The sequence below is a fragment of the Drosophila mojavensis genome, unplaced genomic scaffold (assembly GCF_018153725.1).
Source record: "Drosophila mojavensis isolate 15081-1352.22 unplaced genomic scaffold, ASM1815372v1 contig_74, whole genome shotgun sequence".
Taxonomy (NCBI): Eukaryota; Metazoa; Arthropoda; class Insecta; order Diptera; family Drosophilidae; genus Drosophila; species Drosophila mojavensis.
In genome coordinates, this window is record NW_025318899.1 from 4,297,939 (window position 1) to 4,353,513 (window position 55,575).

Sequence of the window (55,575 nt, forward strand, 5' to 3'; positions counted from 1 at the left end):
TAAACAGCAGCTCAATCGAAGGTGTTCCCCAAAAGACTTTCTTTGCCAATTTCTCCTCTAGTTGATGAGTTTCGTTTAGCTGCGCTATTTTTTGCTCCTCGCATTCTGGTTGATTCTCAATCAACGCATGTCAAAGCTCCCGCCTCGAAACAGAGGAGATTGTGTTCATGGAACTCGGCCTTTGCTATTTCCTATGCCTTTTGCTTTGCTTTCTTGTTTGTGTGGCACTCGGCGCTCAAGCGCGAAATTTGAAAAAAATAGAAAAGAAAATTGTAAAAGAAGCAAAAAAAAAAGCGCGCAAAGCGCTAAAATTCCCGTTGCTTTGGGCACTCTGAGCCTAGATCTCGGCGGCTTTCTGGTTTGAAAGAAATTGACGCAAAACAAAAGCTAATTACTGACTCACACCTCGCTATAGAAACTGGTTGTCAAAGATGCCAGCGCCAGCAACAAGCAGTAGGAGCTGCAGATGCCATAAGAGCCGAGGAAGCCGTAGAAGCAGGAGCTGCTTTTTCGATAATTAACAAACACGACGTACGCACAATTTTTTGTCTTTTTTTTTTTTTTTGTTTTTGGGGATTTTGTGGTAGACCTAAGGCGCTGGCATTAAAGCTCCAGAACAAAATTTATCTACTTCTGAAATTTTTAAGTGTTTTTCATAAACAATTTTTTGTGCTTAAATGTGAAGTGATTATGGACTAGAATATACTCCGCTATAGAATAAAGAATATACCCTGTTTTTAATGAGAGAGAGTTTGAGAATATGTATTTAATCAATCATCATCGATATTTCAACGTAATTCTAAAAGCTTTCATATTCAAAATGCATCTATAGTTTCATCGAGCTGATCCTTAGCTGATAAATCTGATATATGACTAACAACCAATCACTAATCCTCGTCTTCAACTGACTACAGGCTTCGATACACTTTAATGGAAATATATCTAAATCGATAAGTCCTTTTGGCATATGCTTACTCCTCAGCTCCCTAATGCTATAGCTTAATGTCAATCATAAAGCTTTTCACATTTTCGAGTCTTTAAGTGCTTTTTCGCAAGCATTTTCATGTAGTAAAAAAACATACATTGTTTTTGTCTGCACAATTGAAATATACCCTGCCAATGTTAGTTAATAATGGGTTAGAAAGGGGTGTATTCAAAAGAGATCTCCATTCATTTTGAATATGTACGTTACTCAACTTTTTATATACCAATATCAATGCACCGATGTCTGATATTCAGTTGCTTCAGTTTGTTTATTTTGTCTGTTTCATACCTCTGGCTCTTTTTATCTCTTTAATACAATATACCCACACTGCAGATTTAAATGTAAACAGGGTATAGCAACACGCGCAGACCCCCATCTAAGCCACCTACACAGAGCCACATCTCACTTAGAAGCTGACAGACAGATAGCCCGGAAGATTTTTAGCTGGAGTCCCTTCTGCTTCTGCTCCTTCTCTTTCATCTGGATGAGCTGCTCCAATTGTTGTTGCTGCTACTGGAGTTTTGTTTTTGCCGCCGCGTTTATTTGCCTGGTTTGCTTTTTTTTTCATTTTTTGTGGTATTTTTTTTATGCATTTGCATAAAGCGAAATATATTTCCAGGCTGCTGACGCTGACGTAGCTGGTTTTTATTGCACACACAGTTGCATTTTAATGAGCGGACGCACAAGCAAGCTAAAGGATACAGGACTAACGTACAAGCACTCTGACACGTGCATGTGTATGTGGGTGTGGAGGGTGTGCAGACTTCTTTCAATCAGTGTGCCTGCCCCATGCACTGGCACTGGCTGTTTGTCTGTTTGTTGTAACAGCGATTTGTTTGTTTATTTGTTGACTCTCCACGCCCGATTTGCCATCATTATAATGTGAACCTGGTGAGCGCCCACCAACAGCAACCGGCTGCCCGGGCACTTGTTGCCCTGCCCTGTCTTGCACTCCACTCGCCGTGACTCTGCCCCTAGCTCTGGCTCTCTGGGTCTCTGGCTCGCCGGCTCTGGCTGTCATTTAATTAAAACGTTGGCAGAATCAACACGATGCAGCGTTGCAATAGAACTTCAAGTTGAAGCGCCTCTTTATGGCTTCGACCAAAGTTTTGGGCATGGGAGAGGCCAGAAGCAAGAGGACGACGATGCTGGCGACTGCGATAAATAAATGGGAAAACGCGAAGTAGTCTGAAGTGGCATCGCATTTTTAGGGCTTCGGTGCAAACTGTGAGCGCGTCTCGAGATTTTATCGCTACGGCCTTTGGCTGATTGTGCCAATTATGGAAGCGAAATGCACCAGTCGCCCTCAAGTGGTTTCTGCACTCTCAAATCATAATAATAAATCCTAAAAAGCGCTCCCAGCCATCGCCTGCCAAACTATCCGTGCAACAACAACAACAACGACTACTACATCGACAATAACAACAATGGGGCAAAGCGCAAAGCGCGAGTGCCATTTGGTTTTGCATGAGCGAAATCGTTTAAATTTATTGTGCACTGCATTTCACGCCCTGCACTTTTAATCAGCCGGCACAATTTTTGGGCAAAGGCATTTGAAAGTTCTTGTTTTTTTCGCCATGGCATATTGAATTTCAATTTGCCGAACCAAAAACTTTCTATGCGCCATTACTAAAGCGAAGCACAAATGAGAGAGTGGATTGGAAAAATGAAATGAAAATAAAATAATGAAATTAAGAAGAAAAAAATCGAAAAAACAGAGCAGCGATAAGCAGTTATAAGCTCATTTAGGCTAAAATTATTTATACATCATTTTATAAATATTTTTTTTTTTTCATGCTTAACTGAATTTTTGGGATTGACACAGTTTTATAAATAACGGAAGCTTAAAATATATTTTAAATTTATGTTTTATTAATAAATAAATAGTAATGGCAGTAGATGGAATTGAACTAAAATATTAATCTAGTGGCTCGAAAAATACAATGGCAAAGTATCGGTAGACGACATTGATAGTTAACCATTGTGTTATCCCCTCTAAACTAAACTGATCTCTTATTAGCCAGCCAAACAAATTTTTTATAAATATAAAAAAAAAAAATTTCATTTAATATATTCAGGTTCTACTGTCTGTTTCTAGGCAAACTTAAATTATTTGTTGATAGTAACTCAATTCAATCATTTTACTTCACGCTTTATAAATTATGTCAACAATAATATATATGTATATTGGTACAAATTTCTCAATAAAAAAGCAAATTGAATTGTATTGCTTTGCGTATTGTATCCTAGAAAAAGTTGAGCGATTTGCATGATTGATGACATTTCATGGTTTGTTCTCTAAATTGATTCAGCATTAAAGTTTTATCATGTGTGAAATTATATATATATACATTTTTATTTATTTATTTTTTTTTTTTTTTTTCCAATTTTCAGAGTGAATCTTATGCTGTTTTATTTGTGTTGTTTAATTTTTAAATGTAAGCTTTTAACTTTTTTTGTCATTCAATTGTGATTAAGTAGTCTATTTATTCAGGCGCTTCTAGGCACATGTTTTACCTTAATTAAAGCAGATTAAAAATGTTTTATTTATTAATGTTGTTTGCTCTGGTAAATTTATAAATGAATATACTTTTTTCTATAGATTCTCTTATATAATGGCTGCCGTACGGTATTATGTTTCTTTTCAATGCAGTTTGTGTTGACGTGATTGATTGGTTGATTGATGATGCCACTTAAATCGGAGCTGTATAAAACGTTCGAAATAATAACATTAAGTTGCGAGCTGCGAACTTTGTAAATAAAAATAAATAAATCAAATGAAAAACCAAATTAAAACACAACAAAAAACAAGAAATGCCTGCATCAACAACATAAAATAATTAAATCAACATGAATGATTTAACGTTCCAAATACAGTTCACATAACTTTTCACACAACGCCCCCCGACTCAAAAAAGATATAGATATAGATCAGAGCAGCATTCGGTGTTGACAACTGCTGACAGGCTGCTCCGAAATAAAAAGAGTATGAAAATGTAACACACAAAAAACAACTGAGAGGGATTTAGTTGTGAATTACTGACTAGGAAATACCCTGAACTTAAGAATTATTAACTTTTGGTGTTATAAATAAGATTTAAATGGTGTTATGTGGACACTAAAATATGATTGTTAAGTAATATATATATATTACCATTAGGTCTTATAGTTAGGCTTTATTGTTTATAAACAAAAAGTTGAACGATCATCAAATACATATAGAGAGATTTACATAAGCTCTGCTAAGCATAGGTCCATCATCATATTCACAAATATATATATATATATAAACAAAAAAAAAAGAAAAACAGACATATCGTTTGGGCGTAACGTAAAGTAAATTTGACTTTATGCTCAATCCGTCTATCCCCCTCTCATTCTCGCTCGCTTTCTCTATCTCTCTCTCTCTGCATATCTGTCAGTCGAAGCTCTCATGCCGTTACACAAAGTCTACTTATTGTTGCCATGGTCAACTTGTGTATAATTCGAGTTAGCCAATTGGGCCATCATATCAATGATACACAAATTGGAAAGTTGTTTTTAACACAGTTATTTGTGAATGTTATTTTTTTCTATTATTGTCTTTTTTTCTAAACCAAAAAACAAATATGTATATTTTTTGCTGTCTCCAAATACTTTGCTGCTTTCGGTTGTCAATAAATAACTGGGGATATTGTCAAAAACAATGCAACGGATATTTGGTAGACCAACAAAAATGCATTTAAATGCTCAGCGGAGCGACAATAAAGGCCAATGCACAAAAAATGAGAAAATCGGTCAGCAAAAGTGAGCAAATATTTCGCATACGCCGCGTGCGACACAAGCAGGAAATAGCGAGAGAAAAACGAACGAATGGGCAGCCAAAAAAATATAGAAGGGAAACGCAGTGAAAGGCAGCAACTTTAATCAATATTGAAGCATTTTTTGAGGCCAATAAATCATTTCATAATCAATTTTGCCGCTGACATGTCTCTCGCACTCTCTATGTATGTGTGTGTGTGTGTGTGTGTGATGTGTGTGTGTTACTCTCGGATGCAAAAGGTTCTAGATATAAAAAGAAGAAGCGTGCGCGGCACATGGTCAAACACAAAAAACTTTTGGCCACCTTGTGCCCGGTGCGCTTTGTGTGTGTATTTGTGTGTGAGTGCAATAAACAAACCACACACACACCCGCCCATGCACTAGCACACTTGCATTGCTGTGAGTGCAAAAAACAAGCAACGCCCAAAATAATCAACAGATGGTGCAAACAACAACAAACAGCACAATGCACGCCGAAAAACTGCCTATCGTCCGTCCGAGTGTTGGTGTGTGTGTGTGTGTGTGTGCGAGTGTGTGTAAATGAAAAGCGGAAGTTGAAAGTTGAGCGCGACTGACAGCGGCAGCCCAGGCAGAGGTCGCCAGCGTCAACAATGACAGGCAGCAGCAGCAGCAGCAGCAGCAGCATCACGGGCAGAGGCAACATCGTCAGCGGCTGCCCCAAAAAGTATGCTATGCTGAATGCAGCTACTGCTATTGTTATACACTATGAGCTGAGCTACTGTAAGGCAGTATATTGGCTTCGTACTTCAATGCAGAATAGATTTCAGCTTAATCTGTAAATGTTGTAGTTGTAGTTGTTGTTGCCCTTGTTGTTGTCGCTATTATTGCTTGCATTTTCTCTACTCTTTTCCCTTGGGCCGCTCATTAGCTTATTAGCTTCGGCTTGCAGCTGCATGCTTCACTTGACATAGCTGCTTTCTATCAATTAAAGCTGATGGCTTTACTTCTTCACTGTCAACTTTATAGTGAAATCTCTAAGCAGCGATTGATTGAAATGATTCAATGACTTAGCTCAAGCTGTATGCCAAACTCAAAATGTAATATGTAGAGATTCTTATATATGCCTTAAGCTGCATGTAGTGCATCTGCCAGTCGGTGATACTCCACCGACAATATTCTTAGTTGTGGTAGCTGTTGCTGTTGCGCTGTGTATTGTGCGAATTTCAAGCGGAAATTAAGTGCGACCTCTTCGCGTGGTTGTGAACAGTGCCAGCAAAACAAGGCAAGTGTAAGCAATACTACGTGCATATCAATGCCAGGACGGACATTTGCACACACACAAGAGAGAGAGAGAGAGAGAGAGAGAGAGAGAAGAGAATAAGAGTGAGAGATGGACACTCTATTTTACAGTTGCAGTTGCGCGCGGCCAAAGGTCTGACCCTCTATATAGCGGCCCGATCCTGTTGGCCATCAGTGATTGTGTTTGCGTGTTGTGATGCGTACAAAATTGTATTTGCCTAGCATTGTGGATGTGGGCAACGGAGTGAGGGCGTGCCAGGCAGCCAGTGAGTCAGTCAGCCGGTTAGAATGCAGCGCCAATTGGGCTTTCGGGCAAATTTTGGATTTTTTCATTGGATTTGATGAGTGCTTGGCCAGCGAAACGCGTTTTTAGTTATCAAACGTTTCGCTTGGCCAATAGCCCAAATATTGTATGTATGTATATCTTGCTAACAGACCGAGTTGTAATAAAGGCGCTCGACTGTAACAAATTGCCCACAGGTCGGCCGAGTGGTTGACTCCATAAGCAACTAACTGACATCTAATCCAATTTGTTTGGCAGTCCGAAAACACGTTCACATTTACTGGGTTAGCAAATGAAATTCTTTCATATAGTTTTCAGTTGCAGCCAAGAGATTTTTACTTTAGTCTCATTCTAAGCAGCTTTGCAGCTTGTTTTACTGATGGCCATCCATCAAAAGCTAAACGTACTTATGTTTTTCGGATTAAAACCGTCACAGTTCATGGTATTAAAAATATGCTCAAACAACTCTACACAGGTAAAAAAAAAATAGGAAAACCTGGAAAATTTCTATTAGAAAACGCACACAGAGAGTGCAATGATTAAGCTGATTTATTTGTCAGTTTTATTTCGTGCTAAAAGTGTCAAAGAGAATATTTATAAAACTTTATTAACACTAAGTACTTACACTCGCACACACACACACGCATACAGTGGGAGAGAAACATAAACAACGTAGCACATTTGAAATGACCATAAAACACAAACAAAACAGTAGCCAAGAACAACAATAACAGAGACGAGAGGAACGTGGCAAGTTGAATGTCCTGCAGCGAGAGGCTTCTTTGGCCCAGCAAAATTTCAAGTGTTTCGACAACAACAACAGCAACAGCAGCAGAAGTTGTTGCGGGTGCGTGGCGACTGTGAAGGAAGTGAGTGAAGGAAAAAAAAAACTGGCACAAAGTGCACAAAACGTACTTAGAACATCTTTAAGTTCAACATAAAAAACTTGACCAAACATAAATCCCAACATCACAAAAACAAACGGTAAGTAAGACATATACCAAGAAATACACACAGCTATGTACACACCCACACACATGTATACACAGCAGCACACTTAGCTCGCAGGCATAGCAACAGCTCGAACTGGAGACCATATTAAGACTGATTTTGGCCGCTGGGCAGTTGGCCAGCATATTTAGGCGATTATTTATGGCCAATGGCGACGACGAGGAATTCGACACTCGGCGCGACTTGCTGGCAATCGCACAGACACAAATACGGATGGCTGGGTACGAGTATGAGACTGTGTGTGTGTGTGTGTGTGGGTGTGGGTGTAGGCGGCAGCAAACAAGCGCAAACATGAGCAGATCGAGCTGTACCACTTGCCAACTGTCTGCTGTTTATTGACGGCACAGCAACAACAACAACAAGAATAACAATAACAACAACAGCTATAGCAGGAACTTTAGCAGCCAAACAACCGACAAAAATGACAGTGAGCGACCCAAAACGGCAGCCAAGCCTCTGGACTGCCAAATGGGATCTACTTACAGAGCCAGCTATCGCCAAAATCCCAAACCCCAAGTTTTGTCCACTGGCACGACAAGTGGCAAGTGCTTGCAGCAGCAACGGCAACGGCAGCAGCAGCAGCAGCAGTTCACATGTTACATAACACACAGTGGAGCAAAAAATAAAAATAAACTGAAAACAGAAAACGAAAACGGAAAAAACCCAAAGTCAATTTTAGCTTATTACCAGCCAATGCCAATTGAATGGAGCTCTGAATTGCTGGTGAATGAAAAACGTTAACAGAGATTTTGAAAAGGTTTCTAATTTGAGCCTATTTCGTGATCGAAAAGACAGTCGACAGATATTATAAATCTGACTATTGACTTAAGCATGTTAAGTGTGTATAATTGATTGATAATGAAGAAGTAGATTAAGATGACAAGGAAGATGAGAGGCAATAGACACTGTAAGTTATTTAGCCACTTTAGCTAAGCACTCCGATTAGATCTGTATATCTTATTCAAATAAATGAAACTATTTGATTCCTTGTGCTCTGTTCGCGGAATCAACCAAAAAAATTATATTCACTTGCTTTCGATTCTTTTCGTTTGATTTTCTGCTGAGCGCCTTCGTATGAACACGCTTCTTATGAACATCGTTTAGGGAGAGAGACGATAGAAGCACACACACCAATGCATACACTCATACACAGAAGACTTTTCGCCTTCACTTAACTCAACCAATCGGGTGGGCAACAACCAGAGCGAGCCGATCGACAGAAGTCGTTGAAGAACCGACGCATTCGGTTGATCTCTGAGATTCTTCTCAGAGTGTAAGCAACGAACTCGTTAAAGAGCCAACGCGATGGGTTGGTCTTCGGGTCTTTTCTCAGAGTGTGCTAAGCTATGCTCTTTTATCTACTACATATGTGTGCATTTTTACACAAACTAATCTCTCATATCCAAGCTCCTGCAACTGTTTCTACATTTCTTTGGCTGTCATCCATTCGGGAGTACCCACTAATCGAACAATTATTTATATTATCTAACCACAATTGTGTGATCTACTGGTCATATGCTTATAGACTATAACCAATGTGTGCACGGAGAAAGACGAGCCTGTTCTCGCCTGCCCACTGGATATATATATTTTTTTGTGTGCCTCTCATATGGGTTTGTCATTTTGACAAAGGAAAACAACATTTGATATGCCAAACATGTGGAGCCGCTAGGGAGTACTTCGTGGCGCCCGCACACATAGAGAGGGGGCGAGAGGGAGAGAGAGAGAGAGAGAGAGAGAGAGAGAGATGGACGAGAGAGTAAGAGATGTCGCGCTTGTCAGTTGTTTGTGGCCGCCGTAGCAGCGTGGGCTGTCGGACGTGGCGTATGAGTAACTTAATAAATTTGACAACAATGCCGCACAAAAGCAAACAAATGGCAACAATGGCAACCAGAGTTGCCACCATTTACCGCTCGTGCTGCCGCTGCTGCTGCTGCAACAGCTACTGTTATTGTCGTGGGCCGTGTTGTTGCCTCGGCTGCTGCTGCTGCGCATTTTCAATTTGTTTTCGTGGCACTGCGGCGTGGCTTGTAAACAAAATCCGGCGGAAAATGCGAACAAGCGACGCTTACGAGGAGTCAAATAGCCAAAGAGCCAAAAGGAAATGCCATTTTGTCGCACACTGCCACCAACGCCCCCATCCCGTCCCGCCCCGCCTCCTATGCTGACTCTCTCGGCGGGGTCATTTGGCCGGCGTTGACAAGCGTGTTAAGCCGCGCTGCCTGCCCTCTCTCTCCCCTCCCTCAATCCTTTTGCCATTCCAGTCCTTCAGCCACTTTGTCAGTGTTTACAAATTGTGCCATGTTTGTTTGCGTTTGGCTGACTGTTTGCTGGGTCGGTTTGATTGTTTATTTGTCTGTTTGTCTCTGGGTTCGTGTGCTTGTGTGTGTTTTAATATCAAACATTTTTAATAAATATGCAGCGCTGACCACAAAACGCACTTTGGCTTATTGAAATTGAAACTGCAGCGCAGCACAGCGCAGCACAATAAACCAAATGTAATTCCAAACCTGTCCAAACAGGAACCTAAATTTTCCAGCTGATATAAATTAGAAATGAATGTGGCAAGAGTTGACAGACAGCAGTAGGCAGCAGACGAAAGAGACTATATTTCCAGCAACCGGTGCATCCACTCTGATCTATATATAACTATTGTGGGCATGGCTAACTGATTGACTAACTGACTGACTGTACAGAAGGCTTTGAGATGTAAGTAGCTGGTCCACTTTCTATATATAAACTAGCTGTTATATAACCTAATTGATTGACTGACTTGTGCAAAATGAAAAAAGTCTTAACTAAATTTGGCAATATGATTGAAGAAAGCAGTTTAAAATAAAAGGCAGTCGTAATATGTATTAGAAATATCAATAAAAGTGCATCATTTGATATGTAGCACTAAATTTTGCATATAATCAAAGCAAACCTATTCGAATTATAAAACTAGCCTAAAATATTTTTACAGAATTCTTTTTATTTTTCAAACAGCAATTTTAAACATTTTTAGCTTTTAAGTCAACATTTTAAAATAATGAACACGTTTCCATATTTTTAGGCATATTTTTTTTTCTAATTTTCATCTAAGTAATTGCAAAAAATTAAAAAAAAAAAAAGTTGATAAAAAACAGTAGATTCTCCCGTAATCCGTGCAATACCTGCAACATAATAACTGATGCTGCATATTTTTGCTAACTAGGTATAAAAAGGCAAAATATGCCAAAAACAAACTTGGGAAATTGTGGGTTTTACATACATAAAGCGCTTGGTTCATTTCAACATTATTTTTGATGCGTTTTCGTATATTTTTTTCGGTCCAAGCGCTGATTTGCATTCACTGCTGAAAATTATAACTCGAGGGAAAAGCAGCTTAACATAAATTTCGACGAGCTGGCTAGCTAGCTAGCTATAGTTATAGCTATAGCTACTACAGTCATAATTCGGGCTACACATTCACACACTCTCTATCACCTCTGTCCGCGCTCTGCGAGATGTGTGTGTGTGCGTGTTTATGTGTGTGTGTATAACTAAACATTTACATTTCATTAAAACTAAAAACAACATACAAAAGCAGCGAGTACGACACGAAAACGTAAACGAATACGAAAACTAACCAAATACAGACTAATATACACACACACACAGGCATGTATATACAAATATACATTTGCATAGAGAGCGAGATAGAGCAGGCAGGTAGCTGGTATAGTGGCATGTTAGCAGCATACTTTTGGGCTAGGCAAAATGCCTTCGCTACCCAGTCCGCATTTCGCAGCAACTACACTTAGCGAAAAACAAACAAACTTGACGGAATTGATATGCAAAAAAAAAATTAAACCTATAATTAAATTATTAATTTTAAAGCTCGAATATATTTATTCCAAGAATTTTTCAAACTTAGCTAATCAGTCAATAATATTATACTGATTAAACTTTTTATAAACTTTTTTGTGTATTTAAAAATTATGAATTATTTGCACAAATATTTATATTTATGTATTTCTAATAAAAATTAAGTATAAGAAACTTTTACAATTCTTCAGTTAACCCTCGTAATATATTCGCTTTCATGGAAACTATTTGCCTCATGTAAACTGCGAGTCCCAATTAGAAATTTATGAAGCAAACCAACGGCAAGCAAATACTAACCGTAATGAACTGAATTTTTTCTCCAAGTGTAGCAACTAAAAAAAATGTCCTTCTGTCGTCCGTTGCTGAGCTCTCGTAGTGTGCAAGGTGAGTGCCACTCGAGAAACTGCCGGCTCTGAGCTACAAACTGCGAGCTCAGTGTGTGAGTGTGTGGCTGTGTGTGTAGATATGTGTGTGAGCTTGTGTGGGTGTGTCTCTGCATCATATCGCTTTTTAAAACACACATACTTAACTCGACGTTTTTCACTCAACGAGCTTTTACGTAGCGGCAACAAAGTGTAGAAGTGCAACAGCAACAACAACAACAACAATACCACAGCTGCCTCTCATCTCTGTCGCAGTTTTCGAGCATACAGCTGTGTGTGTGTGTGTGTGTGTGTGTGTATGTTCAGGTGTCTCTGTGTGCGGGAGGGGGTTATGTTTTATTTTCATACGCAAAAAGTTGGCCAGCATCAGTCAAAATGGAATGTGGTTCATTTGGGCCACTGTGTTGGAGGAGCGCGCTGAGTGTAGCGAAATAAATAGTATATTTTGCCCGAGTGCCACTCATGGAAATTGCACAAAAAACAACGCAGCAGCCAAGCGAGACCTGCGACCTGAGTCCTAGTCCTATGGTTCAGGCTCAGGCTCAGGCTCGTCTTCGCCGTCGTCCGTTGTCCGCCGTCTGTCGTCTGTCGCTCGTGTCCTCGTCCTCGTCCTCGTCCTGTGCCTGTGCCTGTGCCTGTGCCTATGCCAAGTGCCAGTCAAATATATGAATTGGCCGTCGAGCCGAGTTCTTTTACAGCATAATAACAAGAAGTTAACTGTGCCCGTGCACATGCAACTGCAGTAACTCTGACCCAATTGCTGCCTTTGTTTTTCTGAATAAACACACACACACACATACACATTCACACATATACACTCACCAAAAATGCAGTCTAATTACGCCTCATGTTTAACAGCTCTATTCAATTAGAAGTAATGCATGCTCCCAGGCCATACCTGAAATCGCAGCACTCAGCAAAAAAATAAGGCCTGCAATTGAAAGTGCTGAACGCGCAGATGCCCTGTAAATAGCAGTTGCTTTGAAGCATATATAGCCTGATGCAAGTAGCAGCCAAGTAGATACCCTGTTATATGCATTTTCTATTAAGTTCATAAACTAATTCCTCACCTGACAACCATTAGATGTGAATATTAAATGGTCGACTATCAAATACCCTGTGAGAGAATTATTTCTATAGTAGATCAAGAGGATGGACTGTGAAAAAAGTTATAGAAAAAGACTGAATTATGATAGCGCCCATAATGAATGTTTCGAATAGATTAGTTCACTCTGCAGCTCTTCTTCTGATACTCTTATGATATAGCAGTCAAAAATGCTCGACTATCAAATACCCTATATAAAGCTATTAAATCAATATATGGAAGCTGCATAATTCAGTCTTTTTCTATAACTTTTTTCACAGTCCATCCTCTTGATCTACTATAGAAATATTTCTCCAATTTCTTTATACAATAAGAAATAATTTCAATAATTTCTTAAGCCCCACTCAGCTACATCTCTCACCAAACCTCACACATTATGTGACACATTTATAATACTCTTTGCCAAAGTTCGATTAGTGAAAAACAAGAAAAGGAAAAATTCTGGTCACATTGCATGGGGCGTGCAACGTGCCACAGACATTTGTAAGCTGCACGAAATGTTTAATTAAAAACTAAAGCAGCTGCCGTTCGGCTGTTTACACTTTTGAGTTTGCAGTTTCCATTTTGGGGCCAACGGGTTCGATTTCCAATTGTGCAGCATAAACGCAATTTGTATTTTTCGCATTTTTCACAATTTGCAGCATTTTTCCTCTATTTATTGGGTGCACTCGTTGAGGATTTTCAGTAGCTGTCAGCAGCTTTCCACGTCGGCCACTTCGCAGCATATTGAATGCGAAATACTCTTTCTTCTGCTTGTAATATAAATGTTCGGCCATAATTGCATGCTTGTGCCGTAATGAGTTAATCTGGCTGGCTCTTGATTTGTTGCATGACCTGCCCGGGCCGGGTCGGCCCGTCTCGAGTCTAGACTGGCCTGGTCTGGACAAAGCTGATGACGCACTGCTAATGACCGCTCAATCGGTGTGAGGTAAGTGAAACGCGCCAAGGCGCTGGCACTTAGCAGCCAATAAATTGTAATTCGACACGAGCTGCAAGCGACAGCAGCAGCAGCAGCAGCAGCAGGAGGAGGAGGAGGAGTAGAATCTCAGTGAGGACACACGCGTTCGCACTTTTCTTTTGCCTGTGAAATGGAAAATTAATTCGCAAACGATTCTATGGCAGCTGCAGTTAGTTGAAGCCTTGCAGGCGCCTTTCTTACTTGACTCTGCCTCTGAGATGTCACACACACTCACACTCACACAGAGTTAACACCCTTTTCGCTATGCCATTTTTATATTAGTTTCATTTAGTTTGCTTTATTCTACACACACACACACACACCCATACATAGTGCTCGCTGTACGTTTTTATCACACGCCCACGTTGCCAGCATACAAGTGGCAAATAAATTCATTAGTGGCACAAATTAGTTGCATGCAGCAGCAGCAGCAGCCAGCTAGCACGACTCGAGCCTGGGCGTCCAGGCCAAGGCGAGCGACACTAAAGTGCTTTCAATTTCAATTAAATTTGCTACACGCTGCAGTCGCAGTCGCAGTCGCAGTCGCAGTTTGCTTTGGACTAGCCCGCCTCGTGGCAAATTCAAGCTGCTGCTGCTGCCGCTGGTGGTGCTGTTCACCCACCCCTCATCAATTGCGTGCTGACTCAGGGGCACACTTAAAGCTTGTTTAAGCGCTCGTTCCGTTTCATCTGATGCTGCTGCTGCTGCTGCTGCTGCTGCGGCCCCTGCTCCTGATGCTGCTGGCCAACCCGTTTAGCCCAGTGCGCTGATTATGTAATCAAAGTATTTGCCAGCTAATTTATAGCCGCTGGCCTTTGACCGGTCAGTCGCTGCGTATGCGCAGCATTAAGCTGCTTAATGTGTCGACCAGGCCAAGATAGACAGCACCACTGCGAACCACGTCAGCAGAGTGTAAGTGAAATCAGATACAGTCAACGAGAGTGAAATTGAAATTGGTTTAAATTTAGCACCAAATTGCTGTTGATAACAAAGCATTTCGTAACGAACTCGGAAGTGAACTGAAAGTAGAAAAATAATAATCTGAAACTTAGAACTGGGACGAGCAGCCAAAGGCAAATTATTTTTAATTAATATTTTTTCCACGTGCATCGAAAACGTAAGCAGAGATAGTCTTACTCTGTCCGAGTAGCTCGTGGCGTATACGTGATTTCTATATCTATGAAGTAAACGACAGGAGAAACTGATGTAAGCAATTGAGTAACTATGGATGTCTAGATGGGTAGAAGAGGGCTGAATATAGTTATATATAGATATATACATATATATTGTCTTTTATATTTTCTTGCGTTTAAACTAAAATAAAGTCGCATAATTCAATTGAATATTCTTAAAATTTATTGTAATCAGCTTATGCTAAAAATTTTTTTTGCAAACTCTCGCTCTCTCTAACCGGGATTAGAGAGCACTTGCTACCGCTTAACGTGCAGATTTTCAACGAAGACATTTCGATTTTGATTTGCCAAGATTTATGATGAATTACAGCAAACCTAAGCGCTGCTAGATTTATATGAATCATATGGGAGACAAAGTGAACTTAGAGCGCAATTCAATCATCATCTGTTGCTCATATTACAATACTTTGCCTGACAAATATCAATATTTGGCTTAGCCCTGTGCAGCCGTTAATCATGCGAGTAAAAAGGGCTAGAGAAACTGAAAAGAGAATGTATACATACATATATATGCTGAATGGAGCCCAAGTCAAGGCCGCAGAGAGCACAAAAATTGCGGCACATTTGTCGCACATTTGTGCGGTCACAGTTGATCCCCGAAGTCATCTATCAGCAGCCAAGGGCTAGGCCACCTAGAGCCCGACAATTGGCAAAGGAAATTACAAACATGTGTACGCTCATTCATATACATATCTGCACATGTACGATGTATATGTATGTGTATCTGTGTGCATGTGTATTTATATCTGTTTGCTGCCTACTTCCCGCTCATTTGTCAATACACGTGCGCTGTTTCCTTTTCCGCTTTGTGTGATCCAAGTAAGGAAAAAAAAATGTTGCCCACCAAAAAATATATGTATGTATGTATGTATGTGCCAGCAGCACAACAAAGCCGAAGTCAACGAGGGGAAAGCGGCGTATACGTAATGCGGATAAGGCAGGCGAAGAAGGCAACTCGAGCTGGCAGCCGGGGCAGCCAAGCCGTTTGGCGGCTGTTAAATGTACTTTAAATATCACTTAACGCATTTAGCCTTGATTTCGAAGCCCTGTCATTTTATCTTCATACATTCGTCTATGCTTTTGCATACGCGTATTTATTTATTGGAGCGTCCTACTCCCCGTGGGCAATATTTGGCACGACCTGCACGCGCCTATTCCCAGCCGCATAAAGCGTCGCTTTGAAGACGCTGGCGAGAGTGCGCTTGCAGCATGTGTGCGCCATTAGGCAACTAATATTAAATTCAATTCAATTTCGCAGCTTACAATTTTTTGATGGCCATATAAGTAAGTACAAAAGAAATTAAATTCCGCATTTTAATGAGCCATCAAAAAGGCGCACAGAAAACATGAATAAGTAAACCAAAAATGGATTTCACATGCACCAAGCACTCACATCTCTGATATCCTCTGCCCTAATTGCGTATTAATCGTAGATACCCTACAGAGATAGCCTACAGGGTATTGGGGAGATTGAAAAGCAGAGCTAACAAAAGCCCAAATGCTTAAAGTTACTTTAAATTTAATTAGAACTTTTTTTGGGTATTGTTTTTTTCTCTTTTCTTTTTTTTTTGTGCTTGAAGAGGGAAGCTGAGCTCCCAGCGGACCAACTGTAAATGAAAATTGACGTAACGCAAGTTTATTAAAATGCGATTTGCATAAGGATGTGGCACACTGGAGCCGGTGTAAGCTCGCTCCAGCTCCGGCGTCACAGGAGTCAAATGTAAGGCCGAAGCGGAGCCAATGAATTTTAAATATTTTCACAGCTCGCCGACACGCCTCGACTCTGTTACACAATCGTAATCACAATCACAGTCACACACACACACACACACACACACAGTGGGGTAGGTAAAGCCAACCGAGCGCATTAATTTTCGCTTTTTCGCCTTTCACACGCATTTTATTTGCGTTCAAAACTCAATTAAAAGTAGCCACAGGTTCAGTTCCCGCTCACTTGACCTTTGACCTGACAGGCTTCAGCTTTTTGTTTGGCCCTTGACTTTGCTTCCCCAACTGCGGACAATTGCTGAATCGAAAACTGTTTAGCATATTATTAATGCTGGTAGTACGAGTAGAGCTAATGGATGCCAAGGTGAATTGTTGATGGATATAAATAATGTTAGTATAAATATAACTGATTTATGATAGTATGGCCTATAAGTAAAGCAGCTATAGCTATAATGAGTTTGGTTAGCCTGAATAAAGTTTGTTCTTAATACTATTTATAGTTAAAGCCTAGGCCAACTATATACACTTAAATAGATGTAGCTGTAGTCGGCTACTTTTCTCTCAGTGTACATATCCCTGGAATACCTCACTCGCTCGCAGAGGACTCTCAGCTGACAATGAGCTGCAAAACAAAGCCGGTTTTATCTTCATTTGCTTTGATTGCAGGCGTCAATTTAATTGAAATTCAACGGATTTTTGCAGTCAACCACAAAATTGAAGACAAAACAGGTGAACAACTATATGAACGAATTCGAAATGCCCTAAGGTTGCCAAAGTTTGTATCATAAAAAATTATACGCATGTAAAAGTTTTCACAATTTTACAGAATTCTATTTATCGCTTTTTTCATCCATGAAAGTTAGCTGGTTTTAGCTTTTGGCTATTGTAGCTCACCTTTTGACATTTTCGCTTACACCTGCACAAAAGTCAAATAAAATGAATAAACTAAAATGAAAGGGCGTTTGTTCAGCGTCAGCAATCAATGGAGCTCTGTGGCACTTTTAATTGCTATGCATAGTTTTATATAGATGGATAGTTGGATAGTTCCGAGCTGAGTTTTTCTCTTTTTAATTTGACGATATTCTTTTTTCAGCATTGGCATTATTGCACATGGCACGCCTCCTTTTGCACATTCGCATTGGCATTCGCATTCGCATTCGCATTCGCATTTAGTGGGGCAGCAGCAACAATTGATGCCACTCGTTCGCCAACAGCTTCCTGCCACAACAATGATGCGGCTCAGCCGCTCTCTACACGCCCCTCTCTTTCTCTTTGTTTGTCTCTCTCTCTCTCTCTCTCTGTCTCACTAGTTATGGTTGCCTCGAGCTTTTCAATGGCACAAACGGAAACTGTGCTTCCAATATTGCAATAAAAATCAATTCACAGGAAGGCAGCTCAAATTGAAGTTGACCGAACGCCTGATATTAGAGCAATGCGAGAACCACACACACACATACACTCGCACACACACACACAGATATGACAAGTGTCAGCAGCAATAACAAAGAGAGAGTGTGTGTAAGAGAGAGATAGAGAGAAATAACTGTGCAAATGCATCGAGCGCTTTTAATAAATAAAATAAAACTTAAATTGAAAATTGTTGTCATCGTAAATTGATAATAATTATTTTTAATTGCATGCAATGAGATGTTGTTGTTATTGCTGTCGTCGTTGTTGTTGTAGTTGTTGTCGTTGTTGGCATTGCTGGCCGTGCAAATTGCATGCGATAGAGCCACACAGTGCAGCCATTGAACCTGGCTTGAAAGCGAAGGCTGGTCCTCCATTGGCCACATCACACATACGCCGCGTTTGCCAAGCGCACATAAAAAAGCCATTAAGCAAACAACATTAAAATTAACTTAAATATTGAATACACAGTAAATAGCTGAAACGCTTTTGACATATTTGCTTAATCGCATTTTCCAAATGCAAATGCAAACCCAAATGCTAAAAATACTTCAATTTACAATGTTTTAAAATGCCAACAAAAAAATCTGGCGAATGGCGAATGTTTTGCATATGTGAAATGAATATAGGAAACAAATTAATTACAATTTGAATTAATTTTTGATTTCGTGTTTTTACATATTTATCTTGGCGTTATTATTTGAACTGAAATTTGTTTGTAAATATGCTAAAATTTTATGAGATTGTTTAGCTATTGGCTCTTGTTCTCAATCAATTTTTGGTCAAGCGAGCAGAATTGAATTTGCAGATTTGTTGTTTGCCTTGTTTGGCGAATTAAAATTTCAATTAAAATTTGATTAAACAAGGTGAGACGGAATCTTTGCATTATTTGTCTATGAATTTGTATCTTTCAGATACGTTTCCATCTGTCTGTGTGCTCGTGCAGATGTCAACAGCTAATCATTTGCATTAATAATTTCAGTTCAAATGCTCTGCTATTTACCTGTGGCCTGTAATTAACGATAAGGCCGTCCACACTCATGTGACATCTGAAGCATTTGCAAATGGAATTTTTGCATGCGTCAAAAGACAAAATTGTTTAAACAATTTGTCAGCTTGGCATATGCAAATATTTGCTGAATGTTGCTCGCCTGCGGCAGGAAATCGATTGACTTTGCCCTGCCCTAACGCTCAGCCAAAACGAACTTTGGTACGCACTCTTGCATATTTAATATAAATCCATCCAATTTATAATACTAATTGATTCAAGGCAACAGCAAGAACAACAACGGCATTTTATTGAACTTCTGCCAGACAATCAAATGTGAGTTATGTACAGCAAATTATAGCATAAATAATAAATTAATTAGAAATATAAGGCGCAATTGATTATATGGGCATACACTGAAAGAAAATCGATGTAAGGGGGAATATTGGAATTGATGATCGATATGTAAATAAATATTTTTTTACTAAAAATATTAAGTGAATAATTATATTTTATATATGTAAATTTACCCAACATTTTTTTATATATTTATTTTGTTCAACAATATTTTAATTTAATTTTGTTAACCTAATTACATTTATATTTTAATCCAAAAATATTTCACGCTTACTTACCCAAAGCAAAAAGTTTGTGGACCAAGCAAATGTCGCCTTTAGTTGGAGCTCACGTTGGATTAGTTTTTTTTTTTAATCTATCGCTTTGGCAAGTCTTTTGCGGGGCTCAATAAATTAGCAGCTACGTCAGCCGCAAATCCAGTGACAATGACTTTTAGTTCCCAGTTCTCTTGGCTATGCCGCACACACGCTCGCTCTCACACACACTCACTCGCACTTACACACACACAAACAAGCACACGGAAACGTGGCAGCGTATTAAAAACTCATTAAGCAGACTCTGTGTGTATGTTTTTTCTGCTTTTGCTTTCAATGTGGGTTTTTCTATATGCGTTCTCTTTTATTTTTAATTTATGCAAATATCGACCGGGACGCAGCGCGTGTGGAGCTGCCAAAAAGTATGCTACGCCGCTGGCCAACTTGCAGCGAAAGTAAATCGAATGTCAACCGCACTCGCACTCACAGTCACAATCGCACGCACTCACACTCGTACTCTCCAGCACGCAGTTGATCAAAAAGCGTGTCGTGAGTGGCGTGAGAGTCCAGCACGTGCTAAACGTGACCTATGCCAAGCGTTAAATTCATGCGAAATATCAGCCTGAAGGATGCCAAATGGTATATGCCAAACGGCTGAGTTAGCGTTCCGATTGCCACTGCGTGAGCGACGTCTTCGAGCAGCAGGTAAAACGCTTCACACACACCAATCTACCCAAATACATACACTTACTCACACACACACACACGTGTCGACCAAATCCGCTTAAGACAAACTGACGACTGATTCTGTGCCACGCAGCGCAATGCCCCAAGTTGGGGCAACTTGGCCCCAAAATTGTGTGTCGGCGTCGGCAACGCTTTTGTTGCTCGGCAGCCGCCGTTTCGGCTTGTGGGCGACAGCGAGTTGGCGAGAGAGTGAGAGAGAGGGAGCGGGGCATGTGGCAACAGCACCCGGACCTGGGACACTGGCGAAGAGCTCGTGCGAGCATTTAAGAGCGCGTCTGTTCCATTGCCATTGCGTTCCGCAGTGGCGCAACTGGTTTCGCCTGCCCCTCTGCCGACATGGAAGGCACCCAAATGTGTGGCATTGGAAGCAGTATCCCTCTCTCTCTCTCTCTCACTCTTACTCCTCTTACTCCGCCGCTCTGCCTACTCCTTATCTCGCGCTCGCTCCGGCTGCCGGCGGGGGCCGCTGTTTTATTTGCCCAATTAAATGCCACATATGTCATGGACTACTCAGTGCTCGACCTCCTCCCACTTGCCGCATGCAGTTTTTTTAATTAATCATTAATAGGAGCCACGCTCCGCTGGCAACCAAAGCCAGAGCCAGCGCCAGCGGCGCAGTTGGAGCCGGAGCCAGTGCACGAGCTGGCACTGGAGCCTAGTGGCATAGCCAAAGCAGATGAAGACAGCAAGCCAGGCAGGCAGGCAGTCAGGCAGCCCCTGTCCCAGCTGAATGCCAAATTGCAGCCTTTGATATGCCCGCTGGAGCCCACTGCGACCCCGACTCTGGCTTCAGCCGCAATTAGCGAGCAGGCGGAGCGGCGCAACAACAACAACAACTGTGCAACAGTTGCGTCAATTCCAATTCTCACAAGGCACGTCCCAGGCCGCAGCGAATGCCAAATGCAATAGAGTCTAGTTCTACGCGTCACATGAAAAGACGGAAATAACTAAAAAATACAAAACGAAATTAATTTGATTGACGGACAGCTGCCCTGTATATTAGCTGACAATTTGAGAAAAAATATATATATTTGGAGTAAAAGAAATGTTGAATCATTGAATCTTTACCGACTGCAATGGACTCAAGGGAAGGAGAGACAAAAGGAGTAGACGAGGGAGAGAAATAGATATACATTGATGGAGAGAGGGAGTAGATACAGAGAAAACAATATATATAGAGCTTGACATAGAGATAAAGTAATAGAGTAATAGAGAGATATAAAGCTAGAGACATTGTGAGATTGAGTTAGAGAAAAATTGAAATGGAGAAATATAAATATAAACATATAAAAAGGTTTCCATTCCAATCAGAGACTGATAAACGCAATCAGAGAAAAATATATAAATATATATGGATATAGAAATTGAGAGAAACAAAAAGGCAAAGAGAATGATAGATATATACACACGCAGAAAGAGAAAAAAATATTTGTAATGATCAAAGTGCACAGACCACAGCTCAAAGCTCTGTGGCACAATACTCTAAGCAATAAAAAAGTTACAGGGTATTAAAAAATGGATACACTTACCTACAACGACACTTCTATGCCCTAACAAAGAATTAAACAAAATAACAACAGATATAAATATATATAGAAGAAGAGATATATATTCTCAATTGATATACATACATGTATGTACTTATATGCACGATCTATTGCATTATGCAAGCATTATCACTTGCCTAGGGGCAATCGGATCTTACTGGAGCTGCTCAGGCATATAAACACGCTCATTGCATTTGGTTGTCCTCCGTTTCTCTGGGGTCTCTCAGGCGCTGGCAGCTGTAATGTAACAATTGACCCGCGGGTCGTGTCTGCCACGACACCCGGCCACGCCCCCTGTTCTGCAGTGCCAGTGCCACTGCTGGGTCGCTGCGTTGCACTGTTGCAAATACAATTTGCTGCACTCGGTCGAACACATTCCGATTTCGCATAATTTTATTGGGTCTCGCATGACTCCAGCGACGCCAACGATGACGACGGCGTTGACGATGGCGGCGACAGCAAACAGAATCAACACAACAGCTGCTCCACGCCGTACCTCCGGCTCCCATGATAAAATGCGATTCCCCAATGCATTTTTGTAGGCGCTGCACAGGGAGGCATATGTCAGCAACAGCAACAGCGACTACGACAGAGGCGGAGGCAACTCCCTTCAGAGAGGGCACTTATGCTTTGCATATGCAATCGGCCACATAATCAGGCGGGCTGCCAGCTGCGAGCTGCGAGCTGCGGCAGCTGAGCGCGGGATTTGGCATTGCAAAAATGCTAATTAGGCGTAATTCGCATAAAATTCGCCAAACATTTGCTGTCATTGGCAAGTCGAGGATTCAGCTCGGATTGTCAGCCGTGCCCTAGCCGTGCCCTGGCATGGCCTGGCCTGGCCTGACTATGGCTTTTGATTTATGAGCAGCGACTGCTATCAACGGGCGCATCAACAGCGCCAATCGTCAGCTCATCCGTCATCACAGACCGCACCCGGAGATGGAAGCAGCCTCCACGGCTATTGCTGCTGCTGCGGCAGTCAGACTGATAAATTATTAACTATGTGGCATGTAGGTGTACATACATATGTATGCGTCTATATGTGTGTGTGTCTGTTTGATTCTGATTCGGATTTGCTTTGCTAACTGTGATTTCTCGCTTTTTTCCCCAATAAGAAACATGTGCTCAAATGTGCTTCAGATCTTACAGCGTTTCATTAAAAATTTATTTGTTAATTTGTCTTAAAAGCAAAAGCATAAATATTGTGCATTTCTGTTTTATTCTAGTAATAATTTCAGGAATATGTGTTCTTTTAATAAATAATTTATATATTAAATATAATATATTGTATATTAAAAACGAAAAGTAATACAAATCTTTTCTTTACAGGTAAGTCTCCTGCCTATAAACTACAACAAAAATGTGAGTTAAGCTATATTTACAATAATATTCTTAAAGAAAATAGAAAACTAAAAGCAAACATATTTAAATATATACCAGCACATTTTGCAGCTTATTCAATTAAATTTCTCTTCAAACTGAAATCAATAAAAAGCCAATATGGAATATAAATTATAATATTTTCAGCAAATACTTTAAGTAGCCTCAAATCTGCTGTATGCCAACTGCGCATCCTTGACCTTATTAAGCATAAATCTTTCGCACTGTGCCGCAGCCCGAAACAGCAATTGGGTTAAGACAAGACCTGTTTTAATTAAATGGTTACGTTCCTCGATCAAACTGTGGCAGGCCGAGCCGGGCAGCTGCAGGAGGGGCAGACCGAAGTAAGACCAACATTACTCAATTGAGTTTTGCATAGTTTGGGCAGCAACAGCAGCTGCGGCTAACGATGCGCAGCAGCACCGGCTCAGCTCAACTCAGCAAGGGAGGGGCGTGGCGGGCAGCTGGGGGAATGACGCGCCCAACTATTGTCAAGCCGAAAAGTACTTTCTGCTTTGTGCGCCATTGTCATATCCGGTGTGCGTGGCGCTGAAAGGATTTCAATGTCACATGGAACAGTCGTCCTCGGGATTTTTTGGGCCATGGACCGGCGCGATACACATTAAGCCACATTTTCGCGAGCAACGCGGCAAAGCATCGCACTTTTGTGGTCAATTAACTGCGCCGCTTGTTGCTGCGCGCTGTTGGCTCAAGTTTTTGCTGTTGCCCATTTTCGGTTCTGTCTCTGCTTTCCAATGAATTTAAATCGGTCCACTGTGGTTGCTTGGCCCCTCCAGTGGCATATTTTGGGGCCGAGAAACCCGGCTCACACGTTGTGACAACACCTGTCGCCGTAAAAATGCTCAACAATTTAGCTAATGACTTCTAAAGGTGATGGGCGGACCTTCAGCCCGGACTGTGCTGTGCCCTGCTCTGCTCTACTGTGCTCTGCTGTGCCGTGTTGCCTCGCTTCACTGTAAATAGCAAATTAATTATATGCCATGCAGCGAAATTAATCAAGTGTTGCGGTGCTCAGAAACCAAAATCAACTACACTTTCGACCTGAACTCTATTTAACCCCGAAACAAGCCAGCAAAACCAGACCCCATCCACAGCTCCCAGCGCCCCCCTCGCTCACGTCCGTGGCCCATTTCATTAATCACGTTCAACACTTGGCCAGGGCTTGAAACAACGGCCAAAGCATGTTGGCCAAAACGTAAGAGAGCGCGGACAGGTGAGCAGCTGAACAGGTGAGCTGAGCGGGCCTGGTAGTGTAGGTGTGTGGGTGTGTGGGCGTGGCCAAGAGGACAATTTGAAGCTCACTTGTGGCCAATGTCAAATGGTTTTTGGCTGTTCGTAAAACGCTTCAACTTATGATTATTTATTATTGTTTAAAGTGTGAGCTGAGGTGTGGTGGTGCAGGAGGAAGAGACAGCCAACTAAATGCTGTCGTTTTATGTGTTGATAGAGGATACTAGATGTAAGGTTGAGGTTACTGAGGTTACTGTATGTGTCAGGTTACTGTACGTAACTAACTTTAATAAGAAAAAGAACCTAACCTCACCAACTATAACATGCTGCATCCCAATGGCCCCCTTAAGTCGTATCAATTTCCATAACATAGTCCAAATAACTCAAAAAAAAAAGAGTATAATCAGAAGCAAATACCCCAACCAATTTTTATGGTCACTTCATCAGCCCATTTCACAGCATACTTTCAGGCAGCTGATTGAATATTACCATACACGACTTATAGCAAATACACAAACCTCTGAAGAAATGAAACTTGGTTTTTGTATAGCAATTTTCTTATGGCAACAACATTAGCTATAATTATACGCCACCCAAAAGTATGGTAGCAACTCTACACATTTAGTACAACTGAGCGTAGCAAAGTATGCTATAAATAAAATGCAATAATTTAGTACCAAAATCAGCCGCTAGAGTGCACTCAAAAGGAGCATAGTTCAGCCGTTTGCACGCGCTCATTGCTACAACTATAAATGCAGCAAACTATGCTATAAATATAACTAGCTAATTTAGTTCGCTGTGCAGCCGATAGGTAGCGCTGATAAGTGCACCTGTAAAAGGTTTTTTATTATCGTTTTCAGTCGCGCGATCGGCCGCAAACGCAACAGGTGGACGGAACGACGCGCAGTGCGATTAGTAACGGTAAAAAAACGAAAATAATTTTATCTCTAAGGGTTACAAAATAAAATAATATTTACATACAAAAAAAAATATATATATATATTGTATATATAATTTCGGAGTTAAGGAATTGAAATAAATAAACAACAAGTACAGCGGAAAATGCGCAAAAATTGAATTTAATAAGCTTTGAGAAGGAGAAGCCTATGTGGTTGTGCGCGTGTGTATGTGTGTCTGTCAAGTGTGATAAGATAGCCCAAAAACGCGACAGTGTGTGATAAGGGGAGTTTGTAAAAGACAATTCACTGTTGGCTAAATCGTATTAGTCATTAAATTAAACTTTAATGTAAATAACCGTAAGGCATAGTCAATATAACGAAATGTCAATATAACAATCAACTAGACAATATTGCAATTACATGCACATATCATATCGTGTGTATACAAACGATGCGCTACAGTGGGCACTCAAACTAAAGAACAACGATCATTAAAAATATATTAAAAATATGTATATAAAATGGAGAACGAAATTAAAAATGGATTATTCTTGTTGCTTTTTGGGGCCAATTTTAATGTCTCAAGTGTACAGTGAAAACTCTATTGATGAATTTATTTGTTTAACAATATATTTCACATTTTTATGATCAGACTAACAAAGAGACTAAGGGATTTCCCACCAAGTGCTTCCGCTACCATTAGATCAAATTTTTGAATTGTAAGTAGACAAAATGAGTACAGTAAAAACACGCTTAATGAACACTAGGAGGGTATTCACAGTTCTCTCATATGGATGCTCACTGTAAGCTCGCTTACATCATATTTAATTTCCAAAAACGAATTCGACAATTCTTTATCCAGCTCAACAGCTCTTCCAGTTCAACTGTTTTTACTCCCATGTGTGCTCACTGTACATAGATAAAATTGCTTAAATGTTATAGGAGATATGCTCATATGAGCAGCTTCCGCTCTGACAACCATTTAAAAAAAAAATACAGAAATATGCCAGTGGAAAAATTATATATAAATTAGGTTACGGTTTTCAGGCTTGCAACGCATTATCATGTTGCTATTGTCATATGGGCTCTATACAGATATTTATATATAATGATCATGATATATATATATAGATCTATGCACATTTATAACAATCAATCAGCCTGAAGTTTTGCTGCGGCATTATGAAACTACAATCAAAACAAACAAACAAACATTCGGCTTGCGGAATCGAAGCGCAGCGCCACAACAACAACAAAAGCAACAACAATAACAGCAACCATATCAACAACAATAACAACTAGCAATCCCATCAAATTACATAGAAATTATTACGAACATAAATCGGAAATAATTTCATTTTTGTGCGCGCCTCAGATTAAATCGACAGTGAAATACAGTGGACGATCGTTAAAGTGTGAGAGGTTTCAGAAAATCATGCAATCAATTTCACATATGAATTGGGTGAAGAATTAAGAAGAATTAAAAAGAAACCTTTTATTTCTATAGTTAAATTTGGTCATAAGAAATTATTTGTATTGAGTATTTACAGTTATTAACAAAAATTATGATTAATATAAAATATATCCATGTTTTGGAGGCTGCACTGTAAAGAAACCTTGAAACTAATAATGATACGATAATAATAATAATCAACTCAACTAGAGTCTTCACTGTACTTTTTTCAATACTTACTGAGCGACCAATATGCAATCAATTATTAGCAAATCTATTTATATACAAATTTTAAGACCGCAGTTTGGAAATATTTATAGTAAATAATAATAATTTGCACTCTTCACTTAGGGGCTTCACTGTACCTCTAACACATGATACAAAACTTTTCGACTACTGAATAGCTCTATTTATAGACGTCTACCTAGAGCCGCTGTTGAGCCAGTTCCCAACGCGAGAAATAGTTAACAAAAAAAGAAATAGAAAAATATTAAAATAGCTCATAAAGGGAAAGAAAACAACTAAAATAACTCATAAATAAAGTTTTACACAATAAAAAAATGAAAAGCAGAAAATATGAGAACTCAGAACTCTGCTATGCGTATTCCCCAAGCTGCAATTAGGTTCGCACTTGTCACACCAGGTCGTTGGCCATTAACATAGACTCAAGCGCAAACTACAGCTATGTACTACACATATACATACATATATGTATATGTATGTGTATGTGTCAGTCTATTTAAACATAAGCTCAAATTGTGACGTCATGTGGGGCCAGCGGCAAATCAACTGCAATAAAAACAATTCGTTACAGTTTTGCTTCTTTTTTTGTTATTTTTGTTGTTTTCTTTTTTATCTACCTGCTCATTAACTGGCTATATACATACATGCAATTGTTGTCGTTGCTGTTGTTGTTTTTGTTGCTATTGCTTTCATTGCTGCCGTTGCTGCTGCTGTCTCCCGCTATCAGCTGCACAGCTTTCACAGCTAACGCTCGAAGCCAGCGGAAGTATTAATAATGCATTTTTAATAAATAACAATAACAAGAGCAACAACATAGGTAATCCCAATAACAAGTGCAAAGACAACAACGGATTTCAGTTCAAGTGCATAAGATACAAGCAGAGAAAAACTAGGCAAAAGATCGAATGTTATATACTCTATGCTTAGACCCTCGTATGTCATCATCATACAATATTAGAACTTGATGAATTTAAACATACTCTGTATTGATTTATATATAATAAATATATCGAAATGTTGATATGATATCTTTATAATTTATATTATGCGACCTTCGCTATCATAAAATAAATACAAAATAAAATATAAATAGATTTATTTTAAATAGAAAATATTTTCACATATTCGTAATTCTTATATATATCTCAAATCGTAAATTTTTCGAAGACTTCTTTGTCTTATCTTTATTCGTTTTTTGTCGCCCCAGAAACCTTATCGAAATTGTAACTGTTGAAAACGCCAAACCTTTAAAGCCAACAAAACTGAATGTAGAATACATATTGTTGTTGTTAATGTTATTTTTAATATTTTTAGTATTATTAATGTTGTTATTGTTGTTGGGAGTTATTGCTGTTACAGCATGAAACTCAATATAGAGAGAGGGAGAGAAGACAAAAAGCGTCAAAGAGTGAAACTGAAATGAAAAGAGACAGATACAGTAATGAAGATTGCGAGAATGCAACTGAGAGAAAGAGGGAGAATGTGAGAGTGAGAACAATGGAAAGAGGGTGAGATTGAGATAGTATGAGAAATAAAGAGAGAGAGACACAAAGAAAGAGCGAGGGCGAGATAGAAAAAGTGTTAGAGAGATAGAGAAAGACAAAGGAAGAGAGAGAGACGGGTCAGAGAGTCAGAGACGGAGATCAAGAGAGAGAGAGAAAGAGAGATGCGGGAGAGATAGAGATAGATGGATAGATAGATAGAGATAGAATGAATGGTTAACGGAGTCTCTGTCCGTGTTATACAAAGAGGAAAAAGAAACGAATACAAAGACAATGGAGAGAGACAGATCAGTAATTGACACAGGAACACCGAGAGGGAGACAGCTGAACAATAAGCCATGCAAACAGTGGAGGAGAAAGGGATAGAGTGGAAGAGAGAGTAGATCATGCACAATAGAAAGAGACACAATGAGCAGTCAATGCGCAATGGGCTTGGCAACTGGTCAGTCCACCTACACCTTCACCACGATTGCCACCACCACTAGCACCACCAGCCGAGCCACCTTCAGTGGTTGCTCACCTCTAGCTGGGCTCAGTTGTGCACACAACAAATTTGGATGTTGTTGCTGCCTGTTGACGTCAGTCGCAGTTGACAGCCGGCAACAACAGCAACAGCAACAGCAACAGAGGCAGAGGCAGGGACAACAGAGCCGTAGAATAGTAGAATTTTTGAGAACTGCTAAGGCACGAGCAGCACATCACAGTTAGGCAAAGTGAACCATGAAAATATGAAGATAAGTTAGGTAATAACTAAAGATACGCCCCGTTGTAAGGGGAATAACTGTGTGGAGATAAAAGTAGAGGCCATGCCCAAGGTATTCAACTACAAATAGGCATATTTATTGCAGCTTACGCTGAACTGAAGTTGACTCGAAACTATGGCCACCGGCAATGGAGCTGCAAGCAGCAACAACAACAACAATCATCCCAGTGATTTGGATACTCAAGTGAATGTGGAGGATTTGCCAATAAGCTTCAAGGTTAGTCTTTCAGCTCTCAAATACAAACAAGTGCCGCAAACAGAGCGCAGCATTTCACATACAACAGCAACAAATAAAAAATAAAAAAATCGACTCATTGCTAAATTCCCATAAATTTAAATGTGAAGTTCAACGCGCATGGATTAAGCGCTTAACCGACGACCAAAGACCGACTAACACCCGCCGCCACATACCTAACCCACAATGTACACTGCACGAAATTATGTGGTTCGAATTGACTTTTCCTAAATTTAGGATAACTTAAAAATTGAAGCTAGCTAGTTTTAACGATTGAAGTGGAATTATCTGGGAGTTGATTAAAAGTTTAAGCAAGCAGATCAATCTGAATTTTTTTAATTTCTGAAAATTTTCGATTATAATTTTCAATATTTTCTCATTAAACTTTCTTTGGTTTAAAGTAAATTCTCAATTATTATTTTGATTTTCTTGTATAATCTTTGTCTTTGTGTTTTATAAAAAATTTAATATAAATATTTTAATTACCGCTCAGTCATCTCATTACTCAGAAAAAAAAAAAAAAAACAAATAAATAAAATATTTTTTTAAAAATAATTTCTATCTTCCATGCTTACTTTCAAAAAGAAGAACTGTAAATATTCTAGATTTTTCAATATCAAAATTCAATTCCAATGATACCAATTTATTCATAAAACTCTGGAACCACAATTTTTGTGCAGTGCATCCGAATGAAACTTAGCCAGACAAATACGCACTTTCGTCACGCTTGGCTGGACATTGTGAATTTTGGCTGTGTGTTTGTGTGTGGTTGGTGGACAGCGCTGACATCCGGTTCGGGTCGGATGCAAATGAGGCGACAGTTCAGAGAGTTTGCCAGCAGCTAACAGCTAACGGCGACTCAGCCCGGAAGTAGCGCCAGCTTGAGCTCCAGCTCCGGCAACTCCAGTTCCCGTTCTACCTTGTTCATATGTTTCGCTTTTGCAGGTTAAATACATTGGCTCGGAGGCGGCGCGTGGTCTGTGGGGCATTAAATACACACGCAGGCCAGTTGACTTGATGGTGGGCGTGGCCAAGAATCTGCCGCCCAACAAAGTGTTGCCCAACTGCGAACTGAAGGTGTCCACATCGGGCGTTCAAGTGGAGATCATCTCACCGAAGGCGAGCATCAATAACTGGAGCTACCCGATCGATACGATCTCATATGGAGTGCAGGACTTGGTCTATACGCGCGTCTTTGCCATGATTGTGGTCAAGGATGAGTCTAGTCCGCATCCGTTCGAGGTGCACGCCTTTGTCTGCGACAGTCGGGCCATGGCGCGCAAGTTGACCTTTGCCCTGTCCGCCGCCTTTCAGGATTACTCGCGCGTCGTGAAGGAGGCAGCCAACGATGAGCAGGACGCCAATGCTAGTGCCACGCCCAGTGATACCATAACGCCAACCAGGCATAAATTTGCCATCGATCTGCGCACACCCGAGGAGATCCAAGCCGGCGAACTGGAGCAGGAGACGGAGGCATAGCATATGCATATATGTACTCGTATATGTGTATGTGTATGTGTATGTATATGTGTATGTGTGTGTACTGTCTCTTGAAACTCCAGTATACCGTTGTCCATTGTGATTGTCAAAGTTACTTATCGTCCAGCGCCTGCAGATGCTGCTGTTACGCTGTAGTTCTCTCACCCGGTAGTTGCCTCATACAGCTAATTACCCAAAGCCTAAGCATAAGGCAAATGTAAGCAAGTGAAAATACGAAACGATTTTCTACATGAATTAATATAAATTAAATTAAATTACATTTGTATAAAAATTGAAAAAAAAATATATACAACGTTTTGAAACTGTCTGTCTATCTATGTATGATTGCATGAATGTATGCAAAAATGTAAATATTAATGAGATCCATCTTCCTAAATACGACCCGTAATTGTATACAAGTTCTACAAGTTCAAAGACTCTTGAAAACTATTTCTATATGATTCTCGCCTATTGGCCTAGTTCCCTTGATTCGCTTTCAGTTAGGTCGCTTTTCAGTTGGCCATCTCTACCGTTCAAAGGCTGAATGCGACTAGCCAAACACAAACACTCAAACCTGTGCACGATGGAGCTCGCTAACCCATATTGGATACCTGAGATTCGAGTCAAATAAGAATCGATACATACCTGTGTTATGTTTTTTAATATTTTTTTATTCAAAGTTTTTTCAATTTTTTTGTCACGTTTGTTTTTGTCAAGGATGCAACAATGCTAAACTTAAATTTCAACTCTCTATGCAGAAAGAAATGGCCATAAAACTAGGAAATAATTGAAAAAGTCATAGGTGCCTAGGTGCAAATGAGTGGAGGGAGGCGCTGCGAGAGGCTTGATGTTGTGGGCGGGTATGGTGCTCCGGGGTAGAGCGTGGGTGGTGGGTAATTTCTCTAGCTGGCGTCGGCACGAAAGAGAAAGCGACGTTTGCGTGCATCCATTCGCGATGGAGTCTTGGGCTCTCGCACCTCCGGCACTGCAGCTGTCGCCTCCTCCTGCTGCGGTGTCGCCTCCGCCTCCACTTTGCTCACAGTCAGGGGCTGCGTTTGCACTACGGACATGGCTGGATCCGCTTCCGAAACGCGCTTGTATATGGGCAGAATGACTTCCTCTTCCTCGACTGCAGCGGGCGCCGGCTCAGCGATGAGCGGTGCAGCAGGCGCCATTTCTACAGCGGGCTCTGCTGCGGGCTCTGCAGGCTCTTCTTTCTCCGCCTCCTCTGGCTTGCTTTGAATCAATGTCATGGGCTCAGCAGCGCCTGGTGTGAGCACCAGTTCCATGGGCGCCATTGGTTCATTCTTGGGATTCTGATCCAGTCGCTCCTTCACCAGCTCCACAATGTCGTCGATGCTAATGCCTGGCATATAGGCAGCCGCAGGCAGATTCTCCTGGGCATCATCTTGAACAGCTGGCTCCGCTGGCTCCGCTGGCTCAGCTGGCGACTGAATTTCCATTTCCTTAGCCGGCTCCTCAACAGCTTCGGGCACGGGCTCTGGCACTGACTCGGGTTGCTCTGGCTCTGGCTGCGGCTCCGGTTCTGGCTCAGCAACCACCTGCACGGGTATTTGATAGTCGGCGGGCAAATGATTGAGCTGCATAATATTAATAATGGGCGAATCCTGTTTCAGTTTCAATTTGGGTTCCGCTTGCTGCACTGGCTCCGCTTCCAGCACCTGCTCCTCCACTGAGGCATTGTTATCAACAGTGTCTGGCTCGGGCAGCTTGGCCTCTTCGATGGAAACGGCCGTTGCATCGATTTCCGCCTGCTGCAGTTGCTCAGCTGCTGGCTTCGTTTCACTCTCTTGGATTTGTGGCTGCTGCTCAATGGTTTCGGCCATGTCCATGGCCGCATTGGCCAGCTCAGTCTCTGTCTCTGTCTCTGTCTCGGTTTCAGGTTTAGTTTTAGTTTTAGTTGCTTCCTCGTGCTTGCGCAGCGTATTCAAGAAGTCAGTGATCAGCTGTTCCGCTTCGGCAGCCATAACGGGATCGACGGGCTTGAAGCCGCCAAGCGATTCTTGTGCCTCATTTTTGTTATTCAACATCTCCTCCACCAGGGGACTGGGATGCTCCATGGCGGGTGTGGCTGGCAGACTGACAGGCGCATCAGCGGGCTTAGCTGCCTCCATGGCTTCAAGGTTCACAGTTTCCTCGTTGGACTGGCTTGGCTCAACAATCGCTGGCTCCATGGGAGAGTCCACCATCTGCTGCTGTTGCTCTTCAGCGGCTGGTTTCATGGCTTCCGTTTCTTCTGGCTTTTCCTCCAAAGTCTCCACGATGACAGCGGGTATCTCTGGAATGGCTTCAATGGGCTGCACTTCGTCCTCCTCTGGCTTTGTGGAAATCGCTTGCTCCGCTGTTTCTTCTGCATTTATCTGCTCGGCTGCCTGCTCGGGCACCGGTTGAGGCTCGGCTATGGCTACAACTGGCTCAGATGCCTCGGCAACAGGCTCTGCCGCCTGCTCAGCAACAGGAGCTGCAGGAGCGGCAGGAGCGGGAGGAGCTGCCTCCACGAACATCGTCTGCAGCTTCAGCGTGGGCATCGGCTCATTCAACTCAGCTTGCACAATAGCTTCCGTCACGGCTGGTTCGCTCTCCATCACGGGTCTCGCAGTGCTCGAGATGCTGTTCTTGTTGAACATTGCCGGACGCTTGCGTATGGAGCTGAACAACTCATTGCGTATGGGCGCGGCAGGCGCAGGCGCAGGTGCTGCTGGCTTAGCGGGCTGCGGCCTCTCCTTGTTGCTGGGTCTATTGATAAAGCGATGGGGTTTCGAAGGCTTGGCCGCCTGTTGAACCACTGCCACGGTCTGGACCTCAGGTTCCTCGGCCTCCACAGCTGGAGTTATGGGCGCTTCTGTGACCACCACAGGCACTTTCCTCTGCGGCTTGTTGTAGGTGACGGCGGGCTTGCGGCGGTTCGGCTTCGGCTTGGGCTTTTGCACCTTCACTGGCTTCACTGGCTCCATTGCCGGCTCCGGAGCAGCTGCAGCTGACTGAGCAGGAGCATTCATTTCGCTCTCCTCAGGCTGAGGTTTCTCTTGCTCGGCTTGCTGGGGCTCAGCAGGAGCTGATGCAGCTGCTGCCACTGCTGGTGCTGGCGACTTCTCCTCCTCTGCAGGCAGACCAAAGTTGCTGTTCAATTCGTAGTATCTGTAGCTTTCCTCGCACTCGATGGTCATGTCCTCGCGACGCATGCAAGTGAAGGACTCCTGCAAGGAAATCTTTTATTTTCCCTTCACTCGAACAGCTGGCGACTCGCTTACCTGACTGAAGATCGTCTCCTCGGGGCAGATGAAGCTCCAGCGGAAGGTATTCTCCTTGCCGTCGGCATAGGTCACGGGCAGGCACACGTGGAAGATCTGGCAATCATTCTCCACATCGGCGTAGTAGCCGTAACTCTTGTTGGCGCACGAAAAGTTGTCCGTGATGTCGGCTCGTATCGAAGTCGCATTGCTGGGCAGCGTCAGTGTGCCAACGAGAGGAGTTGCCTCCGCAGCTGGCATCTCCTCAGCAGCCTCCATCTGCATGTCCGACTCCTGCTCGACAGCTGTTGCCGTATCCTCGCGTGCCATAATGGGCATATTCTTTCGCTGCAAAAGAGTTACGAGCGCAAGCATTAAGACACTTAAGACCATTCAGCTAACGGACTACGTGCCACGCATGCGCAAATCCTCAATATCGAATCAAGCACGTGACATGACTCGGGCCTGAAGCTCTCAGCTCAATCGAGCGAGCTAGGCGATTCGTATTGAAATCGACCAAAAAAAAATTTCACTTGTGTTCTAGTTTTTTGGCGTTAAGTGAAAACTATGCACTAAGCCCCTAACGAAGCTGCTAACCAAATGCGTTTGCAGTTCGCACCTGGCGGGAAACCATTTAGGGTCAACGCTGCAATTGAAGTTACTTTCCATACGCTCGCATGTTATCACATCATTTTTTTAACCATATCGATATATTATTTATATTTCGATTGGAGCTATGCATTTTAATCAGTTTTCGGCTTTCAGTCACGCAGACGCACGGCTTATGAAATCGCTGTATAAAATATAAATACCTTAGCTTTATATCTATCTTTTTTCGTAATCATGTATTTAATGTGATCAATATTGATATAGTTTGGAAATCATGCAAATCTTAAGTCTCTCTATGCCTCAACTCTATGCCTGTTCTTTCAGCTCCATTCATATGGTATTTATATTATGTCTTCGTGACTTGCGTTATCATATATGCATATATTTTTGGCATATCTATTTATATCTACATCCAAAACATATTACACTTATTTATTCTGGAATATCTGATCGAGTGTTGCCAATCTTAGAGCGTGTCTGCCATAAACGTAACGAGCCTGCAGCTGTCTATAAATACTTTGGCACTTCTTTAACTCTTCTGCTCTGCGGCTGTTGGACTCTTCGGCTGCATTTAGCCGTTAAAAGGCTAAACGTTTGGCATACCAACTAGTCTTATGCAAATGGCAAAATGTCGAGGGGGAGGCGAAGGAGGAGGAGGAGGCGGCGGCAGACAGACAGACTTCTGGAATGACTAAGACAGCTGAGAGTTGAAGTCGCGTTGCCATTAAAAATTTCTGACTATGCCCTGGCAAGGCAAGGCGAACACATTTCATTAACAGTTTTCCGTTGCCCGTTTCGATTTCCGTTTGCTAACGGAAGTCGTCTGCCACTACTTGCAGCCTAATCGAATCCAAATCCAAAACCAAACACCCACCTGTTGGCTAAGGGGTCCCGCGCTGCAGCCGGCAACCAGGAGCACCACTACAGATATTAGCTTCCACATGATGGTTAACTTGCACAGATTGTTCAGTTGTATATATTTCTATATATATGTATATGTATAGCTATATCACTTTTATCACAACACTTAATAACAACTGGAGAGCATAGTAATCCTTGTTGGCTCTCTCTCACTCTCTTTGTGGGCGTATGTGTGCGTGTGTGTAATCCAAATGTTATCCAAGACGTAAGCAACTATTTATCTCTCTGCCTTTTTCAAGATAGATTTGTAACGACCAAAGCTTGCACTCGTACTGTCTGCGACTCTTTGCACACACCTGTGAGGCACCGTTGGCTACCAAATACTAACTGCGAACGAGCTAACCAAGCGACGCCCAATTTATATATTCTTCACTTTGATTTATTAAGAATGCAAAAGGTAGAGAAAACCACAACGAACACGCAGACACACGCACACACATGCACACAGCGACACCTATACAGGTGCGTGCGGCAAAGAAATGTAGGCGACAACAACAGCAACAACGGCAACGTTGACTACAACAACAACTACAATTACATTGGCAAGTGCCTTACATTGTTGTCGCTTCTACTGCGCAAACGTGACATGGAATTTGGTGGAACTCAAGTTGTGGAACCTAAGTTGAGTGATGAGAGTGAGAGAAGACAGAGAGAGAGAGGAATAGGAAGAGACAACAGATCAGAGTATTAGCTGGTGGTATGAATGGTACAGGAATCTTATGAAGAAAATCAGAATTGTAAATATAATGTCATCTTCGGAAGTGAAGTCATTTGAAAAAAATTAAAAATAAATTGAGAATAATTACAGCTTCGATTTGATCTGTTTTGAATCTTAAATTTATTCTGAAGAGATCCTTACGGCGTAATTTTTATTTTAATGTAATCAAAATAGCAGGTGAGCCATAAATATTATTCGAGTATGGTATTATTATTCTGAATGAGCTTTAAAAACGAACTAAAAATTAGCAAAGTATCTTTCGAAGAGTGTAGTCTGATCTTAAATAGAGAAGTTTGGTAAAGATTAATACAGCCTTAAACTCTCTCTCTCTCTCTCTCTCTCTTGCTCTCTGTCACTCTTTCTCTCTATATATATCTCTCTCTCGGTCTCTGCCTCCCTCTCTGTGAGTCTATCATTCTATCTTGCTCTATCTATCTTCTTTCGTTATTTCCTCTCTCCTCTCACGTTCTCTCTATGCTCTTAGTTTTTGTGGCTCAGCTCTCAAGTTGTCGATTCGCAACTGTCGTCTCTCACATCCCAGTTCTTATTTCTCATATTTCAACTCTCAGCTCTCACATTCCAACGTCTTCTAGCTAATATTGCACGACTCTCATCTCTCATATCCAAGCTCTCTGTGCTCTCATCTCAAATGCCGCCTTCTGGCTCAGCCCTGATAGCATCTCATAGGGAGTGTCTACCTGGACTCCAGTTGCCGCCTCATTGATATGCCAGGCAACATTTTTTTTGGCCAACTCAAAGAGATTTATCTCAAGCGTAAGATGTAATAAAAGCACCGCCCCAGGCCACTTTTAAACGCCGCTGTCAGCATTTGCTGACTGCTTTTGTTAGCGCCAGTTGATTCACTGGCAATTAAAATACACTTAAAAATGATTATTAACTCGATATTTGTTTATGGTTAGGCGCTATTTCCGATGCCATTGGCCCCGGCAGCTTTCGCTTTTTGTGCTGTGCCTCGCTGTACGTGATTTCGATAGAACAGACAAGAGGGCAAAGGCGGGACTGGCACTGCGCCTAGCTCAGAGCACATATATACACACATACACACACATATGAAACCAAATATACAATATATGCTCGTCAAATTAGAAATTCATAATTGACGCGTAATACTTGTACGTGAAGCCAGCCCCCACAGGCGAAATGGTAGCAGACCATTCTAAATTATTAATGCGCCCTAATAAGCGTCGCTTGTTTTGAAAGCAACCCAACTATATGATGATATTTCGTTTGTTGCATAATCCTTTGCCATCTCTTCTTCTGCCATTGAACCCCAATGAATTTTTATATTTTGCGACTGTTGTACTCTACTGAGAAGCACGCACCTCTAAAGTTTAAGTTAAAGCCCCACTTGGTACACATAAAATTGCAATCTCACGTCGTCTTGTCGTCGCTGTGTCTCACTCTGTCTTTCTGCCTCTCCTCCGACAATCTTTCGAGCTTAATCTCCGACAAGAGGCAGCCAGTACGGCGTACTTATGGCTAACCAATTTCTTAGTAATCGGAGACTATCCACCATGCACATTAAGTTACTTAGAAGTTTTCTAGAAGTCTGCAAAGCTGACAAAGCAATATTCGAAGGAATTTAAGGTGTAAGAAGAAACTGATATATGGAATAAGGGAACTTAGAAGTGCTGAAATGTATAGATAATATAGATAATACTCCTCAATTTAATAGTAAAACAATTTCTTATTAGACTGCAATTCCTTAGTATTCAGCTTATGCTTTACTTCTCTTGCTATTCATCTACTTTGTAGCAGGCACTCTGTAGCAATGGCTCCCTCAGCCACTCCACAGCTGTCTCCAATTCACAAACATAACGCTCGGGCTAAGTTATGTATATAAAAGTCAAATACTAATCAACTTTCATTGGGCACATATTTAATGTCTATTAACGAGCTTCTAACTTTAGTCTAAGCCAAGGCAGCAATGGAACGTGTCAAGCACAACTGACTTCCATAGAAGATTTATGGCTGTATAGCTGTATGTTTGTATATATATGTATGTCATTATATCCCGGCCTTAGATGGTATATGGGCAGCTAAATTGCTGATAAGTAGTTGTTAGCCCTGCGCGCATGTGCATTAAAATGCCTACATGCATTTTTTTTCGCGCACATGGCAACAGAAATGACTTTAAAAATGCATTTCGACTCGACTTGCCTCGCACTGAAGGAAGCAAAAGACAAGCGGACGGACCACTAAACGTGTGCAAAGATAAAGCCGTTGGCAACAGCGCGACGTGTTGAGCAAAAAAAGAGAATTCTACATTAAGCTGGTTGAGAAAACATGACTGGAATTATGATAATCGAATTATGAATAGAATTAGTGGGAGCTAGCGGGAGGCAGGCCCGAGTCAGACTTGGTCATTATATAAAGTCCATTGAAATTGGCAGCTTAATTTTAGACTTTGACTTTTCCTTTTTGGCTTTTGTTGTTGTTTTTGTTTTTGATTTTCTTTCATTTTTGATTATTTCACCTTAATGCAACGAGAAACACGTGTAACTTTCTAAAATGCAAATGATAGTGCATTGGAAATATCATGCGCACTTTTTAAATTTGACGACACGTGGGCCAGCCAGCAGCACACCAACCCACCAGAGCCCACTCTAAACACACGCTCACCCACCCAAGCCCTTTGGAGAACGCAGCCGTCGTGCAGTGCGTATACGTGATGCAGTCGCACTTTCTAGTGCGGCACTTAAATTTAATTCAATTGTGGCGAGCACATCAAATCGCCCAACTTGATGGCCCTACTGACAGCCACACGTCGCCGGCTGTCGTTTAGTGGAGCAGTGGAGCCAGCAAACGACGCGCTTAGAAATTTTGCACACTTGACCCGCCGAGGCGCAATAAGAAAAAGGTTCTAGCTGCAAGAGTGTATATACCCATTCTCTACTGACGGAAAGAACTGAGAGGGAAATCCAATGTGCATAGAAGAGAAGGTAGAAAGTGAACGACATTTAAGAGCTAATTAATTATATAAAGATAGCCAGCCAGCTAACCTCATAGATATTTAGGTCTGATCTGAATGAAAAGCTGCTTGGAATTTAGATGTATTCCTCTGCATATATGCAGTTAGAGACATATCAACTCAGATATACCCTATGTTAAATAATATACATATGTTATATGATGTTAGCGAGCTTATCAAAAAAAATCTGAAAATAGGAAAAAACACTAGTTAAATCGGGAATTTTGAGGCGACATTAAATACGCTCATTTCCTGACTCATTCAATAAGATAACTAATAATCGCTTTATATATCAATAATATCTCTCTATATCCCTTTTCCTATCACAGCTACTACACAAGCTGCAAGGGTATCCTCTAGTCAGGCACTGGCAACCTTCTTGCTCCTGTTCTGTTTTGATGTCGCGAGCGAGGGAGAAAGAGTGATAAAAAGAGAGGGAGAACACTTGCAGAGGGTTAACCGTTAATTCACCGACATCCATGGCAGACTTGCCAAAAACAGGCTGCCCCAAGAATTTCAATTGAGTGTTGGATTTTTGGCAAAGCAGCGAGAACGCACAGATTTCTGTTTTGCTGTTTTGCTGATTGATATCAGCATGATGTATGGGCGACACAGCCACACCCACCCAGCCCAACTGTCAATACAATGTATTGTGGGCGTTAAGTTTAGAAAGTGCTGAAAACTAAACTATTTCTGTCCGTCCGCCATTCCGATTGTCCGATATTGTCCAATTGTCTTCAATTGACTTTACTCTGATCAACATCAATTATGTGGCACACGTTTGCAGACACCTCGACCAGCGAGACTCCCACGCATCGCAGCTGCCCCTTGCCAAGGGCCAATCGAAATTTTATGGCCAATTTCATTGATTTTGTATTTTGCTAATGATAAGACTTTTTCTTTGTGGAGTTTCTGTATATATTTTGTAGATGTTTGCCTCTAGATAATGCGCATGTTGCAGCATGTCAATTCGCTTTTCATGCCGCCCCATGCTGCCCCCGCCGTCTGTTGCATGTTAATGCCTAATGTCGAGCTTTTCTTTCAATTAGTGCACGGAGCGAAGTCCGAAGACTCTCGGTGCTTTAAACAAGGTCAATATCAAACGTGTCTGAATGCCTGAACCCAACCAACCAACCAACCAATCAACAGTCACAGCTGGACCTTTGTTCACTTTCTTTTTTTCCAGAGCGTCTTTCGAATTTTCACAGGCGGTCGTTGTCAATCAATTTATTACCTGGATGTACAGGTAGCCAGCCATTCATCAATTAATATGTCGACAATTTATTAGCCATAAATTGCTTACACTCGTAGCTCATTTGACGTTTGTCAAACACAAATTTAATTGCCAACATTTTGCCACTACCCCAAAAAAAAAAAAAAAAAAAAAAACACAAAAAAAATAAAAGAGTTAAAAATTTCCTATATTCAATATTTAAAGCACGCTTCGCAAAAAATTGTTGAGTTGACATCCAGCTGCGTTCCGCGGCGCTGGCCGAGACACGGGAACACCCATTGGAGCACGTCGCACCTATTTGGTATTACGGAGCAGTGCTACGATCTAGAATTGGGCCACAAATTAGAAACAAGCGCACGGCCACATTGGTGAAATTTCGAAACAAAACCAACAACAAATTCCAGATAGATTTGACCGCATTCTGCAATCAAAATAGCGTGTGCCAGTTTGCAAATTTTCTATCTGTCCATTGTAATGCCAGAGGCGACAGGAAGTGAACACCCATTCATTGAATGACAGATTCAAGTTCCATTGAAAACACATTATTTAAATATAATACTGAATAATTAAATTTTCAAATATTTTTGATCAGAAAAATTTGTTGAAGAGATGAGTTTTAAGATTTTATATATGATAGACTTCAGGCTTCAAGAGATATTCTCGTCTTTTTATTTACATATTTTTACGTATCGAGGAAAATAATATAAGGCTTAACTAAAATATTTCTTCTTCTAAATAAAAAAATACGTAAATGTTTTCGATTTTTTTTATTATATCTCATATAATATACGAATAAAATAAATAATTCAAGTAAATAACTTAAGCCTAATTTGTTCAACTTAATATTCAACAAACCTTTAATAGCTAAGCACTGGGAAATGCTGCACATTTATTGCAATTGTTTTAGTTAAATTAAGTTAAATATATATATATATATTATTATTATATAATAAATATAAATTACATGTAGGGCATTGCACTAAAAATCATATAAATTTCTACTAAGGCGGGGTTAGAACTAAAATTGTTTTACTGGCATTTGTGCTAAAATTAATTTCGAAACTAGGACTCAAGGGATTATTTAATAATCAGTAAGTCAAATAAAAGTATGTTTATATAGCTATTATTGCCACTGATATTGATTGCGATAGGCCAGATGGTGTGCATCCTCCGGCTGCGACTGCTGCAAGAGCGGTCGATTTTGGTAGCTATCCGTGGACGAGTCGAGATCTTCGATGGATGGCTCCGTTTGTAGCGAACGCTTCCAGTAGCTGCCCTGTTCGCCCCAATCCTCGCCATGGTCCTCATAGTGGTGCTGATGATGAGCATGTTCGACATAGACAACCTAGTTAGAAATGCAAATGCGAATAGGGCGTGAAGTGAGAAACACCAAAGGAAATACCAAAGAGCCCAAAGAGTTGTTTTTAAGAGCTGTGTGGATTGGACTGTTCGAGGGGATTTAAAAGGGCTTACTGATTAGACTGTAGACATACGTGTATGTGTGTGTGATTCTGTATATGTGTGTGTGTGTGTGTGTGTGTATTTGTGTTTGTGTATAACTGAGTGTAATCGCTCAGCTTGTATTCGAGACGAGGAGTTACGAGTGGGAAAGGGCGCCAGCTATGAGTGAGAGAGACACGCCCATACTTACACATATATATTGTAGGGGAACATTTTGGATATACGCTACGTATGTATATTTGTATATATATCTGATTTGGATTTTTCGTATTGTTTTTGAGTTATGGGAAAATTTGTATATACTGATTATTGTTGTAGCTGTCCAAAATGGTTACCATATCTGAAACCAAAGAGCTCTGAATATGTTAGCATACGGTACAATTTGTTTTTTAGAGGTCGGTAAATTGTTGTTTGTTTGTTGTTCTTGTTGGAACTGTTGTGGAGAAAATTTGTGAACGAAAACCCGCAGCTGGAGTGAGACAGTTAAAAACAACACATGATAAACGTCTGCATCGGTGTATGCATAGTAGTATATCTATATACATTATATCGCTGTTCAGAGAGTTTTAGAGAAGGGATAGCTAAAGGGAGAGTGAGACAGATAGAAAGAGAGAGAGAGAGAGAGTCGACAAAATGTGGCCAACAAACCTTTGCCAAAACAAAACTTAGAATTTGCTTTTGCTTAACACTAAAATCATTAACAAATTTCAATTATGATCTAGACAAAAAGGGGGTGCAAAAGATTAGAGGTAAATATATTCGTTGGGTCTCATAACCGGAACAATTTTGTTCGTGTGTTAACCAGAACAAAAAAAATAGAAACGAACGAACGCAACGAAACTCGGTGGTGCAAAATTTGGGCCTCTTAACCTACCTTGGACGGTGCACCGCCCCGCTTGACATCGATCCAGAATCGGGCAATATTTATCAGCAATCCGATCAGGGCTATGGCAAAGAACTTAATCTGCAAATGGGCGCCCAAAATTTTGAGCAGCAATTCGATTTTGGCCTTCAGTAGTGAGCCGATCAGTAGGAGCTTAGCGGCTGCCTTCTTCTTCTTCTTCTTCTTGCCGCGCGTAACTGTGAAGCAAGCAAGATCGATCAGTTAATCACCATATAGAAATTTATATGAACAACATAACAAACGCAACATAAAGAACACATATAAACGATTTAACGACATAATTTTCGCTTAGGAGGGTGGTATGTTTGTTAGTATGAACTGCAGTGCGCGTAAGTGCGTTAACGATAACGATAACAAAACGATAACGATAACACAACAAGCATTCGAAGCAAATCAAGCAGGCGTAGGATATGTATGCATGTACAATAAATAAATGAATAAAGGCAGATAATTTATGAAACTATTAATATATAAATAATTATAGTAATATTATATAATTATTATATATATCTTTTGAATTCAACATAAATTATTTGACCGTTAGCTCCCAGCTTAACAACTGCCTCAAGCTTGAGTTTGTGTTAAGCTGGATGCTATGAAACTCGAACCAACACCGATTGTTAACTGCTTGGCAAGCAGTGTGATGGCTGCGCGTTTGCCAAGCAGTTGAATGCTAAAGCAAGCACATTTGTAAATACACTTGCAGAAATTATTTAAAATTATTATTTTATGTTATACAGATTATTTTACGAATAATATTTTGCTCAGAAATGCGTTCTCTTTTGTTACACTTAAAACAATATTGAGTAGTTTCTCATAATTTCTGCAAGTCTATTTTGGCATATGGTAGAATTGTGAAGCTAAATTCAATGGGATGAATTAGTTCAGCAGTTCATGAATATTATTTACCACAATGACTTCGTATTGCTCAACAGTTTAGTTAATTTTTCGCATAAATTCGCCATCATGATTATGAAGAGCTTTTACAGTCAATAGAATCCATTCATTCATGAACAATTGAACAACTTTTGACTTGCTGAACTATTCCGTAGCTCACAACTCTAATCTCTGGCTCTGGCCAGAGCTTTCATTTTAACCCACTAGTACTATATAGATAGATATAGGCACTTCAACTGTGCTATGGAAAAGGTGCGCTTAATTGATTGAAAACCACACGCAGCAAACAACACACACCTCCGTTACTTCTACCATAATTAAACGGGTTCTTATGCTTGCGCTTTCCTCCAGCTAGCAAGGCGTCCGCGTCCACATCGAGCAGGTCATCCAACAGCTCCAGGCCCAGTGTATCGCTGGACTCGTGCTCCACCACTGCCGTCGAGTGTTGGCCCTTACGCTTGCGCTTGCCACGCTTGGTCTTGCGCTTGAAGGGCCGGCCACCGCCGCCTCCATGGCCTCCCCCGTGACCGCCTCCATGGCCACCTCCATGGCCGCCTCCATGGCCGCCGCCGTGGCTGACAACTGCTGGTCCACTCTCGTGTCCGGCGTCAACTTCGTGGTGCTCTGGCGCTGCCTGCACCACCACCAGGGTGGCTGGCTGATGCTCTGACTGGCCACCCTTCTTCTTCTTCTTCCTGCGCTTGTTCTTGTTCTTCTTGCGTTTGCCGCCTTTGCCGGGCTTCTTCGCAGAGCCCGCCGCATTGTCTGCACCATCTTCGAGCTCTATGAACTCCACACCGCCCGATGCACCGCCATCGCTAAACACCGAGCTCTTCACATCATTCGTCGGCTGTGGCACAATTTGTGCACTTTCATTTTCCGCTTCAGGTTCTTCGTCTGCTTCGTCTTCCTCCTCCTCATCCTCCTCTTCGTCGTCGTGATCGACGCTGTTAGAGGCTGCATCCACCTCTGCCTCATCCTCGATACTATTGTCGACTGCCGATTCCTCCTCTGCCTCAGCATCTCCATCTGCATCGCCGTCAGCATCAGCATCAGCATCAGCATCTGCATCACCCTCACCGTCAGCCTCGGCCTCTCCCTCTGTTTCCGCCTCTTCGTCGTCGTCGTCGTCATATTCCACGTTTTCACTATCATCCGCTTTTGATTTTGGCGCTTGCAAATACTCGTATTCGCGACCAAGAAAACTAACCGAGACGAGAAGAAGAGGAAGATGCAGAGAGTTAAGAAACAAAAACTGGATATTGTCAAACTTGTTGTCCGAATTACCCGTCCATCGTCTCTGCTAGATATTCCTTCATGTATTTCGTGCCGATTTCGATTTTCTTTAACAATGTCGATGGCTTCTCTTTGATGGGCAGCTCCGAGGCGCTGTAGCCGCGTCTCTCAATCGTCGCATTCAGCTGCCGGTCCGCTTCCACTGTGTGGATGGAAATGGAAAAAGTGCTTTAACTTTTATGCTAATCTAATATATAGTTCGCTTTTAGCCGAAGCATAAAATTTACTTTATTTACTTCTGTCGCTCTTTGATCATGGGCAATTTGCAAGTTTTCACCTGGAGCATAAATCACGTGTACTGACAGTAACTGTTAATTAACAGCTCTTTCACCTGACCTGCACTTGGCTTACCTTTCAGCTTTTGCCACTGCAACTGCAATTCATCATCCCAAGCATCCAGAATTCTGGCCGATCTTTGACGAGCACACGACCAGGGCTCGGGTCGAATTGGACATAAAGCTAGGTCCAAATAAGGCGTAAAGGCTGCAAAAAAAAAAAAAAAAAAGACAAAACAAGTTTATTACAAACATCTGTACATAGTTTATTTAGAGGCATTGTTGCCACAAATGCCCAAAACAATCAAATTACTTGGCTTACGCACAAGCGGAATTTTGGTCTGGTTTGTTAAGTGCTTTGGACATGTGGCAGCTGCCACACCACAGCTGCTTCTTCTTTTGCTCAACTGTAAATATTTGAGTGAAAGTGTGCACAACCACTGACCACTGGACAGCAACAGCAATAGCAGCAGCACCACCAGCAGCAGCAGCTATTACAACAATAACAACCACACTGATAACACCTTGTGTGGCTTGCCACCTGCAATATTGTCTGCCATGTTTAAAACATAGTTTCACATCCAACTAACCAGCCAACAACAATCGAGTGAAAATGTGCAAAGCCTAACAATTAGCTACAAACTAATTATGGCAATTCTTTGTCGAAACTCCAATTGACAAATAATTAAATTGAATTACTTAAATCACAAAGGAAACGTTAACAATGATAACCAAAGGAGTCTTATATTATGTTAGCATTTTTAGATATATATAGCATATATTACTATAGAAAATACATAATATCAGCTGAAGTATTATATTCCTGTTTCTTTCTCTCCCTCAGTAGACTCTATGCTAATTTAAGTAAAGCCTAAGCAATTGCATAATTTGATATCTTTAATATTTTTTATTGAGAAATTTCTATATTTTTAATTTAGTATTTTTATTTTTATTAGTACTTATTTAATTTTATTAAAAAAAAAATAATAATTTTAAAATGTGAGCAGATTTATTTGACAAAAATTTTCTTTTCAAATAAAATAATAATCATTTTTCATTATTAATAAAAAAAAATAATTTTGGCTAAAGTATTTTGTTTTTATCTTTATTCAGCTTATTTTTACTATTTTACTAAAAAATACAAATAAAAATCTAAAAGTTATGTTGTCGCAGCTTTTTTTTACATCTTTATACGCTCTTTTTATTTTAGCTTTGTTTAGTATTTACTTTTATGGCTTCTTTATCTTACACATTTTTTCGCAAAATTTGTTTAAGCAAAATAAAATAAATTAGTCACAAAGCTTGCTATAAATTGCGCAATGTTTTTGTATCTGTGTATACCCATTACAATAGTAGCTACTGTGGTCGCTTAGGCTACACAAGCAGAAGTTAACTAATTGGGAAAATGAAATTAATTAAGTGACTGCCACAGCTGCAGGCTGCATTTGCGCCTTGCAGGCAAGAGCAGAGCTCGTTATAAATTGAGCAATTATTTCACTTCTTTCTACCCATTACTATTGATTGCAACAGCTGAGGGGTTATTGATGTTACTAGCTGTCAGCCAGCTGCCGCTTAATGGCCACACATCAGCGGAGGCGCTACTGTTTGCAGGTTGTTGCTGCCATATCTTCAAAGTCGTGATTAGTGAAAATTTCCCTTTCAATGAATGTGTGTGTACTATGACCTCCTTGCAATAGCAGGCAGCCAATAATGTTAGTTCAATGCCAAGTGAAAGCTGCTGCGCACTAGGATGTTGCATTGTGAGAAAATGTTTGTTTTGTCTTGTTTTCTGGTGACATCCAACAGATAAAAATCCTTGTTCGACTCTGTCTGCAGCCCACGCGGCATGCTTCTTTGACATTTGCCAAAAACTTTGTTTGCTTTGCTTATAAATGCGGCACATTAAGCGGAACCCGAGTGCTGCCGCTGCTGCTGGCACACGATTACCTGTGCATCTTTCCACTTTCATGCTGGCGGCCCTTTCCATTCCCCTTCAGCTACCTTTCAAGACAATGCCCAAGCGCTGGGCTCGACTTAATTTCAAATATATAGTTTTTTTTTATTTTTTGGTTTTGTTTTTTTGTTGTTTTTTTTTTTTTTTTTTTTTTTTTTTTGTACTTTCACTACAATTGAAATTTATGCGTGGCCCATGGCTTAATATGCTTAGCTACTCGTAGCAATCGCATGCATTGCAGCCGGGGCGTGGTCAATGAGCCCGAACTTGTTCAAGAGTGACGCGTTCATTTGCATCGTTGGGCTGTATGCAATAAATAGCAACAAAACTTTAAACTGTAAACTGTAAACTCTGCCAGGCTGCTGGGCATATGGGCCAGTTGCCAATTGGCCAATTGGCTAACTGGCTAACTGTCCAGCTGTGCTGTAAATCTCATTTGTCTATAGCCTCTAGACTAACCATAGCAGTAGCTCATCAAATTTTAGCATAATCACACAAAATTCTATACCCAAAGCAAATGAAGTTGTAAAAGATTTGCCCTGGGTGGCATTTGAAAGTGAAATATGTTTCCATTTAGTTAAGCGTAGCCTAGCACCGCTAGTCAGTCGACACGTGGTTAGATCTATTAGCTGCTCTCTGCTGTGCGGCTGGCCAACAACTGGCTAGAATTCTTGATCAATGTGTCAAATGGAAACCTGTTGGCCCTCACAGCTTGAAGCTCGCAGCTAAACAACAACGTAGTTAAGCATTACCGTTAGCCAAGAAGTGTGTGAGCTTGGCACAACGGTGAATAAGCATGACCAAAAGCGCTCAATAAAATGAAACTTTCACTGGTTTCGATCTGCTCTGTCGTATCGAAGAGGAAGAGCTAACGTGAAACACTTACGCAAATCGTCGACTGAGTTGTGGTTGGGTTAAACAACAACAACAACAAGAAGAAAAGTATGTTTAACAAACCATATAGCGAATGTCACTTAATCTGCATCAAATGCACTGAAAGTGCTGGATGCAGATGCTCTGCATGGTTCGGCTCAGCTCTGCTCTGCATTGCATTGCTTTGCTTTGCTTTGCTTTGCCATTGTTGTCCGACCAAACTGGACAATTGAGATTGAGATGCTTGACGAGCAGATGCAATTAAAAAATGAAATTGCATTTCATTCCACTAGAAAACAACAAGGAAAACAACAATAACAACAACAACAGCACGCAGTCCACACTTTTAATTTTTTTTGCGCTTTAAAGTCATGGAAAGGCATGTTGTCAATGCCGCGGACGCAGTCTTATTTTCGTTCAGTTTTCCAGTGGCTTTGTTTGCCACTAGCCAAACAAGACAAGGTGTAGCCGCACACACACATGCACACACATTCACACACGCATACACTCTCACACATGCATGGCATATGACGGTTATAACCCAATTATGAGCACTTTTCAGGTTGTTTTTGGTGTCAGCTCCCCACAACGCCTCAATTCTGCCGGTCTGTCTCACTTTATTGTGTTTATTGTTTGGAACCTAGCCGCCGTGGTCAACCAAATATGTGGCTATATCACGACTTGACTAAGTCTATCAGCCTGCTTTGTTGTTCACTTTGCATGGCTGCTCTCACATTGCGCGAGCATAACAACTTCTATATGTGGCCAAGACGTATTGATTATCAGTGGTCAGGAAATGACCATATGTGGAGCTCACAATTTTAGAGGAATTAGCAGTAATTCAAGAGAATACCGAACTGAAAACATAGCATATATGGTAGGATTTTACTTATTCTTATGCATGCATGATATGTTGGCTAAGCTAACAGTCTATTAATTAGACGAGAGATAGGCTTATAAAGAAAGTTCGTACTTGTTAGATAGACAGAAATAGTTATGAATGATAATAGTGAGGATTTTTAGTACTGATATTTATTATTTATAGCTAAGATAAGAATAATGGGCACTATTAACTGAGGAGTCAAATGTTAAAGCTAATTTCAAATTTGAAAATGGTGTTAGAGACTATGATAGAGTATAATGATAATATTAAGAACAATGGACTAGAATAACAATCACAATGAAGAGAAATCATAATGAACATGCTAATAATATTTCTATTGAATAATGACAAAGAATGGCATAGAATGAGAAGAATGATAGTGATTTTTTTTAATTCTTAAATAAAAATAAACTGGTAGCTACTAGAATCACAATAATAATGATAATGACAATGAAAATGACAATATAAATAATAAAAATAATTAGTAGAATTATGATATCTATAATCAAAGTGATAATGAAAAAGTTTTAGTATATAAACCGTTAGAAATAATTGTAAAATTAATAATAATGCTAGTTACAGAAACTATAAGTATATATTAAAAAGATAACAATATATATTTTGTATTAATAATAGTAATTAATTAATAACTAAGAAGACCAGATAAAAACTATTATGCAGAGAAACTAAAGACCCCAGCTCGTGCCCTCTAATTACAAGAGTATTTAGGATTCGAGCACGTTTAGCTGTTTGCTTCGAGAGTGACTTTACATTATATATAGTTGCTCTTGGTTACCCACACTTTTGTGAATCTGGCACCCTTTATTTATTTATTTTTTCTTTTTTTTTTTTTTCTTTTCTTTTGTCAGCTCAAACGAGTGAGTGCGTAAATAAGCGACGACTGTTTTTTAGCGCTCAACAAGTTCTAGTTTAGTTATAAGTACTTATGTGTGACCCATATTACATGGCCATGGCACTTGCAATGGCCTCGTCGTCTTCTCCTGCTTTTTTCGTTGTCTTTAGTTTTATGGCACCTCGCACAAGTGCAGGCCGTCAACTAATTGCTCGACTCTTGCACAGAACAGAGCGTAACAGAGCTGAAATGCTGGCGCATGAAGCATGTCAACTGCTCTAAAAAAATCTTAGCCTTTCTTAACAATATTCCAGTTCTGCTGCACTAACCATGCCACTAAACGCTAATTAGCCATGCGCTTTTTGTCAGCTGACTAAATTGATGCCGGCCTGTCACATATCCAACCGGCATCTGTCTCCTGGTCAGCTGGCACTTCATCTACTTTGGACCGACTATGATATAATGCCTATTTAAATTCATGCGCTCTCACATTTAGCTTAATGAGCAAAAATTTCACTACAATAAAAGTGCTTTTTTGATTATATTTTGTTTTGCTTTGCTTTGCTTTGTTTGGCGCTGTATTACATATCCGAAAAGCCAAAAATAGTAAAAATAAAAAAAAAAAAAAAAAATTAAGAAAGAAATTGAAAAACTTGGGCTGAGCTGAGTCATTGGTCGAAAAACAAAAATGTTTTTGGTTTAAATTTTGCAGCCAAGTGACTTGGCATAACTTACCATTTAGTTGTCGGCCAGCAGGTGTCGTTGTCGCTGCCCGGGCAACGGGGATGGCAGCTGGAACTGGAGCTGCAGCTGGAGGTGCTACAGGGTGAGCAGGCAGGCTCCAGGCTTGGATCAGTGTAAATGGCATTGGCAAACATAGGAGCAGCAGCCATAGCTCAATGCCAGCTAAGGAACGCTGCCAGTCCATCACGTTCACAAATACAAGTACAGTTACAACTAGATGTGTTTTGGCTAGTTATCGATACAGTTGCCGTTAGATGTGAAATCGTTGACAAGAATCTTTTCTGCCTTCTCTGAGTGTGTGTGTGTGTGTGTATCTTGACCACCGATTTATATACACTTAATGACACGCATACGAGCAACGGCTCTTTGTTCCATTTTCTTGTATTTAAAAGATGAAGCAGTCGTCACCGATCTATTGTCAATTAACGCACATAAAATTATTCAAATGTTAAGCTGCGCCGGCGCAGCATAAATTCACCACACTCTGGAGCTCACTGTTCAGCTATATCGATTTAAGCAGCGATCTTAACACGACCAAGTTCAAGGTAAGATTGAGCCATGACGCGCATACGTAAGAAGTTTTATACCAAACGTTGCAGCCACGAGCTGCGGCTAACTCGACGACTCCAGCGGCTCGACGACTCGCCGACTCGCCGATTCGCTCCTAAAGAGAGTATTGTGAAAGCTGGCGTGCTCTTTGTGGAAAGTGAGCAACATGTGAATAGGAGCCAAAAGAGCAACACGAATTGTTTGCATGTTTGTTTGCATGTTTGTTTTGGCCAACGTACAGCATACAGCTTAGCCGGGCCAATATGTTCAATTATGGTGTCTGCTAAAGGCATATCGAATGTCTCATTATCTGATGTCTCAGCTCAATTTGCATACCTATCGAAAATCTGTGCACCAAGTGTGGGAGCTATATTTGTCACTAAAGACTCTGCTCAAATAATTACAAAAATTATTTAAAAATTTGTCGCTTAACATTTGACCAAAATAAATGGTAAATAAGTGAGCTAACAAGAGGTAAAGCTGACTTTATTTAATTATAATTTATAACAAATGCCCAACACTTTGTATTTCACCTTTCCTTCTTTTGTTTTTCCCAATTACATTTAGTAGTTTTCTTGGGCGTCTTCAGGCAATTGTTATACATTTGAATTAGACTTTCATTATCATTTGCTAAGCAAAGCGTGAGCGGCTGATCTTTAACTAAGGAGCTTTTTGCATGTAATTATAAAAGGTCGAAATTTCACTAAGCTGATTTTTTTTTTTTTTTTTTTTTTTTGCTGCAGAGTGCAAAAAATAAAAACAATCTATCGTATAGGGAAATAATACTAAATGGCTTAAGCAAATATTGTAAAAATAAATTTATGATATAATAAAAATATTTCTTTTATTTTCAGTAGCATTTTATTTCTATTTTTATTAAAATATAAATAAATAAACGCTTTGAGCCCATGATCTATTGTATCTACTTAGAGACAACACGAATAAAGTCAAGGTTTCGCATATTTTCTAAATCTTTGAAACAGTTTATATTATTGAAAATTGTTTTAATTTTTTTATATTCTCTCTAATTAAAATATTGTAAAATTCTTTATATATAAATTTCCCTTATATACATTTCTCTTTCCTCACGCTTACCTAAAGCCCAATTTAATCAACTAACATTTATTTCATCAACATTTTGTATTTAACACCAATTTAGACTCCACACAAATTGCGTAAATGATTTGTTAATTGAATAAACATGAAATTTTACGCAATTCCCGATTGCATCATTTCCCTGAATGCATTCTGTATTACACACTCAATATTTACGCATTTCCAAAATGAAAGTTTTCTAACTGTTTGTCGAGCTAACTGCAGCCGTGCCTTAAGGTATTTACTTTTATTTTTTGGTGGTTCTTTTATTGACCTTAGCAATTAGCAGGCTAATGCGATTCATATGTATGTAGGCTCTGCCCAGCCCTAAAAGAGATGCTGTTGAGGGCGCTGCCGAATATAATAGTGCTGCATAGTCAGACCCCTGTCACTTGTATGTTTAGATAAGGCGACAAAATGAAAGTTGCGAAAAATATTTAAAAATTTATAATAATTATAACGGACAGATTGTTAAAATTGGGTGTGACGACTGACCAAATTTAAAGAAGTACAAAATAAAAAACACTTGCCACGCGAATGTGGATTACGAAATTACAAAAATCATGAAAGATATTTGTAGGCCAAGCACGATCGAGTGTTGGCCAAGCGACGCGTTTATCAATTTCACTTTCGAGCCAAGATGCGACTGCCAATTAAAAAGGAATAGGGCACAGCCAAGACGATCTGTCAAAGGTAAACGTTGCTAGTGGCCTGTCAACTGGCTGCTTATGTCCATGCACATGTCCAATTATCATGTTAGAAAAAGAGTGAGAGCAGCCGTAAACGATGTCAGCGGGTTTCCGACCCAGTCCCAGTGTCAACATAGCCCCTGCCATTGCCGATGGTATTGCAACTGCTATTGCCATTGCAATCGTCGTCTTCGGCTCCTGTCAGCTGCAATTATCCACATTTTGAGAAAACAAAAGCTGCCGCTGCCGCTGCTGCTGCTGCAGCCGGTGGCTCCATGAGAGGCCAAAAGAAAAAACCTTTGACGATATTTCAATAATCGCAACGCCAATGCCAATGCCAATTCGCCTACTGATGCGTTAGAAAGCAGTGAAATTTATGTGATCAATCGGCTGCGACTTTAAGATTTGGCTGCAACAACTTGTAATATATAGCCACGCAATTCTCCATACCAGAAAACACGAAAGAATGCAGACCCTGAGCTTGGGCTGCTATACGAATACCGTGTAACAGCAACTGGTTAGTTGACGTATTTACCTTATCGATAACAAGATTATCCCTGGTAATATTATAAGATAGAAATCTTGATTAAGCCATTTATATCAATTATAATGAGCAATCCACTTTAAGCTTTGCTTATCTATAGCTAGATCTTTTCCTTGAGGGAGCAATTCTATTATCGATATCATAACTATCAATGTCCATATTTTAATAATTTATATGACATTTTGCAGATCAACGTTGATTTTCCTTTTACTTTTTGACACATATATTTGAAACTTTAGCACATTTATCATTATACTTAAGGCAAGAGTGTTATTACTCAGATTATGGTTGAATAATAACTGATTTTGACCTACGAAGCTGTCAACTCAATGACATCTCAGTGTCCAATCTATTTATCTATTATTTAGCTGACTATTATTTATATAGGGTATGTATAGGGTATATATAATTTGCAACATTTTGTTTTCAACGCGGCCACTAATTAATTGGCACGTTCAGCAGCAGCTCTACAAAAGGCTTGTCCACTACGTATTTAACGTTAATTAGAAGAAGCCAGCAACAAAGACATCAGACAGCAGACATCAGGCATAACAGCAGAGAGCAGGCATCTTTCAATGGTTAAGCTTTGGCCATAGTAAAAACGTCAGCTGCCTGCACACGCTGACAAGGTGAAGTCAACTTTAGCAGCTAGTTGCAAGCTGTCAGTCACTCGCAGGCGCGGGCGGTACATATAGACTTCGAATTGCATAGACCAGCCACGACTCATGCCACGCCGCTTGCTTCATTTTGTCCGTCTGTCTAGATTTAATTGTGCGCGTAACTGAAGTCGATATTTATCGTAAAAACTCGATATACGGCAAACATTAATTTGTTACACTTGTCAGTTGAGTTTTTTCGCCTTTATCCTCACTTAGTTTTCTTTTCTATACGCATGCCACTCGCTGAACAAATATTTTAATTATACTTAATTATTGTGGAATGCATTCAATATTGAAGCAATTGTCTATTGAGTTTATATAAAAAAAAATTATCCGGAGTTACATTTATATATTAGGCTATGCATGCACACTGAAAACAGAAGACTTAAGACACAAACTTGATTTACATTTTGTATATTGCTTAACTGTGGCATACTTTTTAGCTGCAACTTGAGAAGCTTATTTGAGTTGGGTTGGCTAATGCATGTGGCATACTTTTTGGTCACTCCTATACAGTTTTGTGAACACAGTACAGTGGGTCAGAAATATATTTTGTTGAGTAATCATTGACCTTTATAATCAAGTAGATGCAATATGATAATAGGTCTTATTTAAATATAAAGACAACTAATTTTAAAATGTTCATTTCATAGAGAATACTTGACTTTTATTTAATTAATTTTTTTTTTTATCAAAATTCAAATCTTCAGAAGATTTAGCAAAATTCAACAAATTAGTTATATACTTTTTTTTATTTATGTTTATATTAAAAATAGAGTAGAAATAACTTTTTTACTTTACATTACACTATATTTAGATGTTGAAAATGTGTTTTTATATATATATTTATATTATATTTTATAATTTAATTAAAAAAGTATTCTACATACTTTACTAATTTTTTTTTTAATTTTTTTTTTTAATTTCTATGTTCATTTAAATTAAAATTTTGTGAACGTAAACATAAACAGCAATCAGCCACCCGCACATATCTCTTTTTTCGTAAAAAAAAAAATAAATGATTGCCGCGAATGCTGATCATTACCCAAAATTGGAAACGTTTTTTTGTTTTTCGGTCTTTCCCTTCGGGGCTACTGTAAACAGAAATGTGTG

General features: G+C 40.4%; 3 protein-coding genes and 1 long non-coding RNA gene across 8 annotated transcripts; 2 read left to right on the forward strand and 2 right to left on the reverse strand.

The window, feature by feature from the left end:
• Window positions 1–6,873: 6,873 nt before the first annotated feature.
• On the forward strand, window positions 6,874–7,993 carry LOC116804310. 2 transcript variants are annotated; one of them, XR_004364276.2, is made up of 2 exons: window positions 6,874–7,313; window positions 7,379–7,993. It is a non-coding gene; the product is annotated as an uncharacterized LOC116804310 (long non-coding RNA). The 2 variants fall into 2 exon arrangements; XR_004364275.2 differs by having other exon boundaries at window positions 7,382–7,993.
• A 17,340-nt stretch (window positions 7,994–25,333) lies between these two features.
• LOC6581379 lies at window positions 25,334–31,384 on the forward strand. 4 transcript variants are annotated; one of them, XM_032731513.2, is made up of 4 exons: window positions 25,394–25,408; window positions 26,039–26,105; window positions 29,433–29,564; window positions 30,528–31,384. In XM_032731513.2, exons 3-4 carry the CDS (start codon window positions 29,463–29,465, stop codon window positions 31,059–31,061), a joined length of 636 nt encoding a protein of 211 aa, XP_032587404.1. In that variant the 5' UTR covers window positions 25,394–25,408; window positions 26,039–26,105; window positions 29,433–29,462; the 3' UTR covers window positions 31,062–31,384. The 4 variants fall into 4 exon arrangements, with proteins under 4 accessions (XP_002007114.1, XP_015017282.1, XP_032587404.1 ...); XM_002007078.4 differs by lacking the exon at window positions 26,039–26,105 and having other exon boundaries at window positions 25,334–25,408; XM_015161796.3 differs by lacking the exon at window positions 26,039–26,105 and having other exon boundaries at window positions 25,346–25,408; window positions 29,418–29,564.
• Window positions 31,385–31,692: 308 nt separating this feature from the next.
• On the reverse strand, window positions 31,693–35,903 carry LOC6581380 (titin). The gene is made up of 3 exons (XM_032731803.2): window positions 35,796–35,903; window positions 34,334–34,660; window positions 31,693–34,279 (listed from the first exon to the last, which is right to left on the reverse strand). The coding sequence occupies exons 1-3, from the start codon at window positions 35,862–35,864 to the stop codon at window positions 31,964–31,966; spliced, it is 2,712 nt and encodes a 903-aa protein (XP_032587694.2). The 5' UTR covers window positions 35,865–35,903; the 3' UTR covers window positions 31,693–31,963.
• Window positions 35,904–41,760: 5,857 nt separating this feature from the next.
• On the reverse strand, window positions 41,761–51,459 carry LOC6581381. Its single transcript, XM_032731825.2, has 6 exons — window positions 50,918–51,459; window positions 45,696–45,827; window positions 45,336–45,486; window positions 44,346–45,253; window positions 43,122–43,327; window positions 41,761–42,131 (listed from the first exon to the last, which is right to left on the reverse strand). Exons 1-6 carry the CDS (start codon window positions 51,108–51,110, stop codon window positions 41,910–41,912), a joined length of 1,812 nt encoding a protein of 603 aa, XP_032587716.1. The 5' UTR covers window positions 51,111–51,459; the 3' UTR covers window positions 41,761–41,909.
• Window positions 51,460–55,575: the final 4,116 nt, after the last annotated feature.

What these genes read in the sequence shown, in the direction of transcription:
- LOC6581380 (XM_032731803.2), bottom strand. Translation starts at nt 35,864, where the DNA reads ATGTGGAAGCTAATATCTGTAGTGGTGCTCCTGGTTGCCGGCTGCAGC. An exon ending in CGGGACCCCTTAGCCAACAG is followed by an intron (nt 34,661 to 35,795) that starts GTGGGTGTTTGG and finishes ACTCTTTTGCAG; the next exon opens with CGAAAGAATATGCCCATTAT. An exon ending in AGGAGACGATCTTCAGTCAG is followed by an intron (nt 34,280 to 34,333) that starts GTAAGCGAGTCG and finishes ATTTCCTTGCAG; the next exon opens with GAGTCCTTCACTTGCATGCG.
- LOC6581381 (XM_032731825.2), bottom strand. Translation starts at nt 51,110, where the DNA reads ATGGACTGGCAGCGTTCCTTAGCTGGCATTGAGCTATGGCTGCTGCTC. An exon ending in CTAGCAGAGACGATGGACGG is followed by an intron (nt 45,254 to 45,335) that starts GTAATTCGGACA and finishes CGTCTCGGTTAG; the next exon opens with TTTTCTTGGTCGCGAATACG. An exon ending in GGGGCGGTGCACCGTCCAAG is followed by an intron (nt 42,132 to 43,121) that starts GTAGGTTAAGAG and finishes ATTTCTAACTAG; the next exon opens with GTTGTCTATGTCGAACATGC.
- LOC6581379 (XM_002007078.4), top strand. Translation starts at nt 29,463, where the DNA reads ATGGCCACCGGCAATGGAGCTGCAAGCAGCAACAACAACAACAATCAT. An exon ending in ATTTGCCAATAAGCTTCAAG is followed by an intron (nt 29,565 to 30,527) that starts GTTAGTCTTTCA and finishes TCGCTTTTGCAG; the next exon opens with GTTAAATACATTGGCTCGGA.